Below are 62,204 nucleotides of genomic sequence, written 5' to 3'. Positions count from 1 at the left end.
CTTAAACACCCAAACCATATAAAAGTTTAATTTATAACAAAATCACCCGATCACCCACCTCAAGCCACTGCCAACCGCCGCCGTCAACAATCACAGGAATGGCGCACAACAGACCAGATCTGGCTGCCTGTGCATTGATCTGACCATGAATCTGTTCGTTGTGCACTATGGATTTGGCTGTTGAAAACCAAATTTATTCCAGCATACGATACCAAAAATCTGGGCGTTAACAGCCAGATCTATTATGACCGGAATAGATTTGGCTGCTTCCAACCAGATTGGTGCACAACTGACCAGATTCGATTGGTCATGCACTGTTTCAACGGTGGTTGGCCAACAATTGACGGCAATGGCTGGCAAGCGATAGTGGTGGTCCTGGATAGCCTGCAATTTGTTTTAAATATAAAGACATTATTGTCCAAAAATTTAATTAATTAGGCGTAAAATTGTAATGACATGTCCATGTAAATTAATTTCTAAATAAGGATATCATTGTCCAAAAAAATTAATAGTTAATTGTAAAATTGTAACAAATTAAGATTACCAAATACCTAAGAAAATAGAGGTATTAAGATTACCGCCTATATAACCAACAGTAATTACTATTTGTTTTGGAAGATTCTGGAAATCTTATATTACTTGACAACTAAACGTGATAATATAAGTAATATAAGATGACATTACCTCAATAATAAGGGATAAGCCGCAACCAAACAGCCCCACTATTTTAAAACCCGAACCGGAGGGCAACCTGTTCTACTACTCGGGTCGTCAACCGGTCCAATCGGTTGAATCGATTGATTGGACTAGTGATGTTATCATGCTGACATCAGCACTATAAAAAAAATCCAGATTTTTTAAAAATTTCATATTTTCAATAACAACCTCCTAATTCAGCTTGAACAAAAACAAAAACAAGTAGGTAAACTAAACCACAATGATCTGGATGTTACTATGTAACTTTTAAAGGGTATTGGTTTATTATTATAACAAAGGCTTTGCATTTGCATAGCAATAAGAATTTGCTACAAACAAAAGGAAAAAAGATGCCAATTAAACTCGACAGATACATTCCTTTATATATAAAACTTGTTTCAATATACAACAATATTATATGTTATAGCTCCACCCAAAATTTATAATTGACAAAAACTTTAGTAAATTACACCATGCTTGAAATGCGGAAACAAATGCAAATCTTGGTTATTCAACGACCGTGAGAAAACACAAATAATCTAGGTACCTTCAAATTATCTTCCACAATTCAAGTAAAATAATTCTGCAACTTCCAATCAAATAATCAAAACAAAACTCCCAAATATGGAGGATTCTGCCAAAAAATGAAAAAATGTACTTCCAATCAAATAAACCAAGCATTATAATCAAAACAAAACTTTCAATCAAATAAACAAAACAAAACAAAGCCAACAAGAATCAAAACAAGGAGAGGCGTTGTAAAATAAACCCAAACTTCCAAGTTCCAAATGAAAACAAAACTAAGCATTATGATCAAAACAAAACTTCCAAATCCAGAAAAAGAGAATCAAAACAAGGAGAGGTGTCATCGATTGAGATTTCGAGAGGAAATACCTTTACAAAGCTTAAGCGAGGGACAGAGGCGACGTCGTCGTCTATTTCGAGCAAGGGAGTGTCGTCGTTGTCGATTTTCAGCAAGGAATGGAGATGTCATCATCTTCGTTGTTGTCGATTTCCAACGAGGAATGAAGTTGTTGTCGTCGTCATTGTCGATTTCCAACGAGGGAGGGAGACATCGTCATCAATTTCAAAGAGTGGAGTTGCGATTAAGACAATGGTTGCGATTTCAAACTTCAAAAAGTGGAGTTCATTGAGATTGAGTGGAGATTTGAGTGGGCAGATATGATTGCAAAAATTCAGAGGCGCTTTTGTGTAGAGAGACTGAAAAAAGAATAGTTTTAGCGAATTTTTTGCTTTTGAAATATTGAACCGTTTTATCAAGTGGTCTGATTGGACCGGATGATTTGCACTATTTATTCGGTTTAATAACAATTTATTAGGGGTTTTTGAGCATAATCGAATTTTATATTAACTCGGATCAGACATGCGCAACTGGGTCCCAGTCAAACCGGTTAGACCAGCCAGTCCGGTCCCTTTTTAAAACAATGAACAGCCCCTTAAATTTTTCCTTCCTAGCCAAGGAGATAAAATAGCTCTTAAATTCCGATTACAAAGACCAAAATAAACATCCTACATAAATAATGTGACTAATTTCTCGGATACGTGATTCATAAATAATCTTCAGTTGTACAAAAGATGAGTATATCATGTAATCACAAATGTAATTCGATCAAAAGACTTTGCTAGCTTTAAAATGGTACCGGATTCTTTTGCGACATGTATTTTCTTCTTCTTCTTTAGCCATGAAAGCTTATTAAGAACTTCTTAAAGCCAAGTTGAAACAGATATGCCTGATAAACTACCACTTCCATGGAGATGCAAGTATGCAATATCCACATACATACTTTGGAAAATGGACTTGTCTTTACTTATTTGCTTCCAACTTCACCTTATCGAGATATTCCTGTGAAATGCAAGTAATGATAAGTCAAAATTAAGTTTAATGATAGGTCAGAATTAAGTTTAAAGGGGTGACTTCCAAACCTATGCGCTAAACTAATAAAAAGGAAAAAGGAAAACATAAAATTGGACACTACAGTTATTCCACATACATGCAAGTCTAGAGTATGCAATATCCACATACATCCTTTGGACAATGGACTCGTCTTTACTTATTTGCTTCCAACTTCACCTTTCTGTTCACCTTATCTAGATATTCCTGTAAAATGTAAGTAATAATATATCATAATTAAATTTAGAGTGGTGATTTCCAAAAGTACATGCTAAACTAACAAAAAGTTAGCTAACAAAAAGGAAAAGAGAAAACATAAAGTTTGACTCTACAAATATCTCTAATTGAAAGCTCAAGGCAAAATGAAACTAATTTTTTTTAGAATTTTGTAATAACTTGATATATGAAATTACACATTATAAAAGTTTTATCTTGGCTGTTGGTTCGACTGTATTAAACTATGAATCATCAGTTGTCAAATCTTTGATCCTACCAAAGAAAATGTTATTCCATCATTTAGTTTGGAACTTAAAAAGAACTTATAATACTTTCTATTGCAAAGTATTATCTATAATAAAATCAAATCAAACACTCTATCAAAAGGATAAAAAAGAAGTCACCTGCAATATCCCAACAGCAGCAAACTTGTCAAGAAATGTCTTAGCCTCATATTGAGTCAAAGTCTTTTTTAAAGGCTTTAAGAACAATTCCACATTCTGCCAATAGTATGAATACAAGATTCAGTCATGTTAATTTCTAAAGTTGAAGACAGTATCATAAATAGGCACTTAGAAAATGCAAAATGAAAGGCTAAGCTTAGACTTTAACAGTTTCATGTAACATAATTCATAGATGTGTTTTTGACAACTGTTACATCTAAACAAATTTTAATCTTATTTAATAATAATCTATTTCTCCTTAGCATTAACATTTTCCAATTCGGATAACATCTAATAATTAATGTCATACCCTACTGGAGAGCTATGCTAAAATGAGAAAAGTTGTACCATAATGCACTCACCTTTGATGTAAAGCACTCTTCCCAATATGTGTACTCTACACCTTCTAGTTTTCCTGTTTTAGAGAGCTCTTCAATAAAAAGCTTCACTTGCATAGCCTAACCAAATAAAATTAATTTAATGAGATCGACACTAAATGACTTAACAAAACAAAAATAATTTAATGAGATAGGGATTAAATGACTAACCAAATAAAAATAATTTAATGAGATTAGAAACTAAATGAAAGATTATAGTAACAACACATGTGATGAAAACTCACATCAGGAGTGTTCTGTTGTCTATTGGAAGGATAGCCAACAATGAAACCTTTCAGATTAAATTCCGAGACCTGCATAAATACAGATTATAAGCTCAGTTGATAAGTTAACATGATCCAACTTACAGCCTAATCGATATAAACAACATAAACACAATATTCACCTCAATGGAAGACCTAACATAATAATTTAATACACAAACATGACCCTTACAAATTTGGTTCCAAGTTATCATTCAAAAAAAGACAAAACTTAATCAATGATCTTCACTAAATACCACACTAAACTAATTAGTACTAAGTGGTTAAAGAAAAAGAATAAAGAATATACAGTGATGGGAAACTTTACCAGGCTTTGTAAATCACCAACCACCAAATCAATATTTCCTTTCTTCCTAACCAAAACACTGCAACATTGACAATAACCCACATCATACAGCCACAAACATAACTAATTTCTATATATTAACACCCACATAAACAAAAATTAAATTACACCATTAAATTATGTAGACTCATACCATAAAGGCGATGCAATCTTATTCTTCGAGTCTGAAACCGCCAACCCAACGTATCTATCACCCACATCCAAACCAAGCAATCGACTTCGTTCCAAAACTTTACTCTTGAGGATATCACGGAACATATTCAAGGGTTTCACGTACTTCATCTGAGATTTAATTCATCAAGTCAAAATATTGAATTAAGCATCTTAAGCAGATAAACATAAACAATGTTATATATTTCAAATTTCATAAACTCTATCAAACATAAAACTTAAGAAAATACACTATTTTGAATTTTACAAACTCTATCAAACATTAAACATAAGAAAGTACATACAAACTGGAGCTGGAGCCAAGAGTTTTATAAATGTTTCTTTTTCGAATGTGACATTTCCACAAATAGTTAATAGATAAAAACATAGGAAAACATTTAGTTATCTATTATAGTGGGAAGCATAAACACAAAATCAATCACACTCTCACAAGGCCAAACGAAAACAAATGGGTAGCACTATATTAGCACTTGAGAGGGAGGAGTTTCTTTAATTTTTACTTTGTAAAGACGAGATTCTTCTAGCTTATTTCCAAAATCTCTCCTAAAATGAAATTTGGTTCTTAAAATTAATAGGAATAAAACTAACGTATGGGTTGTTTAAGTTTGCATGCAATAAGTCTATATATCAAGTCACGTGTCATTTCATATTATTCGATGATGCATATAAATTGTGCTTTCCTTTTAAACTAAAGGTGTTTTTATGATAACAAAACTATGAGTTTATTACGAATTCGTCCCGAAATTTGGGAAAATAGCCACTTTGGTCCAGTAAAATCCAAAAGGACACTGCAGTCCCTATTAGACAATTAGTTGACTACCATTAAAAGATTTAGTTCTTCGTAAAGCTTGAGCAAGGAAAAATCTATAGAGTAATACTACACTTACAAAGAAATTTTACAAAGATCTCCATACAAAGTGATGTGACAAAAAATTAATGAAAGAGTGAATTTAATGAGTTTGACTTTTTGTTTCACTCTTCTATTCATATTTTGCAACCTCACTTTATACGGAAATCTTTGTAAGATTTCTTTATAAGTATAATATTATTGAAATCTATATCGCCCCTATTTGTCTTATGAGGAAAAATAAATACAGAATAAAAAATTGAAACTAAGAAGATACCCCTACAGTTTCAAAAACTAAATCCACGATGGTGACTTCGGGGATATCATACAATATCACCCCTAAAATTTGAAAAATATTAAAAACATCACCCCTGAACGTGACACTGTTACAACTTCTGTGAGTGACTTGAGGGCAAGTTTGTCTTTTCACTCACTTTCATAAGTAAACAATTAAAAAGCCTAAAAAATTAAAAAAAAAAAAAAAAGCCTTCCACCCCATCAAGCAGCCACTACTAGCCTACCCACATGGGCAACCCACCACAGCAGCCCCTCCCACATTTACAAACCACTACATCAGCCCCTCCTCAACCTCAACCCAACTAAGCAACATAAAAACAAATTAATGCCACATCCAATAAAACTAATCAAGAAATATATGAAACAATAAAACTAATTAAATGACAAAAATGTCCTACACCACCAATCATCAGGCCACCTGAACTGAAAACCCACCCACACTATCAAGGAGGCACCATGAAACTCAGTGAAAGAATCAGCAAACACAAACACAGTGAAAAAACAATCAACGAACCCTTTACTCACCATATACTCCCAACGTTTTACCAACAAATTAAAAAAATAGAAACCACAAGATTGTTATAACAAAAAAAAAAAAAAATCACAACATATATCACCCAAATAAATAACTCACTGGAAGATCAACACGAAGAACCACCGTTTTTGTCCTCCTCAAGACACACACAATCAGGCGCGTATGGATTGGAGTGATCGTCGGCTACTAGGTAAGGGGTGGAGCTGGAGAGGAGGGAAGGCGCAACTGTTAGGGGTCCAGGTAACAAGGCACGGCCTTAAGAAAGATTGAGGTGGGGCGACGAGGCGCGGCGCAGATGTGGAGTGGTGGTTTTGAGTTGAGACAGTATGGCGGTTGGGTGAGGTCGTGAAATGGCGTTTGGGGATGGACGTAAGAGGAGGGCGGGTTGTTAATTTCTTTTATATTTTCTTTAATCTTAAGTTTATACTTTTATTTAATAGTGTCAATGCCATATACTCCTTTCCGTTAGTTTAGGGTGTCAACTTGGATGGAAAACTCTAACTGACTAACTTAATTACCAATTTACCCATATGTTTATTTTAATTTGACTCTTTTACTTTTAATATTTTTTCAAAAAATAAATATTCTAATTACTCTGCATAATAGCTTTAAGAAAAGATAAAAGAATTTAGAAAAAGTAACAAAATCTTTAGAAAAACTCAAAAACACTGAAAAGAAAATATACAAAAGTATAAAACCCATATGGTCCCCGTTGCCAAGCACCGGTCATTGCTGAGATGGATCCCGCTTGGCAAGGCCATATGCAGCGAAGGCTGGCCAAGCCGACCATAGTCAGTAAGGCTGAGGCACCGATATGGCCAGATGGAACGACGCTAGGCCACGACCTGCCACTGATTTTGGCCACGCATGTCGCATGGCTAGATCAAGTCAGTGAGTCACACATACCAACACCTAACGATGCTTCTTCACTGCTGGCACCCAATTTTTTTTATTACATTTTGATGTTCGGCTTTAGTTTTTTTAATTTTTTTTTATTTAAATGTTTATTATTTTCGATTATTGAAACTTATACAAAGAGTCCATGGGTAGTACTCTCTCCACCCCAATATTTTCTTATTGCAAGCTTGGATGTCAAATAGGATAGAGTTCAATAATTTCACGTACTAAAAATGTTGATAAATTTTCTTTGGCTACTGAATCTTTGCATGAAGATGGCCAGTTTGTTTTATAAGAAAGTCATTTGGAACCAAATGCCATTTAAGTGTGCAAGTCAAGCGGAACTTTCAAACAGCCTGCCCGTCTACAATTCATTAATTAAATGCAGAACCAGGTGTGAGGCTGATGACGTTCTAGAGAACAGCCCTGAAACAAAAACTCCACATACAGGCATACAGCTTCATCCATAACCGAGGCAAGGGAAAAAAAAATGAATTTTCATTAATAAATGGACCATTGAGCTAACAAGACAACTGAGCTTAAACCATATGAATAAATTGAATGATTGATCACTATTTATATCCATCTCCTCTTTACTGTTGCGTATGAATAAATGGTGATAGACTTTCCAGAGCTTCACGTCTTTTAGCTGCTCTTCTGAAAGGCTTCCGATTTCGCCACCACAAGCTATCAATCCCACTAGAACAGTTAAGTAAACTAGTGTTATTTGTAATTACTAGCATCTGTGTTAGACTTGTTCCCTCTTTTCTCTGTTTTTTTCTAGATTGTGTGTGTTTAGGTGAAGGTGTTTTTGGCTCCAGCAACATGGAGTTTGATCTGTCAAATCATAAAAGAAAACAGTTACTAAAAGACTATACATGACAATTAAACATAACAATGGAATATTAAGAGCTTGGTCTAATAGTTCTAAGAATTATGCCCCTTTGTTTTTTTGTCACAACCACAAAATATGTTCAGGTACTGGAAAATGTTAGTCCAGATAAAAAATGTAGTTCCTTCTTAAAAGTCAGTTTGTTCTCACAAGACCTAACATCCTCAGAACTTGTATCCTCAGAACTTGTACGATGAAAGGAAATAAAAGTGATAAAAGTTTTATGATCCATGTTAATGCACCTTCAGAGGAACATTGTTTTACTCTATATTTATATATATCATATCAAAAACATTCCCAACCGCCACCTGATGGAAAAGCTCAAAGCAACAGCAAGAAAAATACATGCTAATGGCTAATGCAATGCAATTACCATGTATGAGCATTATTTCACTTACCTCTCATTATCATCGACCGTTTGTTGTGTAGACAATTGTTCTGCTTCAGGTTTACATGCAGCACAGATGTAGATCTTTGGAGGGGAAAGTAATTTAATACAATCAAAATGATACCACTCATCACATCGATCACAAGCAATCATTGTTCTCTCATCATAAGGCTTCCGGCATATGCAGTAAAGCATACTTCGATCTCTTAATGACTGCACCCACAATGAAAAAAAAAAATGATTAACATTGCCAAGGCAATTAGTTATACAACAAAAAAATTGGTTACCTTAAGTTCCCTCTCCAAGTAAACAGGTAAATCTTCTCCCTCTGTAATAAGTTCAAAGACTTTATCTAAGCTCAATGCCCCAGCATCCATAGTGACCTGCAAAAAGGAAGAAAAATAATGCTAAATCAATGATACAGAAAAACTATATAGAGAGATCAAGAGATTTTATTCGCAAAACCCTATGCACCTTCTTTGCACGATCTGCCCATTGCAAGCCAATGCAATTCAGTTCTGTAAGCTTCTGTCTAAAGTGATCTTCAGGTGTTATGTCCACAGCCAGTCCCTGCCATATTATTTGTTACAGAATTTAGCACAACAGTAACACAGAAAGTAGCAATGCCCGCAACTATATTTTTGTGTGCACGATGGCATGAGGCCAAAGTGACCAAAAAAGGTTGGCACAGGTGATCTATCTCAGGAGAAGCCATAAATGAAAAGCCAATGGCACATACCTCTTTCAAATATTGTTGTATCTGTCGGATTTTAGGTTTTGTTGAACCCTCTAATAATTTATTAACTTTGGCTCTCCATGAATTTCTTGCTAATGCCAGGTCAAGCATTCTATTGCTTTGATGATCATACACTCCTGCCACCTCTCTCGCCTGTGCAATAGAACGACCTCTAATCAGGAAGATAATACCATTTGTGATTACAATATATTTCATTTCATGCTGCTTAACAACCACCAGTAGAGATTGGAGTGGCCAATTTCAAACAGAGTGAGGGAGAGATAACTCTAATCAACAAAATAAATCATGAAAATGAAAATGAAAACCTTACAAGAAGCAAGAGTTAATGAGACACGGATTGAAAATAAGAACCTTTAAGGCAACAGTTAGTTTATTGGAGATGATGCTAAGGTCTTTATCCAAATTAGAAAATTCAAACTTCAGAATATCAGTCAAGCAGGTCTTGCAAGCAAGAGCTTCATCCACAACTTCTTGTAATATATCTCTTTCTTCAATCCTGTAAGGCAGCAAAAGTAACCAAAAAAGAAAAGGTTGTTCCATATAATTTTAGTAATGTCCGCATATGCCCATGAAACATTAGAGTAACCACTAATGGCTGAGGACAAAGGACAAAAGAACTAAACAGCATATTCAAAGATCACCCACAGATTTGATGCAGAGCATCTTACCCGACACAAAATTTTTCAGAATCTGACAGAAGTTCAATCAACTTTATCAAGTCAGAGCGCTTTCCTTCGTATGTCTGTACAACCAAAGGAAAACAAATAAACAGATACACAAGCTTATAAAACAAATTACACCAAAAGAGTGGAGGAAGAGGGAATAGGGAGGAAATTTGTCACACCAGAAGGCTGCATCCATTTACAGATATTGATCCACTTTCAAAAATTTGGCAATAAGGACATATATACTCTTCTGCATCATTTGTACCAACTGCTGCCGTTGGTCCAACACACTGCAAATGGTAGCTGTTCATAAAAGATAAAAAACACGTGTTTAACAGATCAAAGAAATGTAAAAGAAAATAGTTTACTGATTATATGAAAAAATGTGACGAGCATATTATACATATCCAAGAGAAAAAAAGATTCAGTGAACAATGCAAAAACTAATTGGTTACTACTCCTAACCGATAGCTTTAAATATTATAAGCCTAATTTTTTTTTTATTTTACTTTTAAGCCTAAAAATTAGTAATGGTAATTCTTAACGACCTTTCCTACTCTTTCAACGAAATAAAAGCATAACCAGGTTACTTCAAAAATTTAACAGAAACTTCCCACATATTATTTAATCTGCCAGAAAACTCCCCTGAAATTCACTAAAAAACTGCTCTAATTTTTCTCAGAAATCTCCCCAGAAGGGAGATAGTCCAAATAAAAAACAAAAAAGGTTTGAGTCTAATTCATCCAACAAAATGCTCTTCCCACCCATTTCATAAGCATGAATATTAAATATTATCAAAATGACGATAAAAAAAATTGCTGATAGTTGATGAGGAAATTTGCAAGTCATTCTGGCAAGTACTTTTGTTAGTGTGCCACATAACTTATATGCAAAAAATTTGGTTTTCATTGTACTATTCCGTTCAATCAATCAACCACTCAATCAATTGACCATCAATCACTCAATTTGTGTTGACTGCACAGGGTTGGTTTTGGAGATGAAGGTGTGTAGAGAAAAAATACAGCTTCTATAATTTAAATAATCAGTGTAAATAAATTTTATTCTATGCATATGGACTCACTTCTCAGTAGCCCATAACACTTGTAATTAGACTAAATCTAAAGGGAGATCAGCAAAATTTGCCCAATTAGTATTGAAAATTAACAATACATTCAATACCACCTCACCAGTCTTTGCAAATTGAACAAATTAAATGATTCTGTTCCCCATAATCACTCGCACAGCAGGTGCACAATTTTTTTGGTGTTGAGCCTTGTGACTTTTTATATATGTACAATGATCTATCCAAAGACTGTTTCAGCTGCACAAAGGTTAAAAAGGATTCCAAGGCTCAATGATGCACATGAAAATAATGATCATCAAAGCTGAAAATAAATGTAATTATCTGATAAAGACCTTCTGTAGAGAGCCAAACAATTTATTCATCTCTCCAATAGAACTCCCAACAATATCTGCACATCGTTGCTTCCAGTTCTCAACCTTATAAACTTCAGATACAACCATTTCTAGCTCTGAACATTGAAAAGCAGTAGCTTTCCCAAAATCCTGATCGTAATCAAATCATTAACCAAGAATATGATTTATACCAATTATGTTACTTAAATTAACTTGAATTTTAAAGTTATGAACTTGACTAGCGGTGAAAATATTAACATGCAAAAGTACTAGCTGAGATTCTACAAAGAGGATTTATGCAAATATGAATGAAGAAAAAAAATTAAAATAATGTAATATCAGTCATTGAACTTCACCAAGCAAACACACATTGCATACCTTCAGCTGTAACAACAGAGACCAAGATCGTTGCTCACACTTGAGATTAAAAAATTCATGCACTTGTTCTTGCCACAACCTACATTAAGAGTTGAATGTAATGACCGATAAACTACTAATAAAATCGCTAATAATAAAGAAAAACATGCCCAAATGCTAGAATTTGTAAGGAATATGTCTATATGCTCCTTGTCTGTGTATGCCTAATACTCATTTATATACAGCATTAACTTTTAATTTTATGTAAAGTAACACACATCAATCCAAATAAACGTTAAGTTATGTTTACTAAGCCCAACATGATTTATAATAGCCAATTTTGTCTGCCACATCACAAAGAGAGACAGGAGGGGGACTTTAAGTTGTCCATTCCCCCTAATTACTTTCGGAGAAAAATATGATAAATGCAACAATGATGCTATCAGCCAAAGTAGCTTCTATAATAATACAGTGGGACAGATAGAGAATCTGATTATAATGGTATCATAGGCTTTTTTTTTTTTTTAAATAAGAAACTTAGAAAGTTGATCAGAAATCCACTAATACAAACATAGCCCATCTAAGAAGGGGCTAAAGCTTTACAAAGAGTATCATTAGTATTCAAAGTTTGTGGAACAGCAGAATTTATTTACTACTGATAAATATTGGAATGCAGGCTTTTCACCCAAAAAAAAAAAAAAAAATGAATTGATTCATCATAGCAATGGCATACGTATATAAGAATTGAGCAGGAAATCAGAATTAAATGGATGGATGGACGTTTTGTGCTATACATTAAAGTGATATTCTTTAGCTCAGAAAACTATATTGAACAATCATAAGACTCACTTGTGTTTCTGAATAGCACTCTTAAGTTCACCCACCATCACGGGAAAAGAGACATTCATACTCTGAAAGCAGAGGAAAAAAACAACAAAGAGAAAAGCGAGGGAGTAAGTCCGACATAGACGTTGAATTGCTTTGACAAATCGCAGTCAAAATTTTCAGTGTCAAAATATAATCTGCATATTCTTGAAGATATGAACAGGCACAGCAAAGCTCTGACTTATAAAATTCTATTACCTGAGATCCAGCAAAAACTGCTTCCACATCACTCAACTTGCATCTTCTGAACTTGCAAGGAGCAGAAACTACTTCTGAAGCTCTCTTAAGCCATTTAACACCATGAATCAAAGAGTTCCACAAATTGCAAGACAGATATGTAGTGGAAAGGCCTTCTGTAATCTCCATCAAGTTCTCCACATCCTACAGGTAAAACAGAGTAAACCATTGACCATACAAGCCAACAAGGAAGAATTGTAATAGTTAAACAATCAATTAGAAATGTTAATCTAACAAGTTCTGACAAGAAAGAAAGAACTCAATAACACAATTAGGTGATTAAGTAACAACAATTTGATACTACACAAAATGAATGAATATGGAACAAAAAATCTCGTGCATTTCACCATTAAAAAATAGGGCTTCCAGCAGGAAAAGACAACGGGTGAGACATTCTACCGCAGAACAAACTCCAGGTATGCACAAGTCGGCATTACATTATATTAGAAACTAAATACTTCCGGAAACAAATGAAAAATTGTTTCTTTGTACACAACAGTTTTTGCCCCAAAATGAAAGCAATATATGATAATACACCAAATTAAGTTCAACTTGATACACTTTTCCGTAAAGAAGAACCATGCTCCATTATACAAATTAAAGTTCAGAGAAAAGATATGACACAAGCTGGATGTAAACAATAAAAAATAGGTGGTCACCTCAAAAGAAGGAGCAAAGGAACAGAAGGATAAGGCCTTATTGCACCATTGCAGAGTAGAACATGCATTTTGGAGTTTTGGAATCTCATGGAAGTCAAAACCAAGAGATGAGCCAGCTTTTATAATGGATTCCATAGAGGTAAGCAGATGTTGAATTTTTGAAGTAAGACCATTGCTCAGACCATCACCAATATTACTCGTATCAAGTAGGCACCCAGCATTTTGCAGTAGAGAAGAGGCATGATGCTGCCATTCCTCACAATTCTTGAGAACTGTTTCAAGCGTTCCCTGTTCTTCCAATGAAATCTTAAGAATCTTTGAATGAGAAACCAACTCCTGCAAAATATAAACTAATTTGTCATGCTTAAGCTCCAACAGATTAGCAAGTAAATTACATGCATGAGTCAACATGAACCTTCAGAGCCTCAAGTTTCAGCAAAGAAGTAGGTGCCTCAGAAGAAGTAGATGCCAAAAATGGCATACATTTCTTCAACCAGGATTTAGCTGTTGATACTGCATCCTGGACGCTGTCTAGTGAAGGTAGAACCACAAAAATGTCTTGTGATGTCCTAAATAGAATTATATTCAATGATTCACCAGGAAAAAGAGTAAGCTATAGAACTTAATAGTTTAAAGAGGAATATAAGGAAAATTTAAAAATAATAGTGTACACTCAAAACCTGATAATATCATCAAATTCAGACATCTGAGCCTTGCGTGCAAGAACATCTGCTGCTCTTTCCTCCCAACACAATGCAGTCGCAAGAACTCCAGACATATCAATAAATAATTTCTCTCTATCTATATGTAGCCTGGTACACGTACAAAAGAAAGCCAAGTGAGACTCACATGAGTGTCAAAATAGTACAGAAAACTCAGTAATTTTAGTTCAATGAGATTGTATCAATGTAAGAAAGCACACATGACCGCCTCTGTCATCATTTGCTGAATGAATTCCGTGGACATTTTAGTATCACATGCCTGTAACAGTGCGAAAAGCACATTGTGAATTCAAACACTACGCTAATATGAAAAAAAAAAAAAAAAAAATTGCTTGAAGTACAGGTGCTAAAACGAACTGGCAGAGCATAGATCAAATTTAATAAATAAAAACAGAAGTCCTCATCTAGTCAACTGAAACCAACAAAATGATAAAGGTCAGGAAGCACATTAAGAGGACTGTAAATTAATATAAAGACCTATATAATAAAATATAATCACCACCAACAAAGACTTGAAAAGAAATAAAGACGCTAGCACTACCTTGAGAGCCTTTTCTCTGCAATAAGCCTTCTTCAGCTCAAGCTCAACAAGAGGCAATTCATCAACTGTTCAAGAAAAAACGAACCATGACCAAGGAAACACAAAATAGAAACCAAAACAACGGAAACCATAAGGATTTCCAACAAATGCCATGATAATATCACTGCAACAAGGAAATTCCATATTTCAAGCAAAAAAACCTTGAATTCTCAAAGATGCTCCATCTTTCAAAATGCAATTTAATTCATCAATCACATTTTGTTGATCCTTCCGTTCATGAATGTTCACCAAAATCTTATTATAGCGGGAAATCCATGAAACAACTTCTCTATGGTATTGCTTTAGAAGCTTCAATTCTGGTGCATCAACAGTGAAACCGTCCAATTCTTGTAGCAACACTTCAGCATTCTGCAAACGTCAAAATTTGAAAATTTTCATTAACACCTTTAACAAGACATTGCAAAGACAAATAAAAGGAAGATCAAGTAGGCTAACCTTTAGACTAATAGGACCATTCAATATTTCACTACACTGAGCACGACATGATTCAGCTTGACCTATTAGATCCAAAAGCAATTCTGTCTCTGGAAGTTCAACTTGAAGATCCAATATCTATTCAACACAATTACAAAAATTGACCTAAGGCTCTGTAAAATGATAAAAAGAAAGATGGGGTTGTTGCAACTCACCTCTGACTTTAACTTGTAAAGCATTTCAACCTCAACTACTGCAGGACATTTACTTGAGATGCATTTTCTCACACACTCTGTCCAGACCTAATGGATCAACAAAAAAAAATCAGGACAGAAATGAAAATACAGTTACAAAATTACTAAATCAAGGTCATCCAAAATTACTTAGGTCAGTGTATAAAGACTTTTTTGCCTAAAAGCGATCTGTCTCATAATTACACTAGCATTGTATTTTAAGGAGTAACAACAAAAATAGGAAAGGTGGGTATAATCAAGGATGGAATCAAAGAGACCATAAATATAATAATTCTACAAGATCTATGACAATGGTACAAGACTTTACAATTTCTAGATACACCAATTATATATACCTTTGCAGAAGAAATTCTTTGTGATAATTTCTTGCTTTCTTCCATGCAGATTGGTAAGCCACAAGCTCTAGAATGCAATAACTCCAACTCAGAGATCTGGAGTGACAATTGTAAAGAATGAAAAATGCTTGTCAAAAGAAACAGTGAAAACAAAACAAGATAACCGAAGTATATAATTGCCAGGCCGAGAAAAAAAAAATTAAGACTTTAACATAAAAGTTATACACACATTAAATATGTTGAAAGTTGTAATTAGATATAGATACCTTTGACCATTTTGACAGAGCAACATCAATTTCCCGATTCAACAACCTAGCCTCTTCTGCATATTCCTAATTAAAATAAATCAAACAGTAAGAATTTCAATGTGAGATCAAGAGCAAATGACGCAGGAAAAAGAAACCCAAAAACGTCACTGGGTTATGTTTATGATAACAAAACCATGTTTTTTCCCTATCCAACTCCTGATCCTGCATCTGTGAAGCAAAAGTTAAACTACAGTTTTCAAAAAAGCACAACACCTTCAACTTAAGATGCCCAGACTCGTTACAGGGCACAGGATCAAAACCCAGCAACTCATTAACGTATGCCAACTCCACTTTCTCCGAATCACAGCCAGGCTGATATGACCAGTTCTCTGCTTTGGAAAGGCAATTTCTTATGCCTTCTGCCCATTTCTGAGCTTCAGTCAATTTCTTCACCATGTCCCTGACCTATGCTCAGAAAATGAAAAAGAAACAAGAAAAAAATTGACAGGCAAACCATGGTTATAAACTGCATATTTAAGATTACAAAAAAGAGAATGAAACAGATGAGGACTTAAAGCTCACTTGATCCATCTCAGGACCAGCCCAAAGAAATTGTTCAGCTTCCTTCAACAGAGAGGCAAATGCATCACTAGAATACAGATTGTTAAGAACCTCGGATGAATGCAAAAGCCATTGTTCTGCTAGATGAGAAAAAGTAATGCGGCCACCTTTGACCTGCACCCATTACATGATATTAATAGTCAAAACTCCTCAGAAACTCCAAAGCAAGTGACCCAAATATAATAATGTAACAATGGCCACATTATAGGCTAACAAAAATGACAAAATCACCCAACAAAATTTTGATAACTAAAAATCTGTTGCTAACCTAAAAGCTATCATCTAATACTTGGCAATAGAGGGGAAAAAAGAGTCATAATTAAACCTTTTTACTCAATGCACTCGTTTGATTCGAAGATGAAATTTGCCTTTTTAAGCTATTACTTTCTGACGTCTCCTCAGGATTTCAGCCATCAACTGTAAGAAACAAGTCATTCAATTCCGCCAGGGTATGACGATAAAGAAGACAAAGTTTTCTGGGCTTGCATTCACAAAGGTGTTCCCAGTGCTGTGTTAAAGGCACATATAATCAGTAATAGCAAAAAAAAGTATTTCAACAGTAAGTGTTGAAGGGAAAAGTAGTTACACAAGGTCCAAAGTAACGTTCATCTTTCATACTAGATTCTTCAGGAAAATAATGAGAAAACCAACACAGGAAACAAAATTATTCACAAATAAGAACTAACAAGAAAGAGTTAAGCAGATCAAGATATTTGGTTTGAAAGGCTTGTTAATGGCTTTTTCATCTTAAAAGATTCAATACAAATTGAATGAGTTTACTCTTACCAAATTTAAAAGTCCCAACTAGTTTCTATTACGATCCCACGTTGAGAGGAAAAAGGGTGGCATGTGGGGTTATAAAGGGCTTAGGCACCCTCCCTTAACAAGCCGGTTTTCCAAGAAGAGTTCTACCCAAGCTCACAAAAGACTCATGGCTTAGCCCCATTGTTTGAGTTGTTGAGGTGGGTTTCTATCAATTAGTATCAGAGCATGATCCTGCACCCACGTGGATGTCGCCTATGTGGTAGGCTAACCCGTGGCCAGCTAACCTTGGGCCCGGGCTACTACCCCGAGAAAGGGCATGAAGACCTAAGGGAAAGGGGATCCGCGTAGTCACCCAAGGGGTAAAGAGGCCAACGTGGACGTCGGTTGCGGAAGAGTGGTGGTATTTTAGGATCCCACATTAAGAGGAAAAAGGGTGGGCATGTGGGTTATAAAGGGCTTGGGCACCCTCCCTTGACAAACCGGTTTTCCAAGGAGAGTTCTATCCAAGTCCATGAAAGACTCAGGGCTTAGCCCATTTGTTTGAATTGTTGAGGTGGGTTTCTATCAGTTTCATTAACTTATAAATAATTCAAACCAAAAATCGAAATATTGTTTATAATCACTTGTACACAAAGAAACAAAACGATCTAAAAATTCAACAGATTTCAAAAGCTGAAATAAGACTCTCCTATTTACTTGTGAGCTATCTCAGAAAAAACATAAAAGTTCTTAAGCACAAAAGTTTCTCCTTCTCATAACAAATTTTCTTGAATCTAACAGTCAAAAAATTAATGGAGATAGAATAGGCATATAGTTTACAAAAGCATACAATTGTCATACAATCTGTCACAACTGAAAGTTGCTTACCTCCAAACATACGAAAGCAGATGGTCTACAACGGCAAACAACAGCACTGAGATATAAATACTGTCGGCATATGATACATGTTGGATCCTACAAGAGCCATCAAATAAAATTCTCACAACCATATATCACTGAGTTGCATAAAGCAAAAACCAAAATGCCATAAAAGATATTGTATTACCTCTACAGTACCCACATACTCAGGACATTTCCGAGGGCACATAGGAGTTGACTTGATGATGCCTTTTTTCCAAAGTTGTTCTCTACACATTCTTTCTTTAGTATATATTCTAAGCAATTCATTTTTCAAATAAGGCAATGCTTTGCTATCACGATCACTCTGCTGCAAAGAAAATAATAGTCAAGTAGCTATAAACAAAGAACAGCCAACAGATGAAACCAACAATCCACAGAAGAAAACAAAATCCAAAAGGAAGTGCTAAATTTGTGCAATTAGTGGTTGGTATGAGGGTGAGCTGTGTTAAGATTCCTCAGGTCTCATGTGTCTGTATTCTACAAATTTATTTGTATTAGAATTGAATATCCATTTGCATATATATCCACAATATGGATGAGGGAAACTATTACGAAGGTCGATCTTTCACACGAAGATTGAGAGATAGTGTGTGTTCAATCATATCACCTATTATTACAGTATTAAAAGTGGAGGCTTCACATTGTGTCATTTATTGCCAATATAATTTTTAAGCAAAGGATTCCTTGTGGCTGCATCTCTTCGTACATCCAGGAGAACAATCAGTGTCCTCTTCAATAGCAGTCCAATCAATGCACAAACGACAGGTGAGAAAAAGTTATAACCTTGGCTACCACACAAAGGAGCTCCTCATGAGATAGAACAGCAGCTTTGCGATACAGCTGATAAAGTTCTGCTCCAGAACCACCATGAGGTAGCCAGTCAGCAGGGGCAAAATTGACAGCCTCTGCACAATTTAAACCTGAAACGACATAAAACCCTAGTGTTTATATGCTGCAAATGACACATTTGATATGAATGAGACATATGTCCCCCTTCAAACTGATCTCTGTTAACTAGAGAAACATTAAGACATACCAAAATTAAAACCTGCATGGTATGATCTAGGGAATGTGATGACAAAGTTTCCCGGCTCCTGGTGGAAAACAGGCAAAAAATAACTATATTAAATATATGCAACAGAATACATAGACAAAGGTTACATCACCAGCCACCAAAGATTATGAAATTTGAAACATATTAAAAGCCATTCTATTAGTTGACCGGGAAAGCAATCATACAAGAACTTTTGCACCGAACTTAGCCAGAAAGATCCATATAGCAGCATATCTACATATAGAGGTTCTACCCATACCCAAAAACCACACTGATATTACTGCAAAATATAATTTAAGTCAACATAAGAAAAAGATGAGCTTATTTTTCATATTCCCATAAATAACCTCCTGGAAAGATAATAAAACCAGTCTATTATATCTGACCCTGACATGATTCTACACTTTAGCAATCAAAAAAATGAAGAAAAAAAAAAGCATCCGTATTCATGTCCTTGCATATCAAACCTGTAGTACACTATAAACTGGAACTCCATTTTCTTGCAAGACTGATGGATTCAACATGGTGACCAGCTGAAACAGTAAATCTGGCTGTGCATCAAAAAGATCAGGAAGGCTATTCTTCATCACCTGATAAAAAAGGATAAGGTCAGTCAAAAAGCATTTTCTCAATAAGAAAAAGATGTTGCTCAATATTGCAAAACAGCATAGTGCATAACCATCAAGACTTCAAATTATTTTGCTCTCACATGCATGGTGGAATGCAACCAAAATCATCATGTAAATCAGAGAATAATCAAGATATCACAAGCATATAACCTTGACCAAACAGAAACTAATCCCTCAATTATCTCAAATTAGAAAAAAAAATATTACAAAATAAATATACAAAGGTAGATCTAACACGAATTAGAGAATGCGAAATAAAATTGACAAATATTAAGAACTACCTTCTCAAAAGCAATGGCTTCGCTACCTGGGACACTGTACCAACATTTCGGGTCTCCCCTAAGAAGGCAAGAGAAGCAGAGATCATCAACTTCCTTAGAAAATCGACTAAAAGATCTAACAGTATCTCAAAAAGTATTTAAAGCATCCACCATTCTAAACTAACAGAAGTGTTGGATAAACAAAATTGAATTCTAATTATTTTGAACCATACCAATCTTTTGATGCCTAATCAAAATCAACGAAATTTATGCAAAAAGCTTTACAGAATTATTACCACTACTTACTGCTCCTAATTCTGAACTGATAACACCAATAAATATCCTAAGCTTTTGATAAGATTTAAAACATCAATAAAGAATCCATAGCATTTCTTAATGTCTTTCCATTATGTGAGTCCACGTATATGAACATTATTACCAGCTTGTAGAATAATTAGTTCTTCTTGAGTATCCAAAATCCTTTAATTCCAATGGGGACTAAGACACAAAAATATTGAGAAGATGTCAACTAATGAGAATTAGAAGTAGTAGACAGCAGTGAAATGATTGTGTTAGGATTTCACTTTGAAGGCATACAACCTGTTTCCCAAAATAAAACTTCTATTCTGATTTTCTTCCACATAATTAACTAACAAAATAACAATTTTTCTGGCTGAACAGTGCATCAACTTCTTTTACAATTCAATGCTGCTAAACTCACTTAGATAATCCTATTATCCATTATAATACACTAGTTCATCTTTAAAAGAAGATAAAAATATATACAAATAAAAAAAATGGATAGAAGAAAAAAAGGGAAAAAGAAAGAACCAATCATATGTAGCTTCAAATACTAAATACACAAAATTTGCATAAGCTAGAACAGCATACCAGTGATGATAATTCATTGAGTAAAAACAGTGATCTTCAAAATGCCAGCAAAAAGCTGAGAACAGCATCCCAATATAAAGCCAGGGCACCATAACCCCAGTAATATTCTGATGAACAGTTCTAAGCATCGATCCTTTCAACTTTGGCAAGTTATTGAGATTCCACGGACAAGCACAATATTCATCCCATACATTGGTACCAACAGATTCTGGTCTTGGGTCATTTACACGTGGAAAACCACTCCCATAAACAGAAGTGTCCAAGTCACTCCCATACATAACTTCAACCTCACCCGCTGATCCCTCCACAATTTCCCAAAACTTTTTTTCCAATTGAACACGTGATGCAGATCGTGACCCGAACCACTTCCTTTTTGCCCGGTCAGCCACACGCCTGAAAGATTCAATAGAAAACCGCTTTCCTGGCACAAAACCGAAACTATCTTTATCAGAATTCAAGCACTCTAGGCAATACCAATTACCCGGTGGAATCTGCTTCAGTGGCGGTGATAAACAATAAATATGCCATCCTTTATTGCACCTGTCACACAAAAGCATCACTTCCCCGTGCAACCCACTTTTGCATTGCTCACAAATCTGATCAAGTTCCTCCGCCTTCACAACCTTATCACAAACCCTAACTCTCTCACAATCATTGTTATTTCTCCGCCTCCTTTTCGAGCTCAAAAACTCGACCTTATCTTCATTTTTAACATCCTCATTCAATCCCCTCTTGCAAACTTTTGACACTTCTTTATTCAACTTATTGTAATATTTTTCATAGTCATACAAATGCTTGTGGTATAATTGACACAACACATGCTTACCACACTCCGAAATCTTCTTATTCAATCTCACAAATCTAAAAACTTCCCCCCACTTCTTCTCCTTCAAAACCTTATCATACCCTCCAAACCTCTTCACTGCATTAAACAACTTACACAAATCTAACTCCTCCCCTTCAAACAACACCTTTTTCAACTTCTTCCCACAATGCTCCTCTAAAAACCTACTATACTCCAACTCAAAAGTCTTGGAATCACAAGCAGCAGGGCGCGCTTGCAACTGGTGAATCGCCTGTGTTTTCGTGGGAAATGTAAATGACCCTAAATCTAAAGCAAATGGGGGTTTCCAACTTTTTGGTGGAACAATCTTGCAAATCCCATAAGGCTCAGCCTCTGTCCTAATCTTATAAACATACTCTAAAGGATCCTTAAATTCATCCTCAGTTGGATAATACACAGGCGCAGATGGTATATTCAATGATCCAGAATTTTTTGTTGATAACAGTCTCGAATTCTGTCCTACCACTTCCCTAGCTCTTCCCTTCCCCATTAACACTACCACAAACACATAAAATCTATTTAAGCTCAGTAAGCATCTCTATATTATATCTCTACGTATAACAATTTTTCTTCTTTTCTTTTCTTTCTTTTCAATGAATTAATATTTAAAAAAAAAAAAAAAATCGAGCTCTAGGGTTTTAGGCGTACCTTTGTTGAGCTTGAGTGAGTCAGTTTGTTTCGTGGGAGAGTTGTTATAAAGAAAGTAAAGCAAAAATCGTTCTTGTTATTATTTTATATATAAATATTGGGAGTTAGGTATTTAGCTCTCCAAATGGTAAATATTTACGATAATGGTAATCTTCTATTCTAGGTTTAATGAGAAAGCCAAACGATATTCTTTCAGTTTTATATTGTGTTTCGTATCTTTGGTCTCCTTCGCCGTCTGTATCGGGACAAGGGTTCGTGGGGATCTCAGAGTAGTGCGTGTGAGCACGCGCTCTTTTGATTGTTGGATCTAGGGTGGGAAGTCAACTGAATGTCGACGATTTCGTTTTTTTATTCACGCGTCGGAGAAATGTGTGGTTGTGTATGTGGCTGAAGAAAGCGCCGTGCCTGGATACGGTGCGGACGTGATAGGTTGAGGTAATAAAAGGAAATGGTTGACTTAGATGGACGGATGGGATCGTTCGTTTAATTCTCGTTGTGATCTTATTTTAATTGGGAGATTTGTTATGATAATAGTGGGTATAAATAATTTAGGCCGTACAAAACCGGATACCCGAATAAGGAGTACCCGCAAATCAAATCGCTTTTAAGGGTATCTAGTTTTTCGGGTATCCAAATTTGAATATTTTTGCATGAATTTTAATTTTTTACATTTCAAATTTCAATTTGTGAATACAAATTCTTCCATATATTAAATCAACTTTTAATTTAATAACTTAAATACTTAAAATTTGGGTTTTTGCCCCTTGCTCTTTGAAAGTTAAAGAAAAATAGGTTTAAAAGGTAGGTTTTTTATTTCTTAATAAACCGGATACCTGGTTCTCTTAAAATAACTACCCGATACCCGAACCGAAAATTCGGGTATCACATAATAAATACCTAAAACCGATTTGAATTTTCGAGTATCTAAAAATTCGGGATCGGTTCGATTCAGTTAGCGTGTTCAGTTCGGTTAATGGTTTTTTTTGCACACCTCTAGTGGGTAAGAGGGTAACCTTACCTTACCTCCAACTCCTAACTCCATGTTGAAGTGGCCTGACCCTAGGATGGCGATCATGCCATTGGCATAGCTTATTTCTCATGTTCACATGGGGGTTTTGACACCAAACTACAACCCTTTTTTTCTGATAATTCAGACATCCCTTATTAATTATATGGATAATTATTTTCAAACATAAATATAGTTTCTATTTTACTTTATTTCACTTAAGAGATTTTAAAATTTTTATAACAATTTAATGTGCATTCTTATAACTAAAATTTTCAATATATAAACGCTTGGATTTTTCAGCTATATAAAAAGAAACAAATCAACGTTCTAAAATAGGTGAGATATTGTATCAATTAATTTACTTACTTTCAAATTTATTAGTAGTAGAGATAATTTTTTTTATTGTAATGGTTATAAAATTAATAATAGCTAACCATAATCATATTATATAATAAAATAATGATATATTCAATGATATTGATATTGATATTAAATTATTGTACCAACTCTTTTAACATGAAGTTAATTATGATTAACTACCCTGAATGGTTGAGTGGTTCGAACTTCGATATGGATTATTGGGTGTATTATTCAATAGGTCTTAAGTTTGTATTCTTTCTTGAGTGTTAATAGAGATAGTCACTAGAGTTCTTACCTAATCGATGTTTCAGCGTCCTGAAAATTAGTTGAGGTGTGCATAAGTTGGTCCGAACACTTGATCATTAAAAAAAAAAAAAAAAAGTAGTTAAAAGTATGATTAGGAAAGTATTAAAAGCATTATATAAGTGAGTAATCTTTAATCATTTTTTAAATAATTATATTTATTTAATATAGTTCATTTTTGCCCCTCATCGGATTTCCTGGCTACGTCCCTGCTCTTATCAAATCATACTTGTCCCTCTCATGATGTGATAAAACTCAATCATATCAATGTATTATTGTACCCATTTTCATCAAACAGTTAGAGAATGTTTAGTTGGTAATAATAATAAATCGCATAATCATATAAAATAATGTATAGCTTTATTATGCTTCTCGTCACTTTTTAAATATTTTTCATTGAATTTTATGTTACTTTATTATGCTTCTTCTAACATAAATAAATTTGTTATAGGAAAATATAAAAATTCTATAAATTTTAATCTAGAGTATAAAAAAAAAAAAAAAAAGGAAATACGAAGTAATTTATTTTTTAAAATAATTATTTAAAAAAACAACTACAAACTTTATAAAATCTTCTAAAGAAACATAGTAGAAAATTGCTTGATTTAATCAAACAATTCATTCACAAGCCACAATGACTCTAAACCAAGCCTTATAATCTTATAGTATAATATAAAGTTTAATTTAATTTTTTAATTTGTTAAGGTTATACCTATCTGACACTAAAAAATATGAGTTTTTAATCACCACTGGATGATTTGATGATAAAAGAGCAAAAATAAGTTCTATAAGGCTTCGTTTGTTTCACTATTCCGAATATTATTCTGGTTTTTCTCAATAAAGTTAAACAATAAAATTAGCTTATTCTCACAATATTATTCTATATTATTCAATTTCTTTTAAACCCCCATAAATTTGTTAATTTAACTAAACACCCGTAATTTTTTTTAGAAATTACAATAACACCCTAGCAACCCACTTTTATCAGATTCCGGCCACCATTGTCGGAAGCTGGCCAGAATCTGGTATAATGGTGCACTACATGTTGAATCTGGCCGGTAGTGTGCCAATCTAGCATTTTTCGGCCAGATCCACAGTGGATCTGGCCGAAAAATGCTAGATCTTCGGTCAACGACTAGATTTTTAGCCGTAATCAGTCATCAACGACGACCAAGATATTAATTGAGACTCTTATCTGACTAACAATTCTGAAACTATGAGAGATTAATTGAGGTACACATAAGTTAACCTAAACACCATCTGATAATATAAATTAGGGTTTTGCTTTTGACCGTTGTTCTCTACCAAAACTAGTTAAAATATTAATTGTTTTACTTTAACCCATCAAAAGTTCACTAACTAAAGTAGCTGGATAAAAAAATACAAAGAATTTTACAGGAGCACTCCATTTAATTGGCTAGTCATTGGTTTAACTTAGCAAGTAAGGTTACGGAGTTGGTACAAGTATTTTATATTAATAAAGTTGCCGTAAAATCCCCTCTCAAGTAATTTAATTTTGTTAAAATGAAAGTATAGTTTGAAATGACTTTCACTTAAATCAATTAGTCTCGGTGATGCTGCCAATGTGTACGTGTGTGACGTCTTGACATTGTGATAACCAACTAAAACCGACAAATCCTCCTCACTACATTTTGAACATTACATTACAGACAAATAAATACAATTAATAAAGTTATATCGCTTCCGTGATTGGCTCATTATCAATAGCCCCCCGTATGAAATCAAATTACCCCTTTGGAAATAGTAAAAACATGAATTTAATCTATAGACTAAAACATTCTTGTTGTTGCTTGAGTCAATTATGGTCTTCATATTACTGCCCATTTGTCATCTGGCCCATTTCATTTTCACATTTGTGTGTTACCACAGGAATTGAGTGAAAATTAATAGTTCCATAAGTGATTTTTCAATTAAAATTATAATATAAAGTTTTAATTCTTGGGTGGGGATTGAACAAATGAAAATGGGGAAGGAGAAATGTCGGTGGGAAATTATTAATGTAAGTAAATGAAACACAGATACACATGCACATACTACAATAAAGATAGGGAAATCTCTTATTTTTATTTATTTATCCATCTATCTATCAATATAATTAATTTATTGTATTAATTAAAATTAAATTCCAAATCTTTCTTCTCATTAAAGAAAAATATATTTTCGTTTTTCAGAAACACTTCCATCATTCCAAAACCAACAAAAAGCAAAAACACACAACACAAAACGAAAAACGAGAAATAATAATAATAAAAAAGAAAAATAATTAGAAGCGTAAAAGAAAAGAGCTCTCACTTTTTTTACTTCCTTTGACCGAATCGACAACGAGGAATCGCTTCGGTTCATTTCAGGTCCTGAATTTTTCTTCTGCTTATTCTCTGCATATACTTTCTCTTGCTTTGCCTTACTTTTTTATTTTGTTTTTTTTTCTTCTTTCTGGAGCTAAAATTGTTTTTGATTAAGCTTAAATAACTACTTGAAGTTGCTGTGGGAAAGAGAGAACTGTTTGTTGACCAGCTACTGAGTTGACTAAAATTCGTTCCATCAGTGTTTGGTTGCTGAGAAAGTTGAGGAAAATAAATGAAAGTAGTGTTTGTTTGAATCTTCTGTTCTGTACGTGTTTATTATTTTATTTTATTTTTGTGATTTTTTTAAATGAGATGTAAATTCAGCTGAATGAAGTGATATAGTTGTCGTATTGATTTAATTATGTTTAGTTGATTCTGGGTTTTAGTTTTATTGGAGGAGAAAATGACGTGGCATAAGGGATTCTAACAATTGTTTCTTCTTTGTTAGCTTCGTGTAGCTCTTAAATGAATATTTGAGTCAGATTTTTATTTCACAGGTCAATTGGGGTTGCTTTAAATGGCATTTGGAAACTGGGTTTGTAAATCTATTTTCAATTGTCGTGTCAACTGTGTAGAACTTGAGAACAAGTTTCTTATTTGAAGTCGTGAAGGTTGCTGGGTGTTGCCAGTTGAATTGTTGGTATTGTGATGGGCTGCGAGTGTTCAAAGCTCTCAGCGTGCTGTTGGGGTTCAGAGTATGGAGGAGCAGTGCCTGAAGATAACAATGATGGTAAGTGAATTGGGGATTGGTTCTGGTTTCTTTGTTTCTGCTACATGGGGACTGATTTCTAGTTTTGAGTTTTGTGGTGGTTTGCAGAAAACGAGGACAAGGGTGAAGTTGATAATGTGCCAGTGTTTTGCGAGTACTCTGTTGAGACACTTAAGATGGCCACATCTGGATTTGCTGTGGAAAATATAGTTTCTGAACATGGAGAAAAAGCTCCAAATGTGGTTTATAAGGGCAAGTTGGAGAATCAAAGGCGGATTGCTGTTAAACGGTTTAATAGGTCTGCGTGGCCTGATGCTCGACAGTTTTTGGTAAATATATGTTCGTATATATAGCATTTTGATGTTAGAACTTCATCATTTCTCATTATCTTGGCTAGCTCTGTCCATATTTGCTTCATCAGGTTTTAGGTTGAAAATTTGGTGTAATTGTAATTCACCATGTTGCTTCACTGTGGTCTTTACTCTATTCTTATTGTTTAGGGCATGTCTAAACTTATGTACACAAATGAAGTTGTTTTCTTCCCAACTCTAAAATGTTGCTGCATAAAGTCTTACCAGTTTTTGGTTTTTTGATGGACTTGATAACTTTTAGTAGTTTGAGAGGAACCCTTTTTAGTTGTATGGGCATTGTTATTCATAGAAAAGATTCTATCATTTGCAGAAATAACATAGTCATTGAAATTAGTTCTTTTCATGCTTTACTGAAATTTTATGGTATAAATAGTTGCTAATGTAGTAATCTTCTTGTCCTTGCATAAATCTTTTAGGTTTTTAACTTTTGACTTTATGTTATTTTAGGAAGAAGCAAAAGCTGTCGGTCAGCTTCGAAACCATAGGTTGGCAAATTTACTTGGTTGCTGCTGTGAAGGTGATGAAAGATTACTTGTTGCGGAATATATGGCTAATGATACTCTAGCAAAGCACTTATTTCATTGTAAGTTTGGTTTTTGTCTCCATCTATTAACAATTTATTTCTGTGGCACTCAATCTTATGTATGACCTGAAAGTAATCATAACTCTGTCAATATAGTTGCATTTTAGGAAGCAACTACCACTAATATTCTTTTGCTTTTGCATATAAAGATTGAGAAGTGACTCTTCTTATAACCTTTCTTCTTCACTTTCTTCACTCTATGGTAGATATAATCATTGTTATGATTTTTGGAGAGCCATATGTTAGTGGTTTTCTTACTTGGAAAGATTCTGTGGTACTTTCATTTTTGAATACTTTTTTACATTAGGGAAAAATTCGTTCCATGACATTCTTAATCTTGGTCTGATGGTTTGACTTTTTACTATCAGATTCTGTTTCTGCTCTATTATATTGCTGTTTTTGTTTGTTAATGTCAGTGCATGACACTTCCTTAATTCAGAGGTATATAGTGAGATCCGATTGGGCACGGCATTAGATGCCATTTGTATTCTTTTGCTTTTTTCAGTTTGCTCAGTTGAACAATCACACCAGTTACATTATTCTACTTTACTGTCGATATTCACTTTCATTTTTTTCAGGGGAAACACAACCTATGAAATGGGCGATGCGTCTAAGGGTGGCTTTACATCTTGCTCAAGCTCTAGAGTATTGTACCAGCAAAGGGCGTGCCTTATATCATGACCTAAATGCTTATAGAATTGTTTTTGATGATGTAAGTATGTTACTTTCATCAACTTTATCATTCATTTTTTAAATTAGGATTTAGAATATTTCGTTTTATTTCTCAGGATGGCAACACTAGACTCTCATGCTTTGGTCTGATGAAGAACAGTAGAGATGGAAGAAGTTACAGTACAAACTTGGCTTTTACTCCTCCCGAGTACCTGCGAACGGGTAAGCTTGAAAGTACCGATAGATATTTTTTGTTCATTCATCATCTATTTGGAGATTTTGGTGTATCTATTTTTCTGGCTGTTGAATACTAGGTTCTATATCTGCTAATCTAAATATAGTTTGTTAAAATATGTTTCCTGCCTGTGCCAGTTTTCTGCCCTTTTTTGGCATCCTTATAATTATTTTGTATAAAAAAATATATGACCTTGAAGCTACATTGTACGAGTTGGTTGTGTTATATATCAGAATAAAAAAAAAAAAAATTTGTTTCTATCATATTAAACTTGGATTTTTGTCAATTATTAACAAAGCCATCAATAATTATCTCTCTCTCTCTCTCCCTTCCACCCCCACGAGTTCTTACACTTGTATTTCAGCGTTGATGCTGATGTAATGATTTTTTTATCTGTCTGCTGCATATGATTGTTATAATAATAGTTGCTTTGCTAATTTTTTGCAAATACTAATCTCTTTCCTTTTCTAATTCTATACCGATCCTTTAAGGACTTCCTAAACTATATATTGATCGATACAATGATGTTATTAGTATGGGGCAATTTCATTACTTGTGTCTTCTTGTTTGGCTTTTGAAATTCTGATCTGTAATTCCATTACAGAAGTGGTCAAAAGGGGTTCTTTTTCAGTTAGAGACCCTTAGTTCCAATAAGAGGTTAGATGTTCAAATCCCTTGGGGCACTTACTTGCTATAAAATTATACCATAAGTTTCCTGGTTGTCAAGGTTGTAGGGTTTCGAAGTAGCCCCTAATTTCGAACTTGATGAATACTGGAGAAGTCAAGATATTTGTGAGTATTAAGAAAGGAAAAAGAAAAAGGTAGTCAAAAGGTATTGGCACTCACTGACATCTTGATATCTTGGTTTTGAATAAAGTTCTATATAATAGATCATTAACTGTCTTAATTCCTCAGCTTTTGATTGTTTAACTGAATGCAATTTCATGGATCTGTGTGCATATCTAATCTCATATTTTGTTATTGTTGTGATCCTTTCCCATGAACTTTCTTTGCCTTATTAATCCCTTTACTCATTCTTACTGTAGGAAGAGTAACTGCAGAAAGTGTGATGTACCAGTTTTGGCACCCTTTTGCTTGACCTTCTCAGTGGAAAACATATTCCTCCTAGTCACGTAAGTTCTTTCCTGCTGAGACCATTAGATACAACATATTGCATCTCTCTCTTTCTCCCCTTGCACATATTCTCACTGACTATCAACTGTCATTTACTATTTATTTAGTACTTTTAATTATTTTGCATGTAAACATCTTTTGGCATCAGAAATGTAATCTTCTTTTGTTTTTAGTCATATTTGGTGGCCCTTGTGGAAATTTGGATTGCATTGTATACAGACATAATTTTTTGATCCTTGTCAAGGTCAGAGAGTACTTAAATTAATCTGAATCACTATGGCTGTAATTTTAACAACAATTTCGAAGTTATTTATCTGTGATAGTCTTTCCTGATTGGAGTCCTGCCAATAAACTTGAATGTCCACAATATTGTTTTATGATTATGTTTGTTTTCCTTGGATATGCTTGCAGCATGAAGGCTATGTAATTGCACATATAACATCCATCTGCATTGTTTCCTTCAGGCATTGGACCTAATACGGGACAGGAACATTCAGACGCTGACAGATTCTTGTTTGGACGCCAATTTTCTCATGATGAAGGAACTGATTAGTGCGTTTAGCGTCAAGATGTTTACAGTATGACCCGAGAACGGCCAAATCCGAGGTCATTAGTTACTGCTTGCTTCCTCTTCAGGATACTGAGGTTGGTTTTTTTTTTTTTTTTTAATTTGTTAATTTTTAAAGTCAAGTATATATTCGAAGACACTATATCTCTTCATCCTTGTAAGCTTTGTGTTTGTTAAAGCCATTAGAACCATTAAGATGATGAAGTATAGCCATTATTATGAAAAGCTTATGATTGACTCTTGTTACTAACATCGTCTTATGTGGTTTGCCATCTGCTAGTGGAGTTTGTGTAAACTAGTCCTTGAAATGACATAAAGGCAATTGGTGAATGTTCTGAGTTTTCTGGGCCCCAGAATATATTAATATACCCCAAAAACTAACAACATAATATTCTCTCTTTTTGCATGGTTCATTGGCTTTGTTGAGTCTTAAAAGTCGAAGGATACTTGTCCATTTACTAGAATTATCATTTTGCAGGTTCCTTCTCACGTATTGATGGGTATACAACATGGTACTGCAGCTTTACCTCTATCACCACTTGGTGAAGCTTGCTTAAGAATGGATTTGACTGCCATTCATGAGATCTTGGAAAAGCTTGGATATAAAGATGACGAGGGTGCTGCTACAGAGGTTTGTTTCTTATATATTAAATCCAAATAATAAGAGACTGCATCATAATGGCTTTACTACTTGTTCCCACAGTTAAGCAATCAAAAACTCTTTTTGTATTTCAGTATTTTAATAATGATCATTATGTAAATATTTTGTAAATCTAAGCCTAATATTTGTTTCCCTGGTATCAAATGAACTTCCTTTTGCCTTTGTTGTCTGCTTATGGTTGTATTCCTTTTTCAGCTTTCTTTCCAGATGTGGACCAACCAGATGCAGGAAACATTAAATTCAAAGAAAAAGGGTGATGTTGCATTTAGGCACAAAGATTTTAGAGCTGCCATTGAATGCTTTTCACAGGTTAGATTGTTTTTCTGTTGTTTTCTCTACATTCCTTTAAATTGATTATGATTAGAATAAATGTCTAATGGAAAGAACTGTTTCAAACTTTATTTTCATATGTTGATGAAAGGCATTTCATTTGCTTCTATTTTTGCATCATTGTTTATTGTCTTCCTTTCTTTTCTTATATCACTTATTGAATTGGAGAATTTCACTGTACATGTATTTGTCAGTCAAGAGGTTAAATAGAGATTCTAGGTGTTATGATGGTGGCAGTAGTGTTACTTTTGTTTTATTTGTTTTTGTTTTTCCCCCCAAATTAAAATAGAATTGAAGGAAAAAGATTGGTGTCCTGAAAAGAAACAACTTCTGTTCAATGGTTATTTGTATGTTTCTTGGGTCCATTCAAGAAGCATGTTTTCTCTAAAGTGAAATAGTAATTCCAATATTGTGCTGATAGTTTGTTATATGTGCAGTTCATTGATGTTGGAACAATGGTATCACCCACGGTTTTTGCACGTCGCAGTCTGTCTTATCTGATGAGTGACATGCCACAGGAAGCCCTCAATGATGCATTACAAGCCCAAGTAATATCTCCTGTTTGGCATATCGCAGCCTACTTACAAGCTGCTGCTCTTTTTGCATTGGGAAGGGAAAATGAAGCGCAGACAGCTCTTAGAGAGGGTTTTATCCACGAAAATAAAAGGAATGCAAATGCTTGACAATAAGAAAACAAAAAAAATGAAGCCCAAATAAGTCTCTGAATTGCACCTTTCCTTAAGACTACCAAACGGCATATACATGGTTCTCACCTCTCAGTTTCAAGACAACGACCAAAAGATTTCTGGATTTATAAAGCAGGCCATGGAGTTGAACAAGCTGAAATGGTCCTGATTTACTGTACGTTTGAATGGTTGGCTGGTGATCTTTTGAAGCATATTCTTTTGCAAAAATATTGGATGGGTTGGTTTTGGTTAGTTTGTTGAGATAATTGGGACAGTGGTGTTTATTTATCAGAATCTGCCCTTGTTTTCATTTGATTGACGATTTTGAATACAAGAATATTGGGGAATAATTAAGACACTCTTGGAATAGATTTACATTACATATGTCTGTAGAGGGTTTTGAGTTTCTTATCAAGTTGCATTTAAAGGGTGAATATAAGATATTGTTGTTGTGGCTGTAACTTATGTACAGTACTACTGCTTATCATTAGATGAAATTGTCTGTTTCTGTATGCTATTTATTATTTCCTCATCAATAAATTTTTAATTTGTATTGCATGAAGCTATTATTTACCCATTGGCTGCTGCAATTAACCATTAATGTGAAGCTACTCTAATTTTGAGAGTCTCTTTAATTAATCAATTGCCTATTTAAATAGCAAAAGGGTAATTATTTAATTGACGTCGAGCTAATTTCCACACCACATGCATAAAACTTAGAAGAAAGTGGCTGTAATTTTGGTCTTCATATATCTGGATTGTCCCCGAAATACTATCCTCCTTTCCTTTTTGTTCAACTCTATTCTTAGTTACACCCTGTAATTCACCTTCTCCATTCGTTAACCAGTTTCATTTTTGACCTTAAATTAAAGGGTTAAAAGAAAATTAAGGTGAGTTTCAAGTTATATAGATGAATTTAAGAATGTGTTTCTTTTATCACCTTTTATCTCCTTTGGACGTCAAGCTTCTAGCTATATGATCCAGAGAGATCAGATTTTTTTTTTTTTTGAGTGTAAAATTTAGAAGAGAGACAATAATGGCATTCACGGGGACTCAACAGAAGTGCAAGGCTTGTGATAAGACTGTTTACTTTGCTGAAATGATAACAGCTGATGGAGTTCCTTACCATAAAACTTGTTTCAAATGCAGTCACTGCAATGGACTTCTTCAGGTTTAACCTTAACCTGTCAATCTTTTTATTTATCTTCTTTCTCATTCTTTTTCAATCATGATTTGTAATTAAAATATTTGTGTTACAGATGGGTAGGTATTCAGCCATTGAAGGAGTCTTATACTGCAAGCCTCATTTTGAGCAGCTTTACAAGGAGACTGGGAGTTTCACAAATAAATTTCAAGGTCAGAAAAAACTACACTTATTAATCTTACCATTAAACATTAGATTTTCCATTTGCCATTGTTTTTTTCTGGGCTAATATATCTGCTTCTTTATTTATGATTGTTCAGCTGCAAAAAAGCCAACACTGGTATTCAAATTCTACCCACTACTTCATATATGTTGTGTATATTATTATTATTATCATCATTTTTAGTTAAAAGATTAATTGGTTGAATCTGCAGGGAAAATCTCCCAGCAAACTTTCCTTTATGTTCTCTGGAACCCAAGACAAATGTGCATCATGCAAGAAAACGGCATACCCTCTTGAGAAGGTGACAGTGGAAGGAGAGTCGTACCATAAGACATGCTTCAGGTGTGCTCACGGCGGTTGCTTTCTGACACCTTCATCCTACGCCGCCTTGGACGGTGTCCTCTACTGCAAGCACCACTTTACTCAGCTGTTCAAGGAGAAGGGCTCCTACGTTCATCTCAACAAGACTGCTTCAATAAAGAAAATGAACGTCCCGCCTCCACAAGACATTATAAAACCTGAACCAGAAGCGGAAGCAGAACCCACATCATGAACCTAAATTAATTAAAATCCATCTGAGTTTGGAATTTAATTGCCTTGTTAATAAAACTCCATGCATGCTACCTAGTATTAATTTGCCTTGCCGTTCCCGTTCTTTTTTGGAATGTAATTTGACTTTGTTATAACGTCCAAATTTAAATATATTTTTCTCATGGACATGGAATAATGATAATGATTTAATTGCCTCATTATTTATTTGCAGAATTAAATTATGTCTAGATTTTTTTACATGGCGTACTGTTAAGTCAATGAACTCCAAAATGAGAGGGCCAGAATTTCTAGTGGGCAATTTGTTCTTCCAATTTATCTTTTATATTAAGGAGAACCTCTTTATACAAACTCTCCTGTACAAATGAAAAGGGATTTTCTATATATATACATATATATATTCTCCTGTACAAATGAAAAGGGATTTTCTATATATATATATAGAAAATCCCCTTTCATTGATCAATATTATTAAAGTTTAAATTCAATTTTGGGCCCGTTAAATTGCTCAAGTCGGCTTTAGCCTTTAAGCGATGCGGCCCAATCAGTTTAGTGCAGTTTTGGCAGCTTCAGCCTCATATTAAACATTTTAACCGGACCGGTAAGAAGGAAGCCGAACTCCGGTTCAAAGATGTAAGCGATCTAGACCCTTAAATAGAAGAATGCACAGCCGTTAGATCTAGGGTATTGAGATTTAACTTGCCAACAAACACAAAACCCTGTCGTCCTGTCCTACATTTTTTCGACAAGAGAAAGAAGATGGTCCAGCGTCTCACTTATCGGAAGCGCCACAGTTACGCCACCAAGTCCAACCAGCACCGGGTTGTCAAAACCCCTGGTATACTTTTCTATACTATCTGATTTTTGTATATACAAAAATACATACATTTGTCTTATACAATGACGTCAAATACTTTTAGGGTTCTTAGAGTTGGATCTGTGTTATGGTTTTTTATCTTCCAGATCAGTAATTTAATTCAACATTTTCTTTTCTCTTTTTGTTTATGGTGCACGAGTTGATGTGGTTTGTTTAACCTCATTATTATCGGGGTATTACTGGAGTATTACTGTGGGGTAATTGCTTATTCCTTGAATTGAATTGTTTGAAATTTAGGTGGGAAGCTTGTGTACCAGACCACTAAGAAGAGAGCGAGTGGACCTAAATGTCCTGTCACTGGGAAAAGGATTCAAGGGGTATGTTTTAAGGTTTTGCATACTTTTTTACAGTTGGCTGGGATTTTGCGAACATTTAGTTATTGTTTAATTTATGTTTGAGTGTTATGATCGTCTGTGGAATTTGATCTCATATTTAGTAAAACATTTGCATTGATTTGAAGTAGGTTTTGGTGCTTGATGTGTTTTTTAATTATAATGAAATTGTTCAAAAGCTAGATAACAATTGTTTGAACAAGCCAAGCCTGCTTCTTTGGAATGTGGTTCCTGTTGCCTATCTTTGTATTAGATGCTAGTTATTTTTTTCATAAAATTTTTATTATTATTAGAATTGTGAATTACTAGTTTCATGTAAAGCATCACAAACTGAGAAGTGAAGGCATCTCCAATGGGACACCAAAACAGTGTGCAAATATTGCTCCAACCCAACTTTAAAAGTCACAGTAGATTGGTGTGATGAATAGTGCCACACCAATTTGGTGTGATACTATTCATCCACATCAATTTGGTGTGGCTTTTAGAGTTGGGTTGGAGCAACATTTAGGGTGCGTTTGGTTTAGTATTTTGGATAGGATTTTAGGGATAGTATTGGGTTATTGGATATGGGAGTATTACGAGGTAAATTTTAAAAATTTATAAAAAAGCCCTTAGGTTTACTAATTTAACTAAAGACCCTAACATGTAAAATGACAAAAACACCCCCACCACCTGCAGTGTCAGATTCCGCCACCACCGCCGGAATCTGGCCGAAAATTTCGTTACGGCACAGACTTGTCGGATCTTGCGTAACACGTCGTTATGCCTTTTCCGGCCAATCCATGGTGGATCTGGCCGGAAAGGCCAGATCTACGGTTTGTTATGGCCGTCGACGCCGGAAAAGGCCAAACGAGGGCCATCTTTGGCCGTCAGCGACGCCAAAGATGTAGCCGTCGTTTTCGGTCAACGACGGCCATTTCTTTGGCCGTCGTTGACGGCCAGATCTGGCCTTTTCCGGCCAGATCCGTGGTGGATCTGGCCGAAAAAGGCCACAGCGGTGAACTTCCGGCCATTTCTGGTCGGAAGTTTGGCCGTTGTACAGATTCCGGCTATCACTGACGGTGGTCGCCGAATCTGACAAGTTGGGTTGATGGGGGTGTTTTTGTTAATTTTTAAACTTTTTTTTCAGGGGGTATTTAGTGAAATTATAACCTTATGGGTTAAAATGTAATTAAAAAAAATAGGGTAATATTTTTAGAATAGGTACCAAACGCTATTTGAAAAATAGGATCCAGAATAGGGATAAATATTAAACCAACGCATACTAGAATCTCATAGAAGGGGGCAATTGTTAAGTTGACTTAATGTGACTTTAGATTGAAATAGTGTTTTAAACTTATATCTCTTTTGTTAAGAATAAAGTATCTAGTAATCAATGTTGTGATTATTATGTATTTAGTCTAATGTGTTCACCAAAATCAATTTTTACTGATATGAATTAAGGTGTGTTCTTCTATGTCGTGTATCCGTTTTTTTTATTTTAAATTTGAAAATGATTGTAAAATGCAAGAAATAAACGTGTTCGGCATGTTTGTTTAAAAATAGTTTTTAAAAGTGTGAAATGAAATGCGTTTGGGGCGTTGTCTTAAACATGTCAATTGTTGGTTGCCGTTTACATTTTATGTTAAAAGTCTTGATTTAAAATGAAATTTTTTGTTTTAGGAGAGAGAAAAGAATATTTAAAAAGAGAAATAGAATAAATGATTTTTTTATTCAGAAGAGAGACCCTTGTTCTCTCACTCACCCTTTTTTCTCTGTTTTTGAATACAAATTTACAGAAATGTTAAACGAAATCAGTCTTTATGAATTTCAATGCAAGAGAAATGAAAAAGGTTTACAAAAGAAATAACTGAACGTACTGTAAGGGATATTCGTTTACATTCTGTATTTGCCATTTACGTTTTTTCATTGAAATTTGTGAAATTAATGTTTGTTTATGATTCTTACTGATTTGCAAATGAGAAAACAAAGAAGAAAGAGGGAAGGAGAGAGAATATGACACACTTTTTCATATAGAAAAATTAAAATTTGAATAAAAAATTCTTATATTTTCCTTTTTTTATATTTTTTATTCTCCCTCAAAAAATAAAATTTTTGATTTCAAATCAAAATTTTTAACACAGGAAATGGGAGCTATTGACATATTTGAGACAAGCTCTTCCAGACAAATAAGATAGAGTTTTATAGGTTATGGAGGTGATAAATTTCATATTTTTCTTTTCCTTTTTGATGTTTCAGACTAATATGCTGAATGCCTTTTTTTTTGTGCTTTCGTGTTTTTGTTTTTCACAGTTTCAATCAGTTTCAATATTTATGAATACTGAAAATGGAAACACAATATTCATAAAAGAATACATCCTAAATTTCTATTAATCTCTGTTTTTGCTCTTAATCCAATGTTCAGTCAATTTATGATTTTCCAATAATAAATTAGTTGTGTCCATGCTTGCTCTGTTTATAGTCCTCTGTTCAGTTAAAATAAAAGCCTTCTGCTCTGGTTTTTTATCTCTCTTCTTTTTAAGGTCGGTTTATCTTCCCCACTCACTTATAAGGATTGACAAACTTCAGATATGCTTGCATTATGTTCAAAAAATGTATTTTTTTTTTTTTTTTGTTCTTTTCTAGTCTTGTAACTGTGTATACTTCTGGAACTTTTTTTTAATAAAGTAATACACCTATTATTCTGTGGTTATACATGCATGACTAGGTATACATTGCTTTCATTATAACTGAGATTGGTTGTGAAGCTGGCTAACATCACAGGGTTTGATAGTTTTATAATTTTCCACATATTCTAGAGCCATGTAAAAGTGACTCTCTTTGAATGTTGCCACATCTGCAGATTCCTCACTTGAGACCTACTGAATATAAGAGGTCTAGATTATCCCGGACTAGGAGGACCGTTAACCGTCCCTATGGTGGTGTATTATCTGGAAGTGCTGTTAGGGAGAGGTTTGTTTCAGGCTTCTACTTTTGCTATATATTCTTTAGTCCAGTGTTCTATTTATATTGGATTGTAAATATTTCTATTACTGTATCTGTTTGGTGACTTATTGATGCTAGTTTCTGACAATTATAATGGTTCTGTAGGATCATCCGTGCTTTTTTGGTGGAAGAGCAAAAGATTGTGAAGAAGGTGTTGAAGATTCAAAAGGCCAAAGAAAAGCAGGCATCAAGAAGTTAAAACCAGATAGACTTTGTTTACCAAACTTTAATTTCTTTATGAAATTTTGGCTGATATGAATTATGTACAATGGTATTTTGAGCTGTTCGTTAAAACTTAAATGAGCATTTGATTTTGAATGGAGAATTTTTCTTGACTCGAGTCACCTTGAGGAAAATGAATGAGCCAACGCCACGTCTAGAAATTGCTCAAAATCTAAGCATAATAAGTGGTATTATCTACCGATTCAACTATTTCCAAAAATATAATGGCAAACATATATCATTAAGCTTAAACAGGAAACAGAGGAAAAACAAAATAGCTCAAAAAAAAGTAATTAACTAGAAGGTCTAAGATCATCAAGAAAAATGGTAGCTCTTAAGAAGATTAACGAGCTTGTCATGAGGAGGGATTATCTCTTTACATACTGGTAGGTCGTTCAAGTTTTGTACCCATGAGAACATCAATGGTTACTTTTCTGGATCCAAAACTTTGACACTAAACGCTTCCTCATTAGCTTTGTAGCAACCGAATGTTGTATTGGGTTTGAATTACTAGTTTCATGTAAAGCATCACAAACTGAGAAGTGAATGCATCTCCAATGGGACACCAAAACGGTGTGCAAATGTTGCTCCAACCCAACTTTAAAAGTCACAGCAAATTGGTATGATGAATAGTGCCACACCAATTTGGTGTGATAGTGTTCATCCACAACAATTTGGTCGTGTGGCTTTTAGAGTTGGGTTGGAGCAGCATTTAGAATCTCATAGAAGGGAGCAATTGTTAAGCTGACTTAATTTGACTTTAGATTGAAAATAGTTGTTTTAAACTTATATCTCTTTTAGTTAAGAATAAAGTAATCTAGTAATTCAATGTTGTGATTATTTATGTATTTAGTCTAATGTGTTCACCAAAATCAATTATTTACGTGATATGAATTAAAGGTGTGTTCTTCTATGTCGTGTATCCGTTTTTTTTATTTTTAAATATTGAAAATGATTGTAAAATGCAAGAAATGAAAGCTTGTTCGGCATGTTTGTTTAAAAATAGTTTTTAAAAGTGTGAAATGAAAATGCGTTTGGCGGCGTTGTCTTAAACATGTCAATTGTTGGTTTCCGTTTACATTTTATGTTAAAAGTCTTGATTTAAAATGAAATTTTTTTGTTTTAGGAGAGAGAAAAGAAAATTTAAAAAGAGAAATAGAATGAATGATTTTTTTATTTAAAAGAGAGACCCTTGTTCTCTCACTCACTCCTTTTTCTCTGTTTTTGAATACAAATTTACAGAAATATTAAATGAAACCAGTCTTTATGAATTTCAATGCAAGAGAAATGAAAAAGGTTTACAAAAGAAATAACTGAACGTACTGTAAGGGATATTCGTTTACATTCTGTATTTGCCATTTACGTTTTTTCATTGAAATTTGTGAAATTAATGTTTGTTTATGATTCTTACTGATTTGCAAATGAGAAAACAAAGAAGAAAGAGGGAAGGAGAGAGAATATGACACACTTTTTCATATAGAAAAATTAAAATTTGAATAAAAAATTCTTATATTTTCCTTTTTTTATATTTTTTATTCTCCCTCAAAAAATAAAATTTTTGATTTCAAATCAAAATTTTTTAACAAAGAAATGGGAACTATTGACATATTTGAGACAAGCTCTTCCAGACAAATAATATAGTTTTGTAGGTTATGGAGATGATAAATTTCATATTTTCTTTCTTTTTTCATGTTTAGACTAATATGCTGAATGTTTTTTTTTTTGGTGCTTTCTTGTTTGTTTTTTGCAGTTCAATCATTTTCAATATTTATGAATACTGAAAATACAACACAATATTCATAAAAGAATACCCTAAATTTTATTAATCTCTGTTTTTGCTCTAATCCAATGTTCAGTCAATTTATGATTTTCCAATAATAAATTAGTTGTGTCCAGCTTGCTCTGTTTATAGTCCTCTGTTCAGTTAAATAAAAGCCTTATTTTGTTCTGCTCTGTTTTTTTCTCCTCTCTTTTTGAGGTCGGTTTTATCTTCCTCAATCACTTATAAGGATTGACAAACTTCAGATATGGTGCATTATGTTCAAAACATGTATTTTATTTTGTTCTTTTCTAGTCTTGTAAATGTGTACTTCTGGAACTTTTTTTTAATAAGTAATACACCTATTATCTGTGGTTATACATGCATGACTAGTATACATGCTTTCATTATAACTGAGATTGGTTGTGAAGCTGGCTAACATCACAGGGTTTGATAGTTTTAATTTTCCACATATTCAGAGCCATGTAAAGTGACTCTCTTTGAATGTTGCCACATCTGCAGATTCCTCACTTGAGACCTACTGAATATAAGAGGTCTAGATTATCCCGGACTAGGAGGACCGTTAATCGTCCCTATGGTGGTGTAATCTGGAAGTGCTGTAGGGAGAGGTTTGTTTCAGGCTCTACTTTTGCCATATATTCTTTAGTCCAGTGTTTATTATATGGATTGTAAATATTTTATTACTGTATCTGTTTGGTGACTTATTGATGCTAGTTTCTGACAATTATAATGGTTCTGTAGGATCATCCGTGCTTTTTTGGTGGAAGAGCAAAAGATTGAGAAGGGTTGAAGATTCAAAAGGCCAAAGAAAAGCAGGCATCAAGAAGTTAAAACCAGATAGACTTTGTTTACCAAACTTTAATTTCTTTATGAAATTTTGGCTGATATGAATTATGTACAATGGTATTTTGAGCTGTTCGTTAAAACTTAAATGAGCATTTGATTTTGGATGGAGAATTTTTCTTGATTAGAGTCACCTTGAGGAAAATGAATGAGCCAACGCCACGTCTAGAAATTGCTCAAAATCTAAGCATAATAAGTGGTATTATCTACCGATTCAACTATTTCCAAAAATATAATGGCAAACATATATCATTAAGCTTAAACAGGAAACAGAGGAAAAACAAAATAGCTCAAAAAAAAGTAATTAACTAGAAGGTCTAGGATCATCAAGAAAAATGGTAGCTCTTAAGAAGATTAACGAGTTTGTCAGGAGGACGGATCATCTCTTTACATACTGGTAGGTCGCTCAAGTTTTTTACCCATGAGAACATCAATGGATACTTTTCTGGATCCAAAACTTTGACACTAAACGCTTCCTCATTAGCTTTGTAGGAACCGAATGTTGTAGTCATCACAATGTCTAGAAATCCTAAATTCTTGCCATCAATTATGGGAGCGCCGTCTGGAAAAAGTTCTCTCATTCCTTTTTCCAACACCTCCATTTTCTCAAACACTTCTTCAACTGCTTTTTCTTTTGCTTCCCCACCACTTGTACTCAGCATCTTCCTCATAGCCTCATATAACTGCATTTATAAACATTAGACGTGATTCTACAATGTTATGAAATCCAAAACGAGAAGGAATAATATAAAAAAACTGTCAAAATGCTGCATCGATATGACATATTGAAAGCTTTTACCTGTTGCTGAATAAAAGTTGCCCAGAATCGAATTTGAGCTCTTTCATAGGGATCCTGTGGAAGGAGGCGAGGAGCATGATTCCAGGTTTCGTCAATATATTCTAGGATGACATAGGACTCGGGTCACTCGGCTAAAGGTTTTCCATTGTGAACAAATACAGGCAACTTCTTATAAACAGGATTGTATTGAAGAAGCAATGGACTCTTGTTGCTCAAATCTTTTTCTATGTACTCGTAGGGTACGCCTTTAACTATGAGGGCCAATTCAACCCTCTTAACTAATGCTACAAACACCGAAATTTCACACCGAATTTTTATATCGAAGGATATAACAACCAGTCAGACGTGACTACGCTCAAGTCTTTCATGAATGAACGGTCATCCGATATTTATAGATGCCCGCTCATATTTAATGGACTCCCGTTCATATTATATGGACATATGTCCATCCTGTCCAAAAAATTTTAAAAGAAAAATAATGGACGCCTGTTCATCTTATATAGACAGGTGCCCGTATAAGATGAATGCATGTCTAGAAAATTTTAAAAAATTTTACATTCAATGGACAGACGTCCTTTTAGATGGACACAGTCTATTGTTTAATTTAAAAAATTTTATATTCAATTTTTGTCTCAATCCAAAAATAAATGTCGCTATCTTCATTCAATTTTTGTTAATATTCAAAGTAATTGGACAAGCTTCATTAAATTTTTGTCTATATTCAATGTAATTGGAAAAGTGTCACATTCTTAACTCAATTAGGATTCACAATTAATGTATTAAATAAATTTAAAATTTATTAATATTAAAAGATGACCGCTCGTCCTTTTATGAGGACAACCATCCAACTATGGCGATCGTCCTCAGAAGAGGACGGGCGTCCATAAATAATTTAGGCCAAATTTTTTTACTTTAAACTATTAACGAATGTCTATTCTAGGTGGACGGTCATCCATATAATATGGATGGACATCCATTTTAAATGAACGGTCGTCGAATAACAATGGACGGTCGTCCATCATTCGTGAAATATTTGTTAACGTGATACGTGGTTCGTTTGACTCAATATACATGTCGTTCGGTGTAAAAATTTGGTTTGATGCGTCGATGTCCGTAGCATTTTTCTATAAAAAAAAAAATGTAAAAGTCCCATAACTGTTTGGTGCCCAAGAAACCCTGGTCAAATTTGTCATACAAATTATCTTTAGTTTCCGGGATAGATCTTTCCAGATGGTGGTGCAATTATGCAGAGAGTATTTGATATGAAATATGCTTTTCAATACAGTGGATAAGTTTACTGACAAAACAGTGGGCCGGTTTGTTCTTAATCAAGGAGTCATGTTTCACAGGTTTATGTCTTTGAAGGTAAATGATTCACGGTGCATTACAATATCCATGCATTGAGCTCCACATAAATCATGGTGATGCCACTGTGTTTCTACTGGGTTTTGATCCTATACCAGTTTCTCTCATAACTTGAAAAGAAATTTTAGACAAAACTTAAGGAATATCAAGTGGAAAAACTAATGGTAAGGGGTTAAACAACAAACTCCTTTCAATGAGGTCTCTGTATGAATCTTGATACGAAATGAACATAAAGAAGTTAACATTTTTTGTTTTTATCACTTGAGACCTGATGAATATAAGAGGTTGGAAGTGCCCTGTCAGGGAGAGGTTTGTTTCTACTTTTGCACTTTAATAGTTATGTGATTACTTCGCAAATGTAATGGTTCTGTAGAATCATCCGGGCTCTTTTGCGGGAGAGAAGATTTGGAAGGGGCTGAAGATTCAAAAGGTTGAAGAAACGTAGGCATCAAAGAGTTCTCTGGATCCAAAACTTTTACTCCAAACACTTCCTCATTGGCTTTGTAGTAACCGAATGTTGTACACATCACAATGTCTAGAAATCCTAAATTCTAGCCATCCATTTTGGGAGCGCCCTCTGGAAACAGTTCTCCCAATCCTTTTTCCAACGCCTCCATTTTCTCAAACACTTCTTCAATTGCTTTTTCTTTTGTATCCTCATCACTTGTGCTAAGTTTCTTTACAGCTTCAGACAACTGCATGTATAAATCATACCATTTCAGCTTGTAATGTGCAAAAATACAATTTTTAAACAATGGACTCCTGTTGCTCAAATCTTCCTCTACGTATTCATAGGGTATGCCTTTAACTCTGAGGGCCAATTCAATCCTTTTAGAGTAAGTACTACCCCACATCCCATGTAGCTTAAACTTCTTACATCTCACTCTCTTGGTTACTTTCCTTGTTTAATTTTTGATCAATTTATGTTTCTGTAATCTCCAGATAGATGGATCAGAAGATTTCCCATTAATTTTTTTTTACTCAAGTTACCTTGTCAATTCACATAATATTATATATGAATCTGGATTGAAGAATGTTAGTTGACTATTCATTTTGGTCACCCAGTAAATTAAGTAGCATTGAGACAACACATTAGTTGATAATATGAAACGATCTAAATAAAAATGTTCTTAACTCTTTGTTGAACATATTAGACAAAATACAATGCTATAACTTGTTGCCTAAGAAACCCCTGGTAAAAAATTTACAGTATACAAATCATCTTTAGCTTCAACTCCATTGTACTAACCTTTTAGATGCGAGAAGAGGCAAAAAATGTTTTGATATAAAATATGCTTTCAGACACCTTAGGATAAGGGTCATTGACAAAGCAACAGATTTATATTCTTCTTGCAAAAGCTGTTGTTCTGAAAGATTCAATGTATTTAGTTATTATTGAAAGATCTACTGGGGTTTCAGCTTGAATTATCTAGTAAAACTAAATAAATGAATCATGGCCTATGTTTGTAATAGTATTTGAATGAAATCTATCAAGATTTCAGATTCATTGCAGCTGAAAAACAATTACACCAGGTCAATATGCCATAGGCCTTACTACAAAACCACACCAATCTGAAAGAGGGAGCAAACACACAGCATTTTGCAAAGCTAATTAAGTAAAAGACTTGAGAGCATTTTGCCTGAAAACCTGAAGGAAATTGATGAGCTGGTCATAAGGAGGGTAGATCTCTTTAACTATAGGATGCTGGTTCAACTTTTCAACCCATGAGAACAAGAAGGGGTTTCTCTTTGGATCCAATACTTTTACACCATGGACTTCTTCACAAACATTTTGGGTACAGAATACTGAACACACCAAAATGTCTAGAAATCCAAAATTCTGGTCATCAACATCTGGAACGACTTCAGAAAAATATTCTTTCATTCCCTTTTCCAACACGTTAATTTTCTCAAACGCTTCTTCACTTGTTCTTTTTTGTGCTTCCCCATCTGTCATGAGCAGTCTACCAAGAAGCTCAAACAACTGCATGTATTAAACCGTTAGTGCTATCCAAGTTATTTAGGTAACATTAATGAACAACAACTCTTAAACTAACGTGTGCTTTTACCTGCTGTTGGATAAAACTAGCCCAGAATCGAATTTGAGCTCTTTTATGGGGATCTTCTGGCAGGAATCGAGGAGAATGTTTCCAGTTCTCGTCAATATATTCCAGGATTATATAAGACTCGGCTAAGGGTTTTCCATTGTGAACAAGTACAGGGACCTTCTTATGAACAGGATTGTATTGGAGAAGTAATGGACTCTTGTTGCTCAAATCTTCTTCTATGTACTCATAAGGTATTCCTTTAAGTTTGAGGGCCAGTTCAACTCTCTTAGAGTAAGGACTAACCCACATCCCATGTAGCTTAACATTTCTCTCTTCTGCCATCTCACTCTCTTGCTTTCTTTCTGCTTTGTTTTTTTTTTTTTTTTATCTATCAATTGATGCTTGTGAAACTGTGAAAGCCTTCAAATATATAGAAATCAGAGGGCATAACTAGAGTTGCATAATTTATTTATTTACTTGTTTTATATTGCTTTGTCAATGGTACTTATTTATGACTTTAGATGACGGTGAGGCAGTAGACATTAATTCAGAGAATACATTATTTACAGAAATGTCATGAAATCTTTTGCCCTATATCTTGTTTCCCACGAAAGCCGTGGTCAAATATCTCAGGCTGGCTAAAATATGTTTCATTCAATACCTTTGCTTTAGCAATCAACGCTAGGCCATCTTTGGCTGTTTGAAGTTTACTCTGGACCTTACACATCTGAATATTTGGATTCAATTAGATTTGATTCATGGGCAAATACAAAGATTGAAAATAGAGATACCTTAAAACTTTATGGGTTGGATACCCATAACTCAACCCGCAAAACCCAACGGAAACACCCATTCTTACAAAATTGAAGGATGGGTTGGGTTGGGTACAACTTAATGGGTATTGGGTTAGGCTGAGTAAAAATCCCTTTTTTTATTATCTCCAATTTCTTGTTTATTATACTAAAAAATTATTTTATATTTTTCTAAAGAAAGTGATTTTTACCAATGTTATGAGAACCGGACCGGACCATCTGGTCGGATCGGTTCGATTGGGAGCCGACAGTATTTCTGGCCCGGTATCTCATGAAAACCGTCATTTTTTGTTATATCAGACTGAGTCGCGGTTGGACCGTCGGAATACTATTGAGTCGCGGTCCAATCGCCGCTCAATCTCGTCGGATTCTAGCATCGTTCGACAGTGAAAATACCACTATTCGATATGATGACTTCTCCACGACAAAACCCAACCATTTTCAGCCGCCGTTGTCCAGCCTTCGTCGCTCGCCGTCCACCTAAAGTTCACGCGACCGTCGGGCTTCTTTTGTTGATTCCAGCGAGTTCCGGTGCCAATGGAACTCCCTAGCACCACCATCAGATTCGTCGGAACCTATGCATCAAAAGCCCCATGATTCCAACTTCGATTGGCCGTCGATCGTCACTGCCACCACCACTCACCAGATTCTTCGCGTGACAGGGGTGTTTTAGACAGATTTCAAACCTTAAGGGAGTATTATAGGGGTTTTTTTTGATGAATTTCAAACCTTCAGGGACTAAAAATAATTTTACAAAATACGGTCCAACCGACCGATCCAACCAGACCCTTGAACGAGTCATAGTCTGGTCCGATTTTCGGAACATTGATTTTTACTATTGTGATTCTCTGAAATTGTTCAGGGTTTTACTTTGTTTTTAGAGTAAATGACATGTTCCCAGCCAAAGATTAGCAAAATTCCGAGTTCCCACCCTTGATTTCATTTATTTCGTATTTCAACCCTTAAATTAACAGAAAATCATTTTATCTGACGTTTAAACGGTAAAATGGTAATTTGAACTGCATTAAATCTTAAATAAAAATAAAAATTTCAAATAACCCTTTACATCTCAAATTTCTTTCACAAGCACCCCTCATCAGTCCCCTCCCTCGTGACAGTTGCAAAAAATTAGATCTGGCCGGATTTTGTCGCCGTTGGACATCACCACCATCGCCACTAGCTTCCCTTACTCATCCCTGACAAAATCCATCCATCCCCCAGCCTCGTCCGCCTCAATTTTGGTCGGATCTGAGCCTTTTTTCTGCAATTTTCCCCTCCCTTGCGGCTGTCGGAAAAATCCAATTCTAGCTGGATTCCGGCATCGTTTGACAGCATCACCACCACCATTAGCTTCCCCCACTCATCCTTGACAAAATCCATCCATCCCCTAGCCTCGTCCGCCTCCATTTTGGCTGGATCTTAGCCTTTTATTAGCAATTTTCCCTTTCCTCGCGGCTGTCGAAAAATCCAGATCTAGCCAGATTTTGGTGCCGTTTGACATCACCGTCACCACCATTACCTTCCCCCACTCATCCCCAACAAAATCCATCCGTCTCCCAGCCTCGTCCGCCTCCATTTTGACTGGATCTGAGCCTTTACTCCCTATTTTCCCTTCCCTTGCGACTGTCGGAAAAATCCAAATCCATTTGAGCTTAAAAAGTAATTTACTAACTTATTTGTAATGGTAGTTTCATAATAACACTCTCCATATTGTGTTAGAATCCAAAAATCATTCACGGTTTTAATTTAAGGTTGGGAATATGAGATAAATGAAACCAAGGTTGGGAACTTGGATTTTTGCTAATCTTTGGGTGGGAACATGTCGTTTACTCTTGTTTTTATTTAGACGCATAACTGAAAGGCTAATGAGCAATAGGCTTTGCAAAAACAAGTGGGTGCAATGTGCTCCAATATCAAGAATTTGAACCATATTTCCTACTAATTTCATATTGCTTTAATTATTTTCCCTATATAAGTTCTAGTCTAAAGGTGGATGAGGCTCTTTTGTCGTGTTGAGCTTGTATCTTCGTTGGTCATGGTGAGACTAGGTACTTCATTTTAATGTTTATATGTTAAAATCATAATTTTGTAATACTAGGTGAAAACTGTGGTTTTGAACCCTTGCTCATACGGCACAAGCAATGGCCATAAATTAGAAATGTTTGTCATAGCAATTTAGACTTGTTTATGGCTTTCTTAACTATGGAGACCAAAATATATTTATTTTAATTTGTAATATCTAGAAGTTATTTGGTTTTTTTTTTTAATTAAGATATTTGGATCAGTTTACACGTACCTCAACTAATCTTCGAGGAAGACTAACATATCAACCCACTTAAAAGTTATTTGTTATCAACATAGAATATACTAGAGTTTCTTAGAGTGATTGAAGTTCTTTTAGGAATATATAATTTTGGACTTAACAATTATTGGTTGATGAAAGAAGTGCATAAAATATAGAAAATTTATTTAGTAATTAAAAAGACAAAATCTTGAGTTTAGGAAATTTAAAAGGAAAAAAAGAATAAATATTTACCATCTTCTATTATAATTGATATATTTCAATGAATCTTTACGAACTTAAACAAAATAAAATAGTAGATTATCTATCAAGAAATTAAAAAAATTGAGGATAATATATATATATAGGTAATTTTGGTATTAAGTGGGGTTCAAAAAGAGATTTTAAAATATAAAAAGGGTGTACTTAATAATGGAGGCTAAAATCACCAATAATACTACGAACACTGATAATTTACACCGAATTTTTGTATCGACGTATGTGGCATCTAGTCAAACACGACCACGTTAGAGACAATACACATCTTCTGTGAATGAACAACCGTCTAAGAATTATGGACGGTCATTCATCACGAATGGATGAGCATCCAAGAAAATAACAATGGATTCCCATCTATATTATTTGAACGGGAGTTCATTTACTATGGACAGGTGTCCACCTCATATGAACGCTTATCCATAAATTTTTAAAAATAAAATAATGGACGCCAATAGTAGCTCACAAGTTCTTCCTTGCTTTTGGCTGGAAAAAACTTGAATATCTAGTCCCAGAAACACTTATCAAGAGATGGAGGATTTAATCTCACTGTATTCTTGAAATTTTTCTGTTCTTGCTTGGTCCAAGGAAGCATAACTTCTTCACCCATCTTATCAATTGTCCATTTGTGAAAAGCTTAAGATAGTTCAAGTTTCAGTCTGTACCTTTTCTCAACAATATGAAATCTAACAATTCAATAGATTCTGGGAACCGGCAACCACACGAATCTTGTCTTCCCTTTCCGATACAATCTCTTTCAATTAAAAATCTATATTCTATTTTTTCCAGTGGCCAGATATTCAAGATTTTTCCAACCAAAAGCATGGAAGAAACTCATGAGCTACTATTGGTGTCCATTATTTTATTTTAAAAATTTTATGGACAAGCGTGTTAGAGTAGATGCCTTAGAGCCAATCAATTATTATAAAATTAACTCTTTGTAATAATCTTTATTAATCAATAAAATGCATTTTATTATATATCTTGTAAATCATATATGTATGTATTGATATATGTCCTTAGGATGATAGAACCGTGACGAGAATATCAAGTATTTTAAATCTTGATAGTGAGAACCCTATGATCACATATGGTGGCCATTCTAGAAATGTTCGTAGCCCTAGTATTGTTATGACCAATGACACAAATAATACGGTAAGACTATCATAGTGTTGAACAACCTTGTCAAAAGATAGTGACTAATCTCACTTGTCAAGGTTATTTGCCGACAACCTAGTGCAACATGTGGAATAAATTCTCTAACAAATGGTGGTGCATATGATCTTTAGACTTGAGATCACTGGAGAGCCTTGTGCACCGATTGGTGTAGTTTGACACTAGCCCAACGTAATTCTATTCAGAACTATGAATACGACAGTGATTGACTATATCGAGGAGTGTATCAAAACTATGGTGGATTGACAAAGGATTCATCACTCTCGAGTGCGGGAGAAGTTATCTCACAACGCAGTTTAGTAAATGGCAATGACACTAAATTTTCGGCCACAGTGGGATTGAGTTGTTGCTCAATCAAATTTATTTATTTGGTCATTGGTCTAGTAGCTAAATACAAAGATATCGAGAATAACTGAGGTTGACACTATTTATGTACCTCAGTCTCGATGAGATAACAAATGATGAAATGATTTGATTGCATGGTAAGCATATTGTTGATAGGTAGCTATTTCGCTGAATCTGAATATATCGGGTGGCCAGGATGCCTTGCCAGGGGCCAATCTTAGTCTGTGTGTAGTGAGACGATTAATTAGTGTTAATCGTGATACTACTGACTGCCGATATGATAAGGAGCATACGGGTCACACATTTCAAAAATAATTTAAGAATCAGTTTGTGAAACGAGTATTTTCGTCTTTTAGGACAATTCAAGTTTTAGTCTGTACCTTTTCTCAGCAATAAGAAATCTAACACATTCAAAAGATGCTGGGAATTGGCAACCACATGAATCTTGTCTTCCTTTTTCGATACAATCCCTTTCAATTAAAAATCTATGTTCTACCTTTTCCAGTGGCTAGATATTCAAGTTTTTTTCTAGCCAAAAGCAGGGAAGAACTCGTGAGCTACTATTGGCATTCATTATTTTATTTTAAAAATTTTATGGACAGGCATCCATATGAAGTGGACGCCTGCCGTAGTAAATGGACTCTCATCCAAATAATATGGACAGAGTCCATTGTTATTTTTGTGGACGCTCGTCCATTCGTGATGAATGGTCGTCCATTAAATATGGACAAGTATCCATAATTGTTGGACGACCATTCATTCATGGAAGACATGTGTTATCTCCAAAGTGGTCATGTCTGACTGGATGCCATGTATGTCGATACAAAATTCAATGCAAATTATCGGTGTCCGTAATGTTATTGAAAAATTACTTCCCTAATTTGAGCTTGGAAAGCTTTAAAACACCTCATAAAGAAGAAAGACTGATAATAGATCCCTATTGACATGAAAGCCTTGAAAAATTTGATGATTGAAGACAATGGTTGTTCAATAAGTAAGCAATGCTACTAAATAATTCTCATAATCCTTCACAGTGACAGTGGTGGCTCATCAAAACAGAAACCTTGATTGAAATTTACAAGAGTCACTTTGTCGAGAATCTGTTCATTGTAATAAACTTTATAGCCCCATTGTACACACTCAGATAGGCATGTGTATGACGCAATGCAAACATTTCCCTTCTTTCATGAGATTGAAAGCTTTGTTGACATCCCCGAACTAAAGATCATGAGTGATGAACTGAGGATTAGGGCACTTACTTCATATCGTGATTACACATTTGCGGCATATGTGTTATAACTACTCACAAAAGGAATCAACCAAATAACAATGTAATGATAATAAAGAAAACAACAAAGAACCTAAGAAGGTACACAACATTGTTACACTAGAATTTGCCAATTACTGCCAGGCACTTTTTAAGGCGGTTACTGGTTTCCAGCCTATATACCTTTAGAACTTAGCCAAGATTTGACTCCTTAGATCCTATTGGAGACTAGAAGGAATCACAGTTTCGAAAAGCCCCAATTTCCAGAAACCCTAATTTCACGAAACCCTAATTTCATAACGAAAAACCCTAATCTCCAAGAAATGGCTTTGATACCACTATTATAACCACTCACAAAAGGAATCAACCAAATAACAAAAGATCAAAAACAAGAATCACAAAACACACACAAGAACAGCTAGATTTTACTGTGGTTCACTTGCTCTATATTTGAGCAAGCTACGTCCACGTTGAACTTGGGAAACACACGAGCTCGCTGCACTAAATCACTGTCAAGATTACAGATTAAACACAGTAACACAAATCCCTCAATAACCCGTAACTCACCCTAGAGATTACACCCTTCGAATCCCTATAAACAGCGTATACAATACACCCAGAATGACATGACCAGTCACTCAATCAACAAGTTACAAGATTCACTCAACCCATATTGAAACCCTAAAAGACTCAAAATGGTGTTTAACGAAGAAGAGAGAGATTTGCACAAATGAATAATGCGTAAAATGCCAAAATAACTTTGCTTTTATATGGTTGACATTAGGGTTAAATTCCAACCGCTGGATCTTCTTTTCATCAATGCTCAGAATTGTTTCTTCAGTTTGAATCAAAACAACGTCGTTCCATTTAAGTTCTAATACGACAACGTTTCAAGCCATCATCCAACAATATGGTAATGACATTGTTGTTGTCAAGCATACTCATCAAGTACACCTATACTCACTTAAACCCACTCGTATTTGCTTTATATTTTCGTTATTATGGCTGAATTTCGCCTCCAGTCCTAAAGGAAAAAAAATGTTGATGGTTTGCCAGGTAAAAAAATCACACCCTTACTATAAATGGTTAGGCAAGATAACGACATATTGCATGCCAATTACAAAAAGTGATTCGCAAAGATCCGTAGTATGAATGATCTCATGCCCAACTACGTGGTTTGGAGGTGTGTGGTTAATTATTAATGACTAAAGTAAGAGTGCAATGCATGAAAGTCTACCATCTTCATCTCCCAACAGTAGGCTCTTGATCTCCTCTCTCCACACTGTGAAGAACTTCAGTCGACTCAAGTTCCAAGTAAGATTAGTTCATGAAAAAAAAAAAAAAAGGTTTTCTCATTGGGAGTCTAACTATTTTTTGTTGCTTGAAAATGGTTTTTACAATAATATTTACTTGTATTTGTGTTTAGTTTTGGTTTGTGTTTGTGTTTTGTGTGTGCAAGTGAATCTTTCTGTCGATGGATTTAGGTTTTTTTTTTCCCCCTATAATGGTAATTCTTCGAAAGTTTATTTATGATGGTTGAGTTGTGATTTTGCATTTTAAATTTTTGGGTTAAGCTAAGGAAGTAAGGATTAGGATCATTTAGTGCTTGACAAGAAGGGTTTTCTCATTTAGTGATGGTAATGAGTAATGACATTGTTGTTGTCAAGAGTGCTCATCAGGTACACCTATACTCACTTAAACCCACTCGTATTTGTTTTATATTTTCGTTATTATGGCTGAATTTCGCCTCCAGTACTAAAGGAAAAAAATGTTAATGGTTTGCCAGGTTACAAAACAATACCCTTACCATAAATGGTTGGGCAAGATAACGGCAAATTGCATGCCAATTACAAAAAGTGATTTGCAAAATATCCAAGTACGAATGATCTCACGCCCAACTGTGTGGGTTGGAGGCTCTTGGTTCATTGTTAATGACTAAAGTAAGCACACAATACGTGAAACTCTACCATCTTCGTCTCTCAACAGCAAGCTCTTGATCTCCTGTCTCTTCACTATGAAGAACTTTAGCCGACTTAAGTTCTAGGTAAGATTAGTTCATGAAAAAAAGAAGAAGAAGAAAGGTTTTCTCATTGGGAGCCTATCTGTTTTTTGTTGCTTGAACATAGTTTTAAAATAATAGTTACTTGTATTTGTGTTTAGTTTTGGTTTGTGTTTATGTTTTGTGTGTGCAAGTGAATCTTTTTGCCGCTAGCTTTAGACCTTTTTTTTTTTTTTTTTTTTTTTCCTATAATGGTAATTTATGGAAAGGTTATTTATGATGGTTGAGTTGTGATTCTGCGTTTCAAATTTTTGGGTTAAGCTAAGGAAGTAATGATTAGGGTCATTTAGTGCTTGACAAGAAGGTTTTCTCATTGGCAGTCTATCTGTTTTTTGTTGCTTGAAAATGGTTTTTACAATAATATTTACTTGTATTTGTATTTAATTTTGTTTGTGTTTTCTTAAAAAAAAAAAAAGGAGTAGAAGGGTTTTCTCATTGGGGTTGAAATTTTGTGAAATGCCTTACTATTTCATCATTTCTGGTTATGTGTTTAGTATATATTATACACATGTTATTTTATAGAGAAATGCTAGTCTTACAAAGATGCATACAAAAAGAGGCATACAAAGACAAATCCTACCCTTAATCTTCATGATTGTCTTTTTCTCTCTCTCTTTTTCCCTTCTTTCAAGGGTAGGATTTATCTTTGTATGCCCCTCTTTGTATGCATCTTTGTAAGGCTATCATTCCTCTATTTTGTATATGTCCTAGTTTACATGAGCATGTGAGATATGGCTTATAGGGTGTATTACATAGTTGGTTTATTCTTAAAAACTTGGGGTTTCTTGTTAGGATTGTTGTTTGTTGAAATTGCAAGTATAATATACATGTTTTGGGTATTTTGTGTCCTTTGTGAATTGTTTTGTGACTATTTAGAGGCTTGTGGGGTTAGTGAAAAATCCGAGTTAAATTATTCAGGCCGCATTATACTATATTTGTGTGTTTTTAATTAGTTAAAAGTGGTCATTTTTCTGATTGTGTTGAGAGGCAGTACAATTATAATTTTGTTCTTTGCTTATTTCTTTGCTTTGTTATTAAAGAGATTAGACCCAAATTGTTTAAAGTTTTTATATGTTCTAATTTGCATGGGAATGTGAGATGGTTTATAAGGTGTATTTCATATTCAAATTATTCTTAAAAAAAGAAGGGGGGGGGGGGGGGGGGTGTTATTTAAGATTGTTGTTTGCTAAAATTGTAAATTAAGCCAAACAAGATAGTGAGGTATTGCATCAATACTTATTCCTCGATCTCTCAAATTTTCCTTTATAAAATTTCTAATTACATTACTTATTTGAAGCAACCATTTTAATATTCATTTTCATGTTTTGTTAGGTTTTTGAGCAACAAAATGAGATTTTTTTTTTCAACCATATGGTTTTTTTGTCTTTTGGTGACTTTGAAATTGATATATGTAATGCATGGCTATGCATATTATAATTTTTTATTTTTTTTGATATGCATATAAACTCGTAGTTTCCATGCACAAGGCATGGCTAAGAATTTGATGCATGGGGGAAGCAGCACCTCCTGATATATTTGATGAAGATGGAAAAGAATTGACACTAAATATTAGCAAAAAAGATATCAATTTCTAACAGGGAGCTCAAAGGAGAATCCTCCTTGCACATCGAGCGTGTAGGGCTAGGGTGTTTAGCGTGCAAGGAGCGTGCAAGGCTAGGGTGCTCAGCGTGCAGGGCCAGAGTGTTTGGCGTGCAGGGTTGGTCTAATTAAATTCATGTCATAATCATATATATATACCATTAGATCAATTATTAATATATGTTTAACTTGGTTATGATATGTAAAATAGAGGTCTCATATTTCAACAGGAATTAAAGAAATAATTTCGGTAAATTAAAAACTTTTTTAGTAGACATATCAAATGGGTTATCCAATAAAATATGTTAAATTATCTCTTTTGGTCAAACACATAGTGGAATATAGAATTAGAACTTAAATACAATTTTTTTATTTTTGAAAACAAATTTAGTAAAAATGAGTTAAAATGCTTTTTTAAATTGTTTCAAGATACAATACTAAAAAGTAACATTATCTTGTTATTACCATGGTACATTTTTTTAAGTAGACAAATAGAATGAACTATGTATTAACAAGTTAGTCATACGTATAGTATGTATAGATAAGGTTAGAATATAAAAAGAAGGAATAAAATGGTCTAATGTCCAATATCAAATACAGTTTTTTGTTTTTCAAAATAAGAGATTAAAAAAAAATCATATGAAAACATGTCTGATAGAAATGAATTAAAATATCTGTTTCTTAATTCTTTATACCTTTTAATTCGAAAAAAAAAAGTTAAGTATTATATGTAGACGTAAAAATCTACCTGTACGGAAGGGGGGTTTGATCCCATGAGGTTGAGGCCACTAGCGATCTACTGCACCTGCACACGTAGAGAAACACACACGTAAAGCGAACGGGAAACACCGGGATGGTGTTTGCAATAGGCACTCCGACGCTCAAGTCAGCAAGTTTGAAAGAGGCTAGTATAATGAGGGCTAGAGAATAGAAAGGTTATCGGAGGTCTAATCGGAGACTGTGACTACGGCGGTGATGTAAAGCTCTCAAGTAGGAGCTTCAGGTGTGAAGGTATAATGTCGTCTCCCCTTTGTGAGAGGGCAGGCCTCTGTTTATATAGTGACTGTCTGGTCTCCCACTCCTGGTGGGAGTAGGAGTCCTAATGTGACTCTGATGCAAACCCTAGAAGAATTAGGGTCGTGGTAAGCTGTCTTACCAGTGTCCGGATAGGAAAGTGATTCTGATCAGGAAAGTAACTCCGTGTAGGAAAGTGTTCTGAACAGGAAAATGATTTTGAGTAGGAGATTGATTAGGAACAAGAATATGATCAGTGGGCCGTGGACTCGGAACTTGCCTACAGGCCTATGAAGTGAACTGGAACTGGGAGACCCGTGCTCAGAGGGTTTGGGTCGGCCGTATCTCATATCAAATGGGACTGATCTGGCTTGGGCCTCTTTAGTACTTGGCCCGGTCTTTTCTTCACTAGTGGTCCTGTTTTCTTATTTGGGCCAAGGACGATTTTTGGCCCTAACATTATATCAAAAACATTTTAAAATATCAAAAATTTAATATACAACTAAAAAACTTGGACTAAATTTTAGTTTCTCAAAATTTTTTTTAAATCACAGATCCATCAAACCTAAAAAACTATCACAATTTTGTTTTATCATCTGTAAATAAGGATGTAGTCAATTGATTTGATTAATGGTGAAGATGACATGTGTTACATTGCTTATATATTTAGGTATTATAATTGGGAATTGTAGTACATTCAATTGTGATAGGGCTTTCCCTTGGAGCCTCAAACAATACTTGCAGCATTAAAGGTCTTATTGCAGCTCTTTGCTTCCACCAAATGTTTGAAGGAATGGGCCTCGGTGGTTGCATTCTCCAGGTATAATTTCTTTTAAAATACAAATCTTGTTTACCAACCTTAGATGATAGTTTCCTATCATCAAAAAATTGTGAAAATGAAAAATTAATCAAACTTTTTCGTATTAAAAACTATAAATTTTGTGGTTTACAGCTAACCAATACTCGTCAAGTCCGTCTAACAATAAAAGATATTTAATTTTTTATGACATTGAATAACCGAAGTCCAAATTTTGAAACAAATACTTATATCAAAACCTAAGAATTTTTTTCATATACATTTATATAGGCTTTGACTATCATACAACACAGTACAAATGGAAATTATAAGTTTTACATTATGAGTTTACAAATTTTACATTAATGTCTTGATACAACGTTGTACTATAGCAAAACCCTAGTTATATATTTCTTCTTAGAAATTTCCACTTTCTTTACTATGTAACAACTAAGGTTGAGTACAAGCTATTCAAGAAGATGGTAATGGTGTTCTTCTTCGTCGTAACGACGCCGTTCGGCATTGCCCTAGGGATCGTATTGTCAAACACATACAAAGAGAACAGTCCAATATCATTGATCTCAGTAGGGTTGTTGAATGCTTCATCACTAAGGCTTCTAATCTACATGGCTCTAGTTGATCTTCTTGCTGTTGACTTCATGGGCCAAAAGTTGTAGGGAGGCATCATGCTTCAGCTTAAACTTATGTTGCTGTTCTTCTTGGTCTTGGTGGCATGTCTCTTCTGGCAAAATGGGCTTGAAATTTTTTTTTTTTATATGACAAATACGTGGAATATATATAGAATAAGGATAATACTTCATATATAAACTAGCTCGCTCATACAAACTGATGCGTTTCAAGATGATTGGATAATTTTAAATTAAAAATAAATTAAATAAATAAAAGAGATTATATGGCAAACATGCAGGATTGTTACATTAGTTTGAAGAAATAATTTGTATATGTAACATTACACTGAATAATTCTCTAATCAAAATGTCTTGATATTAATTTATTAGAATCATATATATATACCACTAGATCAATTATTAATACATGTTTAACTTGGTTATGACATGTAAAATGGAGGTCTCATATTTCAACAGGAATCAAAGAAATAATTTCGGTGAATTATTCTTAAAAACTTGGGGTTTCTTGTTAGGATTGTTGTTTGTTGAAATTGCAAGTATAATATACATGTTTTGGGTATTTTGTGTCCTTTGTGAATTGTTTTGTGACTATTTAAAGGCTTGTGGGGTTAGTGAAAAATCCGAGTTAAATTATTCAGGCCGCATTATACTATGTTTGTGTGTTTTTAATTAGTTAAAAGTGGTCATTTTTCTGATTGTGTTGAGAGGCAGTACAGTTATAATTTTGTTCTTTGCTTATTTCTTTGCTTTGTTATTAAAGAGATTATTCCTCGATCTCTCAAATTTTCCTTTCTAAAATTTCTAATTACATAACTTATTTGAAGCAACCATTTCAATATTCATTTTCATGTTTTGTTAGGTTTTTGGGCAACAAAATGAGATTTTTTTTTTTTCAAGCATATGGTTTTTTTTTGTCTTTTGGTGACTTTTAAATTGATATATGTAATGCATGGCTATGCATATTATAATTTTTTTTGATATGCATATAAACTTGTAGTTTCCATGCACAAGGCATGGCTAGGAATTTGATGCATGGGGGAAGTTGCATCTTCTGATATATTTGATGAAGATGGAAAAGAATTGACACTAAATATTAGCAAAAAATATATCAATTTATAACAGGGAGCTCAAAGGAGAATCCTCCTTGCACATCGAGCATGTAGGGCCAGGGTGTTTAGCGTGCAAGGCTAGGGTGCTCAGCGTGCAGGGCCAGAGTGCTTGGCGTGCAGGGTTGGTCCAATTAAATTCATGTCATAAAATTTGTTTTATACATAAATATATAAAATTATATTTAATTATTTTTATGTTGCATCGATTTTCATAATATTGATATATACATATTTTTCTCTCAAAGTTCTATTTTCCAAGACTTCAAAAGCAAACGTAAAGTCTGTCTCAAGAGAACTCATCAAAATTAGCAGGACGAATATGGGGAGCATAAGAAAGGAAAATAAAAGAGAAGAAAAATGTCACCTTGAGCTCGACGGTTAAAGTCTTGGAGCAGGATCTTTGTTTGCGGAGTTCTTAAAGGAAAATTTGGTAGCCAATGGGTCTTCATAAAATTACGAGTTACCAAATTTTTTTTTTTAAAATATATAATATTGGTTATGTTTATTTATTTAAAATGTTTAATTGAATACTAATTGGATGAGTTAAATCTTAGATGAAGAAAGTAGGACCCATTGGCTTGTTCAATATCGTGAAGAGAAACACACCAAAACCAGGCCACTTACTTGGTTTAGATGTTGGAACCAAGGACATTGGGGCTGCAATTTCGGATGAGACTAATGCGTCTGCAAACCCTTTATGGTATGAGTCTACACAATTAAGTAATGTAATTTAATATTTGTTTATGGGCCGAACGACATACACCCACCCAAGGTTTGCCTTAAAGACAATTTGGTACCCAAATAGTTTGAAAACGATAAATAGATACTTTCCGTCATTATCTGTTAGTGAGTTCAGTCAGCTAAAGGCTAACATAGTAATTTTAGCAAAACCACAGAGTTTTAAATTTTAATTATCTTTCTCTGGGTATGGAGCATGTAACGCCCCGCTTGAGGTATGTTGTTATTGTTTCCTCTTTCGCCCTCATTTGAGTTGTTTTTGGTAATATTGTTTGATTTTCATTAGTATGAGTGTTGTGTGGATTAATTGCCTTGAAATGGGTTAAAAATGGAAGAAGTGTAGTATGCCGAGCTTCGCCGGGGCGAAGAATAATCTTCGCCGCGGCGAAGATGTGTTGAAACCACCGGAAACTCTCTGGACGGTTTCGCCGCGGCGACATAAGTTTCTTCGCCGCGGCGACGGGCCGATTTTCATGTTGGTTGAGTTTTAGACATTTTCTTCCCTAAGGACAATTTGACCTTTCTACCCCTAATTAGCAGGAAAAGTGGGGAGTTAATTGTAAGGATTTTTCATGGAGAATGTGTTGATATGGGGGTGAGTTTGTAATGAATCAAAGGATATAGATGGAATTCCCAAAGAAGAGTAAGGGCAAAATGGGAATGATTGTGTTTATATTTCATTAAAAGGAATTAGAATTAAAGAAACCCCTCATTTCTTCTTCTCAAACGCAACTCTCCATCTTCACTCCTCTCAACTTCTCTTTTCTTTTGATCAAGGATTTCCAAGGGATTTTTGAAGTGATTTGAGGTAGAAAAGCAACCTAAGGCTTCCTAAGGTAAGGATTTCTACTTAAGTTGTGTGATTTGGGAGTTTTAACCCATATTGAAGTTTGAGGGTTTTCATTCTTTTGGTTAAGATTAGAGGGAAAGTCAAGCTAAACAAGTGAAAGGAAGAATTTGTGAAGTCTCTCCATAACAAGGTAAGTAAAACCCAACCCAAGTTGAGATTCATGAAATTTCTTGATTAGGGTTTTGATAGAAATGATGTATGTATGTGATGTGCATGTAATATGCCATGTATGGAGTATTAAATGGAGATTTCTATGCTTTGTGAATGTTAATACCTTGCAAATATGAGAAATGGGTTGTTGGGTTGACAAGGTAGTTGAGATGGATTTGAAGGGGTGTTATGAAACCCTTTTTGGAAGTGTCTTGTTTGACAGGTTTTCATGGCTTTGTGAAGGGGTTTTTCCCCATTTTGGATGGTTAAGAAAAGTTTTAGAATCATGGCTATAATAGAGTTTTATAGTGCACATGAGTTGTTTGATGAAATGCCTAATAGAGGTTTGAGTGTGAGTAATGAACCTTAATTCTTGCAACATTGCATGTTGGCATCTCATAAGTGCATTGGTGAAGTTGAACCATCCATAGGCACTAGTTGTACATGGAAAAGTGACCTAAGAAAGTGTAAGAGAATTGTGTATGTAATTACCCTATGAGTAGAGAGCTTGGTGGGTATAACTACTCTAAGGGTAGAGAGCATTGAGAAATACTACAATAGAATGAATTAGAAGAGTAGTATAGTTGGGATGATGCTTTGTGATCATCACCCGACCGTTATGGGAATCGGATTGATGCTTTGTGATCATCATCCGAATAGCCCTTAGAGATGGGTCGATGCTTTGTGATCGTCACCCAATGAGTAATAGAAATGGGGTAGATGCTTTGTGATCACTATCCGATTAGTTATTAGAAAAGTGGGTTGATGCTTTGTGATCATCATCCAACAGTTAGTAGAAACGGGTTGATGCTTTGTGATCATCCCCCGATAGTGACTAGAGACGGGTAAATGCTTGGTGAACGTTACCCAAAATTCATGAGGAACGGGTAGGTGCTAGGTGATCTCCACCCGATAGTTAAGAAGAATCGAGTTGGTGCTTTGTGATCCTCACTCGGTAGTCACTAAGAACGGGTTGGTACTGTGTGAATTCCACCCGATAGCCATAGAGAGTGAGATGGTGCTGTGTGAACGCCATCCGGCCGTACCTCCGGTAAGATGAGGCCATGATGTTATTAGAAACAGAAATAGAATCAGAAATAGTATAAGGAAAGAATTAAGAGTTACTCTTACGGGGACAGACAGTTAGAGGGTTTACTTACTGAGCATTATTTGTGCTCACCCCGTTATTTTCCTTTTTTGATGCAGGTCCTAGGTGATGAAGCAGTTTGAGTGGCTTCGGCAAGCGAAGAGGAATAGCTACACTGTTCCCCTAATTCGTCTTTTAAAATGCATTTTTGTAAACAGTACTGTTTGTGTATAAAAGACATATGTATTATTAATGAAAAGAAACTTTGGGCCCAATGTTATATTGTATTCATGCATGCATTGGACTAGTTTTCAGTAGATGTTACAGAGCAAAGCTTCTTTTAAAAGATTTATTAAGGTTTTGACACGTGTCCTTGAG

The 62,204-nt window shown here is 34.6% G+C and overlaps 7 protein-coding genes and 2 pseudogenes across 7 annotated transcripts; 4 read left to right on the top strand and 5 right to left on the bottom strand.

The window, feature by feature from the left end:
• Positions 1–2,240: 2,240 nt before the first annotated feature.
• Positions 2,241–6,521, bottom strand: LOC116136717 (putative pre-16S rRNA nuclease). The gene is made up of 7 exons (XM_031422382.1): positions 6,224–6,521; positions 4,408–4,556; positions 4,236–4,293; positions 3,890–3,958; positions 3,630–3,725; positions 3,229–3,324; positions 2,241–2,815 (listed from the first exon to the last, which is right to left on the bottom strand). Exons 2-7 carry the CDS (start codon positions 4,554–4,556, stop codon positions 2,765–2,767), a joined length of 519 nt encoding a protein of 172 aa, XP_031278242.1. The 5' UTR covers positions 6,224–6,521; the 3' UTR covers positions 2,241–2,764.
• A 972-nt stretch (positions 6,522–7,493) lies between these two features.
• Positions 7,494–22,500, bottom strand: LOC116136705 (lysine-specific demethylase 5D). The gene is given in 33 exon segments (XM_031422373.1): positions 7,494–7,858; positions 8,312–8,514; positions 8,589–8,684; positions 8,776–8,871; positions 9,041–9,190; positions 9,410–9,554; positions 9,727–9,800; positions 9,903–10,026; positions 10,911–11,044; positions 11,140–11,289; positions 11,518–11,596; positions 12,346–12,407; positions 12,580–12,762; positions 13,278–13,613; positions 13,693–13,846; positions 13,958–14,089; positions 14,200–14,258; positions 14,541–14,605; positions 14,741–14,948; positions 15,036–15,152; positions 15,230–15,316; positions 15,604–15,699; positions 15,870–15,935; positions 16,125–16,316; positions 16,434–16,586; positions 16,798–16,980; positions 18,105–18,191; positions 18,283–18,444; positions 18,921–19,057; positions 19,174–19,231; positions 19,659–19,781; positions 20,102–20,159; positions 20,972–22,500. Coding segments are annotated over 33 exon segments (5,547 nt in total). The 5' UTR covers positions 22,306–22,500; the 3' UTR covers positions 7,494–7,614.
• A 3,812-nt stretch (positions 22,501–26,312) lies between these two features.
• On the top strand, positions 26,313–32,808 carry LOC116136706 (serine/threonine-protein kinase BSK7-like). The gene is given in 14 exon segments (XM_031422374.1): positions 26,313–26,504; positions 26,999–27,231; positions 27,319–27,539; positions 28,029–28,164; positions 28,743–28,876; positions 28,953–29,058; positions 30,118–30,146; positions 30,148–30,204; positions 30,670–30,724; positions 30,727–30,753; positions 30,756–30,850; positions 31,252–31,404; positions 31,630–31,743; positions 32,202–32,808. Coding segments are annotated over 13 exon segments (1,455 nt in total). The 5' UTR covers positions 26,313–26,504; positions 26,999–27,149; the 3' UTR covers positions 32,448–32,808.
• Positions 32,809–33,486: 678 nt separating this feature from the next.
• LOC116136723 (LIM domain-containing protein WLIM2b-like) lies at positions 33,487–34,435 on the top strand. Its single transcript, XM_031422389.1, has 4 exons — positions 33,487–33,621; positions 33,710–33,806; positions 33,915–33,934; positions 34,029–34,435. Exons 1-4 carry the CDS (start codon positions 33,487–33,489, stop codon positions 34,368–34,370), a joined length of 594 nt encoding a protein of 197 aa, XP_031278249.1. The 3' UTR covers positions 34,371–34,435.
• A 628-nt stretch (positions 34,436–35,063) lies between these two features.
• LOC116136724 (60S ribosomal protein L34) lies at positions 35,064–38,900 on the top strand. The gene is made up of 4 exons (XM_031422390.1): positions 35,064–35,204; positions 35,481–35,560; positions 38,418–38,527; positions 38,666–38,900. The coding sequence occupies exons 1-4, from the start codon at positions 35,126–35,128 to the stop codon at positions 38,757–38,759; spliced, it is 363 nt and encodes a 120-aa protein (XP_031278250.1). The 5' UTR covers positions 35,064–35,125; the 3' UTR covers positions 38,760–38,900.
• Positions 38,901–41,731: 2,831 nt separating this feature from the next.
• LOC116136693 lies at positions 41,732–44,096 on the bottom strand (annotated as a pseudogene).
• Positions 44,097–44,120: 24 nt separating this feature from the next.
• LOC116136692 (glutathione S-transferase U8-like) lies at positions 44,121–44,423 on the bottom strand. The gene has a single exon (XM_031422365.1). The coding sequence runs from the start codon at positions 44,421–44,423 to the stop codon at positions 44,121–44,123; it is 303 nt and encodes a 100-aa protein (XP_031278225.1).
• A 314-nt stretch (positions 44,424–44,737) lies between these two features.
• Positions 44,738–46,020, bottom strand: LOC116136727 (glutathione S-transferase U10-like). The gene is made up of 2 exons (XM_031422392.1): positions 45,639–46,020; positions 44,738–45,553 (listed from the first exon to the last, which is right to left on the bottom strand). The coding sequence occupies exons 1-2, from the start codon at positions 45,957–45,959 to the stop codon at positions 45,182–45,184; spliced, it is 693 nt and encodes a 230-aa protein (XP_031278252.1). The 5' UTR covers positions 45,960–46,020; the 3' UTR covers positions 44,738–45,181.
• Positions 46,021–53,408: 7,388 nt separating this feature from the next.
• LOC116136691 lies at positions 53,409–58,002 on the top strand (annotated as a pseudogene).
• Positions 58,003–62,204: the final 4,202 nt, after the last annotated feature.

The sequence above is a fragment of the Pistacia vera genome, unplaced genomic scaffold (genome assembly GCF_008641045.1).
Source record: "Pistacia vera cultivar Batoury unplaced genomic scaffold, PisVer_v2 Contig318, whole genome shotgun sequence".
Lineage (NCBI taxonomy): Eukaryota > Viridiplantae > Streptophyta > Magnoliopsida > Sapindales > Anacardiaceae > Pistacia > Pistacia vera.
Note: the sequence above shows the minus strand (reverse complement) of the source record. Positions and strands in the feature narration are given on the sequence as shown.

What these genes read in the sequence shown, in the direction of transcription:
- LOC116136724 (XM_031422390.1), top strand. Translation starts at nt 35,126, where the DNA reads ATGGTCCAGCGTCTCACTTATCGGAAGCGCCACAGTTACGCCACCAAG. An exon ending in CTGGGAAAAGGATTCAAGGG is followed by an intron (nt 35,561 to 38,417) that starts GTATGTTTTAAG and finishes CCACATCTGCAG; the next exon opens with ATTCCTCACTTGAGACCTAC. An exon ending in GGAAGTGCTGTTAGGGAGAG is followed by an intron (nt 38,528 to 38,665) that starts GTTTGTTTCAGG and finishes ATGGTTCTGTAG; the next exon opens with GATCATCCGTGCTTTTTTGG.
- LOC116136717 (XM_031422382.1), bottom strand. Translation starts at nt 4,556, where the DNA reads ATGAAGTACGTGAAACCCTTGAATATGTTCCGTGATATCCTCAAGAGT. An exon ending in AAGATTGCATCGCCTTTATG is followed by an intron (nt 4,294 to 4,407) that starts GTATGAGTCTAC and finishes TCAATGTTGCAG; the next exon opens with TGTTTTGGTTAGGAAGAAAG. An exon ending in GACAACAGAACACTCCTGAT is followed by an intron (nt 3,726 to 3,889) that starts GTGAGTTTTCAT and finishes TTATTTGGTTAG; the next exon opens with GCTATGCAAGTGAAGCTTTT.
- LOC116136727 (XM_031422392.1), bottom strand. Translation starts at nt 45,959, where the DNA reads ATGGCAGAAGAGAGAAATGTTAAGCTACATGGGATGTGGGTTAGTCCT. An exon ending in CTAGTTTTATCCAACAGCAG is followed by an intron (nt 45,554 to 45,638) that starts GTAAAAGCACAC and finishes TAATACATGCAG; the next exon opens with TTGTTTGAGCTTCTTGGTAG.
- LOC116136723 (XM_031422389.1), top strand. Translation starts at nt 33,487, where the DNA reads ATGGCATTCACGGGGACTCAACAGAAGTGCAAGGCTTGTGATAAGACT. An exon ending in ACTGCAATGGACTTCTTCAG is followed by an intron (nt 33,622 to 33,709) that starts GTTTAACCTTAA and finishes TTTGTGTTACAG; the next exon opens with ATGGGTAGGTATTCAGCCAT. An exon ending in TTTCACAAATAAATTTCAAG is followed by an intron (nt 33,807 to 33,914) that starts GTCAGAAAAAAC and finishes ATGATTGTTCAG; the next exon opens with CTGCAAAAAAGCCAACACTG.
- LOC116136692 (XM_031422365.1), bottom strand. Translation starts at nt 44,423, where the DNA reads ATGTGGGGTAGTACTTACTCTAAAAGGATTGAATTGGCCCTCAGAGTT.